The 72,089-nt window shown below is 33.6% G+C and overlaps 2 protein-coding genes and 1 long non-coding RNA gene across 3 annotated transcripts; 2 read left to right on the top strand and 1 right to left on the bottom strand.

The window, feature by feature from the left end:
- The first annotated feature begins 15,895 nt into the window (after window positions 1–15,895).
- On the top strand, window positions 15,896–18,527 carry LOC139904507 (uncharacterized). Its single transcript, XR_011778845.1, has 3 exons — window positions 15,896–15,967; window positions 18,069–18,213; window positions 18,412–18,527. It is a non-coding gene; the product is annotated as an uncharacterized lncRNA (long non-coding RNA).
- Window positions 18,528–22,462: 3,935 nt separating this feature from the next.
- On the top strand, window positions 22,463–24,377 carry LOC139844929 (uncharacterized). The gene is made up of 4 exons (XM_071835147.1): window positions 22,463–22,901; window positions 23,492–23,674; window positions 23,764–23,823; window positions 23,937–24,377. Exons 1-4 carry the CDS (start codon window positions 22,641–22,643, stop codon window positions 24,219–24,221), a joined length of 789 nt encoding a protein of 262 aa, XP_071691248.1. The 5' UTR covers window positions 22,463–22,640; the 3' UTR covers window positions 24,222–24,377.
- A 151-nt stretch (window positions 24,378–24,528) lies between these two features.
- On the bottom strand, window positions 24,529–26,936 carry LOC139842533 (beta-1,2-xylosyltransferase XYXT1-like). Its single transcript, XM_071832664.1, has 2 exons — window positions 26,645–26,936; window positions 24,529–25,661 (listed from the first exon to the last, which is right to left on the bottom strand). The coding sequence occupies exons 1-2, from the start codon at window positions 26,934–26,936 to the stop codon at window positions 24,529–24,531; spliced, it is 1,425 nt and encodes a 474-aa protein (XP_071688765.1).
- Window positions 26,937–72,089: the final 45,153 nt, after the last annotated feature.

Genomic DNA, 72,089 nt, shown 5'->3' with positions numbered 1-72,089 from the left:
AACGTTTATCAAAATATTCTACAAGATTGAGCACCCTGGTAACTAAGCTTTAACGTTATAATAAGTACCCCTGTTTTAACATACATGCAACCAACATGTACTAAACTCAAATAGCATACGTCTGTTTTATAGTTCAGGCTAGGGTTTCTATACCTGGAACAGACGGGGATGTCAAGCCCTATGGATCCATATACTACTACTCGCGCCCACCAGTTCTTATAACCGGCAGTTACTAGTTACCAAAGCTAAGGGATTTTCGGTTCAAACTCGGTGTAGAATTTAGTATGTACTTGTATCCATTGTGTTTAAAATAAAGTGCATGTATTCTCAGCCCAAAAATATAGATTGCATAAGCAATTAAAAAGGGAGCAAATGAAACTCACCTTAGCAGTACATAAAGTTGTTCACCGAAATGTGACCGAAACTTGAAATACCAAATAACCGTAGATCTCAACCTAGAGAACATATGTTGGTCATTAATTGTCTATCAAACTAGGTCAGGTCATAATGTATCACAATCCTAATGCTCGAGATCGACATACAAAAGTTATCCAAAGTCGTTTCAAAAAGTCAATTTTGACAATAGTTCAACAAAACGAGACGTGCGTTATATAAGGATCCATTTACTCGGCTGGTAGTATTCAAAAATCCAATTTATCAATCTTACAAACAAGTTGTTTAAATATTAATTGCAGACTCAAAAGCAATTCCAAATAACGTCAATCATAATTCAATTGACCATATCTTTTAATTCGTTCATCGAAATTACGCGATTTCTAAATGAAAAGTTATTGATTTTTCGCAAGCTTTCCAAAAACATGCATATCATGTACCTTTTATCAGTAAAATATGTATTTAATTCGTGATTCATCATAAACTGTTTAACGACGAAATTTAGCATAAAAGCATGCATAAACATATATGTTCGAGCACTAGACATGGATACACTATTAATATATATAAAAGATAAGATATGAATGCTCACGTATCATAATTGTGATTCAATATTGTAGGAAAGTATGTAGACGCAACAGAGATGATAAACACTAGTTTGACTCACGAGCAAAACCCTCTAACCATACCCATAACCTCCATAGCTATAACCCATAATTTTCTTAGCTCTATCCCGCTCGAAAAACCCATTTTGAAAGTGACACGCTCATAACCTCGTCGTAATATTTTATGTAATAATATTACTAATAATAATAATAATAATAATAATAATAATAATAATAATAATAATAATAATAATAATAAGATTAATATTAATAATCTTAATATTAATAATAATAATAATAATAATAATAATAATAATAATAATAATAATATAAATATAAATTATAATAATAATACAGAGATAAATGGATAGATATGTGTGTTTGTGAACCAGAAAATGATCGATTTATATAGATGTGGCCTGTCCTCAGACCCCATGCGATCGCATGGTTTATGTGAGGGGATGCCATGCGATCGCATGGCTCCCATTTCCAGCTCACACATGTTTTTAACTCTTCCTCGTCGACATATTTATTTATTAATATATAATATATATAATTTAAATTAATTAATTATATATTATATTAAATTCACGTGCATAGTTGACTTGTAATTTTCATTCCGATAAGTCGTACGTCGTCACTCGACTTAAGTCCCGGTTTCGGTTTTCCGAACGTCCTTTCGTATACTGAGAAAACTTGTACTTTACGTTTCGTGAATCGTACCTTTGTCAAAATATAGTCTTAAATTATCCATAAACTATACCACTCTAGATATAACTTTTACATTTGAGTGTTTTGGTCATTTACTTCTATAAATCACCGTCTCGCTATTTGTTAATATATACATAATATATATTTTCATTTTGAAATAGTGTTTTACTGTAGCAAATAGTGATTTTCGAAAACACTGTAGCTTTTCGGGTAATGTAGCAATTCGAAAATACTGTAGCAAATAGTGTTTTATTGGTTCATCTTAAACATTTTAGTTAACTTATCTAAATATCAATCGAATCAATAATCGAATGTTACTATCGTTTACTAAATAACTTGAAATTATATATATATGCACATTAAGTTATATATATATTGTTCGTGAATCTTCGAGAACAGTCAAAGAATAATTGATTACATGAATATAGTTTCAAAACTTTGAGACTCAACATTACAGACTTTGCTTATCGTGTCGGAAACATTAAATCATTTAAAGATAAAGTTTAAATTTGGTCAGAAATTTCCGGGTCATCACAGTGCCTACCCGTTAGAGAAATTTCGTCCCGAAATTTGAGTGAGGTCGTCATGGCTAACAATAAAAATGTTTTCATGACGAATATGAGTTGATAAATAGAATTTTATCACCGTTGAATAATATGGATAAAACAATCCGATTTTTCAAAGCGTATGAGAGAAGTTATCTTAAAAGAGTGAAATGAAAGAATAGAGATTCGTCTTAACTTTTGACGTAGTTACGATTGATTTCCGGAATTTAAGGAATAGAAAATCTTCATAATCTAAATAAGATTTGATTCTTCGAAATTTAAGGAAATTAAGATTTCCTTTAAATGCGTAATCTGCCTCGATTGTTATGTCTGATATTTTGCTATAAATTAACCACTTTCGTTTCATTATTTTCACCACTCCTACATCTTCTGCCTTATTTCATACTTCCAAAAGATTGTGAAATGCTTAATCCAGTTCTGATTCTTGATATTTTCTTGGCTATCGTATCCTTCATTCTTCTTTTTCATCTGCCACCAGAGGAAGTTATTTTCTTCAACTATTACCTTGGGGTTATAGTATTTTTCATTCTCCCGTGTCTTTATATTGCTATACGCATTGATATACACGGTTTGTAATATATGTGTTGTTGTTAGGCTTTATATTTTCCCTTATATTTAGGAGCTCCATGCTTTCGTTTTTCCTTCCCGACTTCAAGTCAAGCGAATAATGGTCCAGAATTCGTAGCTATATATTTCGGAATGAACATAGTTAATGTTCTAAGAAAGAAATTGTAATGGCACGATCTTAATTTTTCAAATTACCAGAATATCTGGAAAAGACCGAATCATCAAGAAAAGTATTTTCTTGATATATTTAGAGATTAAATAGAATGAAAGAGTTATGTAACATGGTTCATGATGAGGGTGTGATCTGTGAACCTTTATCACGTTCCATTAGAAACTCAGCATGACTTACTGTAATATAATCACGTTGATCAAGTGTCATTATATTATACTAACTCATGCTTCAATTCCCAACATTACTTCAAAACATCTATTTTTCAATTTTTTTAAGATTTTAGAAACTAAAATAGTTTCTTTTATGATGTAACACAGATAGCGCGAAGAGATGAATGATTTCAGATAAGAATGGTTATAAAAAATATCTTCAGAAATATGGAGGATATTTATAATGGAAGATAAGATGATATCTTAAAATATTTAAGATAAGATGATGATGAAGAATATTGTCCGCAAAGGTTTTAGAGTAAGAAGCAAGGTATTTGCTAAGGATTTCAGCAGACACTGAATCATTTTTATTCTTTGAAGGTAGATTTCATTTTTGTGATTTGTCCACAGCCTCCTTCATGGTCTGCTCAATCCGTTTTCCAGTTCCAAACCTTCTCTTTTTCTCAGCTTTACCACCATACTATTCTTTATCATCAAACTTTTGACTGTTAAGGTCGTTTACAGTTTTTGCTGCTTCATCAGCATTTTTCCAAAATTCGGAGAACTAGTTTCGTAGTTTGGGGTGTTTTTCAGAAACTTCACATTCGAAGTATGTAAGTCTAGAAGATAGATGTTATCTATATATAACTGTTGTCGTAGAAAATGCTGCGAGATTCAAAATACTGATTGCTAATACCCGGTGGTTGGTATGGCAATTATTGTTACAAGATGTGGATGAGTACATGATAGGGTTTCAATGAGTATAAGGATTTTTCGAAAGGTCAAGGATTAATAAAGTTGTTGGTAAATTTACTGCTAATGTGGTGGAACATGAAAGGTTCCTCGGCAACAAGAACGTATATGTCAAAGTTACAATAAGGCTAATCTGAAAAGTCGAAGTTGACTGGTTGGAAGTGTGATAAAACTGGATACTTTGAAAAGGATTGCAAGATTATTTTCGGTAATAACAATGCTAAAGGATCTTTCGCAGTTTTGAAGTCAAAGTATAGCTTTGAAAGATGTAGAGATCTAAGAATGATGTCACTTGTTAAAGCTTGACTTGGATTCCGTTCTGTCAGAATATATAATTGAATTTGTATGAAAACGATTGTATATCGCTGTGAGTATACTTAATAATTTTTGAATCAAAGTTGAAGAATGTACAGTGTAACATATTAATTGTGAACTTATATACTTCCCGAGTATTACCTACCCGTTAAAGATTTCACAAGTAATATTTTGTACAAAAGAATTTTCATTACAATCTTTATGAAAATATATGTATGTATACTTTCTTCAGATGTAATACAGATTTAATGAGTTAATATCATATTAAGCTCATTTGATTTTTGGCTTGAATTAGAAATGAAAAATCTCTAAAGCATTAGAGATCATATAATCTTCGCGGAATATTTCACTAATGAAATCAATTTATTCTTATTGATATTCCTTGGTGAAGGATGTTGTTGCTCGTGATTTTTTTTTTTTTGTACCTTACAAGGCACAGATGATGTTTTCTGGAAAGTTTCAAGTACATCGAAAATGAAAGTGTAAAATCAATCATGTATTTGAATAATACACTTGATTTATTATGAAATGGAATTTATTAAGTCGAAGCAGAGATTATAGTTAACGATTTGTTAAGTCATTAATGAAGGATGTATAGCATATTAGTAACATGAACTAACCGAGTAGTACCTACCAGTTATGATTCACATGTAATAGCTTAGTACGAAAAGATTTATTTTGATTTCAAATATCACATATATATATATATAAAATATACATATAATTTCTTTAGGGAAAATGAGTTAATACTTCATAACTCGTTGATACAATATATACGTTGTTGATTTGTGATGATGTTGGTGATTATGGAACTGGTGGAAATCGTTATGTTATAGGTGCTGCTAGTGCTGACGATGCTGATAGTACTAACGTGCTGGTGATGCTGACGGTACTGTTGATGCTGCTTGTATAACAAGTCTAGCTTGTAAATCGCGCACTATTCCTGTCAGGGTTTCTCTTTATTATTTCTATCCGCCCACTACTAATTTACAATATCTAATCTCTAAAACTTTTAGAAACTACATATTCTCTGCAGAATATTTCTTCGATGAAGTTATGAATCAATACCTCACCGTTTGTTGTTGTTGATATTCCTTGGTATCTATAGGGCGTATGACGTTGATGCTCGTGGGACAGATTGTGAAGTTGAGGTTTGCGGTGCGGTTGTTGTTGGTGGTGGTAATGGTACTATTGGTGTTGTTGTCGGTGGTACTGTTTATGCCGGTGATGTTGTTGGTGCTTGTAACCTTTGCACCATATTCTCCAAAGCCACTACCCGAGCGCGAAGCTCGTTGACTTCTTCTACTACACCGGGATGATTGGCGGTTCGGACGAACGGATGAATAAGATCCAGAATTTGAGAGAGTATATGATCATGACGAGATATTCTGGAGATGAGAGAGAAAATGGTATTACGAACAGGTTTGCCGGTAAGTGCTTCAGGTTCTTCGCCAAGAGGGAAATGTGGTGGATGGAAGGGATCACCTTCTTCTTGTCTCCAATGATTAAGTAGGCTACGAACCCATCCCCAATTCATCCAGAATATGTGATGGCTGATTGGTTGATCCATTCCGGTTACACTATCTTCGGAATTCAGGTGAATATCCATATCGGAATAGCTATCAGAGTTTAAGGAATTTGAACTAGATACGGGATCCATCTTGTATAATTAGGGAGATGATTTTTGATATGAATTAGATTATAGAATTTAGTTTGGTATTCTTCAATACATAATTTATATATGTATATATAATACCAAATTCCATAAATTACGGAGAAATTTTCGGAAGATGTCAGGAAAAGTTTACAGTAACAGATACGCTAAGATATGATTTTTTGTCTATACACTATTTATGCAATAAATGCAGGAAAACGTGTCTAGACTTAAGAATGATAAGCATGTAATTTCCGACAAGAAATGATAAGCAAAACTTTTAACATGCAGACACGGTCGAAGTCCAGACTTACTAATGCATCTTAACAACTATCAGTTAGACACACTCATGCATGACCTAGTTCGCTAGGACCAACGCTCTGATACCAACTGTGACGATCGCTCCAAATCCATATGGACGAACACGTCATTCATCGATTTCATTGCGAGGTATTTGACCTCTATATGATACGTTTTGTAAACATTGCATTCTTTTGAAAAGGCACACCATAAATGAATATTTAAATCAAAGGTTTTCGACATCTGATGATTTCTACATATAGACAATCACCGTAAATAATAGTTTACAATAGTACTTCCGTTGACAATGCAGTCAAAATAAGATACATGGTGATGATTTGGTGAATGCAACGTTTCCTTGAAAAATATGCCATGTAAGACTCCATGCACATAGCTTGTCTAACATATAAGCAAACAGCGGAAGACTTCTAGGGAACCTAAGAATAAACATGCTAACAAGTGTCAACACAAAGGTTGGTGAGTTCATAGTTTTAATGTTTTGCATAATCTGTACATAAAGGTGGATCACAAGATTTCAGTTGTTTCATCCAGAAACGTTTATCAAAATATTCTACAAGATTGAGCACCCTGGTAACTAAGCTTTAACGTTATAATAAGTACCCCTGTTTTAACATACATGCAACCAACATGTACTAAACTCAAATAGCATACGTCTGTTTTATAGTTCAGGCTAGGGTTTCTATACCTGGAATAGACGGGGATGTCAAGCCCTATGGATCCATATACTACTACTCGCGCCCACCAGTTCTTATAACTGGCAGTTACTAGTTACCAAAGCTAAGGGATTTTCGGTTCAAACTCGGTGTAGAATTTAGTATGTACTTGTATCCATTGTGTTTAAAATAAAGTGCATGTATTCTCAGCCCAAAAATATAGATTGCATAAGCAATTAAAAAGGGAGCAAATGAAACTCACCTTAGCAGTACATAAAGTTGTTCACCGAAATGTGACCGAAACTTGGAATACCAAATAACCGTAGATCTCAACTAGAGAACATATGTTGGTCATTAATTATCTATAAAACTAGGTCAAGTCATAGTGTATCACAATCCTAATGCTCGAGATCGACATACAAAAGTTATTCAAAGTCGTTTCAAAAAGTCAATTTTGACAATAGTTCAACAAAACGAGACATGCCTTATATAAGGATCCATTTACTCGGCTGGTAATATTCAAAAATCCAATTTATCAATCTTACAAACAAGTTGTTTAAATATTAATTGCAGACTCAAAAGCAATTCCAAATAACGTCAATCATAATTCAATTGACCATATCTTTTAATTCGTTCATCGAAATTACGCGATTTCTAAATGAAAAGTTATTGATTTTTCGCCAGCTTTCCAAAAACATGCATATCATATACCTTTTATCAGTAAAATATGTATTTAATTTGTGATTCATCATAAACTGTTTAACGACAAAATTTAGCATAAAAGCATGCATAAACATATATGTTCGAGCACTAGACATGGATACACTATTAATATATATAAAAGATAAGATATGAATGCTCACGTATCATAATTGTGATTCAATATTGTAGGAAAGTATGTAGACGCAACAGAGATGATAAACACTAGTTTGACTCATGAGCAAAACCCTCGAACCATACCCATAACCTCCATAGCTATAACCCATAATTTTCTTAGCTCTATCCCGCTCGAAAAACCCATTTTGAAAGTGACACGCTCATAACCTCGTCGTAATATTTTATGTAATAATATTACTAATAATAATAATAATAATAATAATAATAATAATAATAATAAGAATAATAATAATAATAATAATAATAATAATAATAATAATAATAATAATAATAATAAGATTAATATTAATAATCTTAATATTAATAATAATAATAATAATAATAATAATAATAATAATAATAATAATAATAATAATAATAATAATAATAATTTAAATATAAATTATAATAATAATACAGAGATAAATGGATAGATATGTGTGTTTGTGAACCAGAAAATGATCGATTTATATAGATGTGGCCTGTCCTCAGACCCCATGCGATCACATGGTTTATGTGAGGGGATGCCATGCGATCGCATGGCTCCCATTTCCAGCTCACACATGTTTTTAACTCTTCCTCGTCGACATATTTATTTATTAATATATAATATATATAATTTAAATTAATTAATTATATATTATATTAAATTCACGTGCATAGTTGACTTGTAATTTTCATTCCGATAAGTCGTACGTCGTCACTCGACTTAAGTCCCGGTTCCGGTTTTTCGAACGTCCTTTCGTATACTGAGAAAACTTGTACTTTACGTTTCGTGAATCGTACCTTTGTCAAAATATAGTCTTAAATTATCCATAAACTATATCACTCTAGATATAACTTATACATTTGAGTGTTTTGGTCATTTACTTCTATAAATCATCGTCTCGCTATTTGTTAATATATATAATATATATTTTCATTTTGAAATAGTGTTTTACTGTAGCAAATAGTGATTTTCGAAAACACTGTAGCTTTTCGGGTACTGTAGCAATTCGAAAATACTGTAACAAATAGTATTTTACTGGTTCATCTTAAACATTTTAGTTAACTTATCTAAATATCAATCGAATCAATAATCGAATGTTACTATCGTTTACTAAATAACTTGAAATCATATATATATATATGCACATTAAGTTATATATATATTGTTCGTGAATCTTCGAGAACAGTCAAAGAATAATTGATTACATGAATATAGTTCCAAAACTTTGAGACTCAACATTACAGACTTTGCTTATCGTGTCGGAAACATTAAATCATTTAAAGATAAAGTTTAAATTTGGTCAGAAATTTCCTGGTCATCACACCAACATGCACCGTGCGTGGTGCGTGTGCGAGTTGCGAGGATGTATGAAACTATCCGGTAAAACGAATCCACGGTCAAAGCACCACACACCATGCATGGGCCAAAACACATCGTGCGTGGTGCATGGTCAGAAGCCATTTGGGTAATTACTAAAATTCAGAAACATATCATTAAACACTTCAGAATTTAAGGGTCTTTTAACTAATTTCCCAATTCTAAGCTTATCGTTATGATATCCAATTAGATAATCACATTAGCTATTTCGAATTTATAAGGCTGGGGACCTAAATCGCTATCTATATTATTCCCAAGGTTAATAATAGAATTATAACATATGGTCGTTATTCAAAAGGCGATGGATTTGAGGTTAGGTAATAAAGAAATCTTTGATTATTTAGATAAGAGTAAGAAGGTTTTGGGTTTTTGAATACTAAACTAAAGTGCATAAAGGTAAATAAGGCGAAGGTTTCTCTATGTATACTTTAGTCGGGCTCATGGTTTCTATGACGGTGGTCTATTCTAGGGCTAAGTATTTAAGTTGCTTAAGGCTTAAGAGATGATAAGGTTATCCCAAAGGATGAGTCCATCTAACAAACCTACCTGATTCTGGTATGAAGTTGTCCAAAACTAGGGTAAAACGTGTCACTAGGTTGAATAATTGTAATGTTGTACTCATCAGAAGTTCTTTTAGACTCACAACTCTGATAGTTTAACACTTATGCTCTAGTCTTACTCTCATATCGTCAACTAAGATCATTCACATCCAAGCATGAGTTGTTGAATAAACAACGCCATGAAATGACATTGGAAGCCACCATATTAAGTTGGCATAACCTAAATGCTAATATACTTTTACATCATACAATGGGGCTAACTATCATGTTTGTTATATTTCATTAGGTTAGCAGACAATATGTATGAAAATAAGGAACTTCCTTGGTCATGACATACTAGCATACTGAAGATGCATACTTTCCTAAGGCAACAATCAAAAAAAAAAAAATGCAATAGGTCTAGTCATTTAGACGTTCCGACATTATGCAGTTGGGATGGTTAACTGAGCAGTAATTATCCCGAGAGTTCTCTCAAAGATAACTATTGCACAACTACAGATTGGACCTAACTTTAATCCTAGGGGAATAACAGCCATGTCGAGTTCAAGGAATCTATCGGGCTTAGAATAACTAATGGGCCAAGTCTGATGAATTAGCTACGTTTATTTGAGTAGACTGGGTTTAAGTCACATCAAAAGTTGGTTAGATAAACGATACTAAACCCACAATTGTACATTCCAAATTTTTACCTAAAGGATGGTTGACATAACATTACTGAAAATTATAATTTTACTCCAGTATATACACTAATCATAACAACTACTCAGATATTTATGCTAGCATGACAAATTTATAACAAACATAAAAAACTGACACATAATAAAAGAAAAACATCTTGAAAAATAATAAATAAAACAAATGCCTGAATAATAACCTAAGATAATGTGATACTACAAATATCTGACCGCAGTCGTAGTTCCTAAATTAACTTCGTAGTTACTAATTACTAATCAAAATGATTAGTAATGAAAAATGAAATGTATTGAATAATTATTGTTGTCGAATGTGAAGTGTGTAAAAATGAGGAATAAAATTTTCAATTTATAGAGTTCATCTTTGAAGAGTCATATAATTCCTAACTTTTTTTATTTTTTTTTATAATAAAAAATAATTCCTAAATTACTACTTCGTTTGTACGGGTTTTAATGATGGCTTGAACTCCTGACAATGACACTTTTTTTTCTTTCAAATCGACACATTGCCACATTATCATCACATCATTATTCACTTATCATTTTTTTCTTATCACTAACCATCACACATTTCCTCAACCTCCATAAATTAATTAATTAAACCATTGTCGAAACTTTAAAGCCAAGCGTACAATTAGTTAAACAATAAAGTCCGTGATGATTTATAATGTATATTCACGAAATCTTTGGTGACAAAGGATTGGCAGCACATTGACTAGACGCCGTCAAAGACGTCAGTTTTAATTGTTAACTTTAGGGGTTCTGTTCAACAAGTAAAGTTAAGTTTTTTGTATATCAGATTTGTACATATAGTAAAAGAATTTTCAATAATGTATATTGAAAAAAAAAATATGTTTATAACATTATAAATAAATGGACCATATAATATATTCACTGACTGTATTAAAGAAGGATGATTTAAATTAGAAGTTCTCTAAAAGCCAACTAAAAGGCTTGGAGAGAAAGAATAGGCTTAATATGTTTTAGATATACTTTCTATATACTATGCTATGAGGGTTGTACCTAAGAATTTAAGGACGTAGAACGAGGTGAAAAAAAGCCCTTAAGTAACTTAACGAATAATATAAATTAATTAAAAAAAACCATTTTGACATTTCTAGAATGCTAGTGGACTTTGATTTTTTCCCGAGCCTTTGATTGTTGTTTTTGAACCTATTATGCTTTGACTTCGCTATTTCAGTTGTGTTTCCTTAGTTCCCCTATTCTCAATCTCCGATTGTGTCTATATATATATATATATATATATATATATATATATATATATATATATATATATATATATATATATATATATATAAAATTGGCCCCTGAAAATTATGGACCAGCTGTCGATTTTGTTGCCCCTGGGCTCCCCTGTGTGCTATTTTATGTATATATCTCTAATTCGCGATCATACTATAAATACGGGAGGTGATTCTCACACACTACTTTTCGATCGATGTACACTTTTATCTCATAAAATCACAGTTATGGCCCTAGAAAGCTGAACTTATATTATTATTATAAGTATAATTAAGAGTAAAATAGGTAATTATGTGTACATGGATAAAAAGTGGTGCGTGCGGATCATGTCTATATATATTGATACGCACCGCACCGCACCGCACCGTACACTTTGTTTTTCAATAGAGTAAACACAAATTCGGTACGTTTCAGTTGCGCAGACGCAGCGAACTGTTTTCTTTTACTATCTCATTATATATCATATTTTAGGTATGCTATATCGAAATCAGTATATCATTGTAAATTTGTATCTATTTTTGCGTACTTTCAGGTGTATTTGTCACGTCAATTGGTAATCTCGATAACTGTTTGTTTCATCTAATTCGAATGTGTAAGAATCAAACAATATCTTACTATTTAATTCGTTGTATAAATTTACTTTTGTGATTGAATTACGTGATTTAATCAGTTATCGAACTCTGTACTTATTGGTCTAGTTTTTGTTAAATTTCTGGATACCTGTGTGTGTATATATGTATCTGGTAATTGTTCCTTTGTTGAATTTGTATTGTTGATCAATTCAGATAACATTGAGGAGGGCATTCGTGATCCAAACGGGTTCATTCAGGTATCACATTAATATTACTGCAGCTAATCTTTCTAGTGGGCTAATCATTTATCTGGTAGTCTCTATATTGGGCCTAGCGCCTGTGTAAATTACAAATCATACTTCATCAATAATGGCTGTGCATCGACGTTAAATTTATACAACACTTCTACCCCGAGCACACGCAATGGAACCGTAGACGACGGCCGTTGCGCCGTTTTGGTGACTAGCCCGTCTCAACCCCTTCTTAGCGTCCAATATGTCGTTCAACCGTCAAAAGTCGGGTCAAAGGTGGGGAACTGTAGCAGCCCGCGCAACCCGTAGTAGATATTGTCCGCTTTGACCTCCGGCTTCTATCATTTAGCCATCCACAGTCTTACGGTTTTGCTTTCCAAAACGCGTCTACCATGAAAAGTATCCACACCCTCCCTTATAAAGGGTGTTTTGTTCTCCTCTCCCACCGATATGGGACGAGTCTTTTAGGAAGGAACGGCGGTCAAACGTCAAAAATTCGGTTAAAATCGATTAAATCGTCAAAAGTGGGTCAAATTGATCAAAATTGTCTTAGTGTTACTTCTTTTATTATATTAGCGGTAATAACGATTATAGGTATAGCTGGCCAAAAGCTGAAAATTCGATTAAAATCAATCAAAAGTGCAAATCGTTCAATATTGACGTAGTTTAGTGTTACTTTTTTTTATTATATAAACGGTAATAGCGATTATAGGAACAAACTGGTCAATGAAGTACACCAGCCGGGTTCGACTCCTGGCTTACCAAATCGTTTAGAAAGGGAGTGTGACTAGAGGGTACGCATAATGCGCAATTCACCCGGTTCCAAGTCTCGCGCTCGGGGGCTTAATTACCGAGGTTTACGGAGCCAATGTACTCGTTTGGCTCCCCCTAGACGGGTTTCCTCGCTAATCCAAAAAACTAATATTATATATATTTAAAAGTGATTGTCTTGAGGTTTCGACCGCCGTCTCTCGTCTTTTTCAACGTTGATAATGGCTAAATTGAGATGGTTTAAATATTGGCGAAAGTTTATAAATATCTCTTGAATCCTTTTGATTTGTCAAAGTCGGTCATGATTGGAATAATATGATACTTGTAATAATAATATTTGAGTCACTATACGTTTATAGAAAATCTGAAATTCAGCCAGGAAGTGTTTCTTGTGCACCCAACTCGATCCGGCTTATGTTTGATTACTCAGTTAGATGGATACAAATATAATTCAGTCTTGCTTCTAGAATATAATTAAAAACTGCCATTTTTGCTTCCAGAATGCCTATTTTCGACAAATTCAAAGACTTGAGGACTGTCGTTATGGGAATAGTAGAGTCTGGTTGTGAGCGAGAGGGCGATAACTTACTGATTATGCCAAACAAGGTTCTTTTTTTTAATGATATGTTTTTGTTTTTTTGGTTCATCATTTTCTAATTCCTCTTCTTTCTTCTAAACGTCAATGCCTTATAAAAGTTCGTGGAACATTTCTATACACGCAGGTTCGAGTTTAAGTTGTAGCCATATTTATTGATGAAGATAAAGTTAAGAGTGTAGGGCCCGGTGAGAATGTGCGAGTCCGAGTTTCTGGGATTGATGAAGAGGATATACAACCGGGATTTGTTCTTTCTAGTGTTGGTATGTTTTCTCTTTTATCAGGTTCACCCCAAAAGCCACAATGGTAGTTTTTATTTCAATTTTTTTTTTTACCAAACCATAAGGTATATTTTGTTTGATATATAATACTTTTACAGGTATTACTTAATTAATCTACAGTCTAGAATTATACTCTACTGTAAAAATAGGTTTTGTTTATTCGTGTCCATGTACAATACCCGGTTGTAGTATTTTTTAATGGTGTCTATTTTTCGTTGTTTCATGCAGAAGAACCGATAGCTGCAGTTAGTGAGTTTGTTGCTCAGTTGTATATACTTGATTTGCTCGATAACGTATGCAGACTCAACTTTGATAAAATTTTGTTTTGACTTTTTATTCTATGATTTATCGTTATTTATTCTTAAATATGTTATGTTTGGCGCCTATCTTTGCTGCTGGGTACACGGCTGTATTGCACATTCATTCTGTAGTTGATTGTGAGATTCTTGAGGTGATTGATCCGAAAAAAGTGTTTATCGTAAAGAAAGGTGCCGTTGTCATATGCCGTATTCAGGTTGGTTTTGTTACTTTCTAGTGTTTTGACGGCTTTTAATAGTGAACATTGCTTGTATAGTTCTTGCCTGCATTACTTTAAGCAGTATATACTAACATCGTTACTTATATTTGAAAGTACTGGTTTACGATCTTTATGTCATTCTGTCGAGGAAACCATTAGTTATTAATTTATTAAACATTTAAATAGAAAGAGCCCTTTGGCACAATACTACTCCTTCCATCCCATATCAGTTGTCCTCGGATAAAAAACACACAATTTAAGGAAAAGTCATAAAAGTACTGTTACTTTCTGTTTACTACTCCCTCTGTCCCTTATTCCAATATTGTTTTTCCTTCTGATAATGTTATGTCAAATAATTTTTTTTTCTCTTTGATGTTCATGTGAGAAATATGATATGCATAGAGAAGTTTGCTGATTTTCCACAGCTTGGGCGGTTTACACTTCGTAGTGGAGGTTAGCAGTTGTTACAAAAATTATTGACTAATTTATTTTTAGTTATTGTCTTTAAACCCCTTGCCTAACTCCGCGAGTACAAAAATATTAAAGGATTTGCAACCATAAACATTCAATTTTTTGTTTTGGTCCTGCTGCAAGAAAATCGGTTGCAGTTGGAAAAGTAACTGAACTTGCATAAGCAATTTTGTCAGAGAAGGTAAGTTGGTATCATGATAGATTGTTAGATGTTTAAAATTACAATAAAGGTGTTTCTGCATAGATGAACATGATGTTTACTTTGGAGGTAACAAACTAACAATTATAACCTATTTATATGAAAACGGGCCAACTTTTGTTGTACCCAAATGGTAATGGGTCAAACAAGTAATACTAAAAAATTTAATTAGAAAAGAAACAGGTCATACTTGCAATGTCAGCTAAAGAGCATTCTAAAGCGTATTTGTTTAACTCTGTTTTTTTTTTTTTTTTTTAATAAAATGAGATTTTATTAAAACACATAAAGAATACACCGGGGCAGGGTATATCCATCACCCCCAAAACATACGACAAACAAGAAACCTAGGATCCATCGAACCTAAACCACGATCACACCCCACAACACAGAAGCATTCATCCATCTTTGAAGAACAACCGATTCTCCTTAAGAATTAAACCCCAATTCTTCTCAGCAACCCTAATTGCATTCGATCTCTTAACAATTAGAGTGGTTAATTTCAGTTTAATACCATCAATTATCACCATACTCAATTCCATTTCACTTCTTCTTCTATCTCGAAACGTTCTGCAATTTCTTTCATTCCAAATATGGTAAGCAGCAGCTGCTACAGAGAGACGATTTATAATGTCCCAAATTTGATTTCTAAAAGGAAATTCAGCCAATGAGTTAATCACATTCTGTAGCTTGTCAGGTAGTCCCTTAAACAACAAATGCTTTTTCACTTCATTCCAAACCTTTTTAGAATATGAACATTCAAAAAATAGATGATGCATTGAATCTTCACACTCCCCACATAACTCACATTTGAATGATTTATTTGGATACCATTTCACCAGTGTCTCTTGAGTCGTGAGTCTATCCAATTTAGCCAGCCACAGAATAAAGGCATGTTTGGGATTAGCCTGATTAAACCAAATCACATGATGCCAATGAACTCTTGGCTTAATAGGTCTAAGATCTTCCCATACTTGACTAGTCTTGTAAGGTACAACCTTACCAGATTTTGAAATCCATTGGACAGTCCCATCATTAGCATCATAAATGTGATTCTTTATTCTGTCTCTCAATTCTAAAAGCTTCTTCCATCCCCAGCTATCATTAGGTTTATATTCCACTTCCCAGATAGATTTGCTTTTAAGTTTTACCAAGTTCACCCATTTATACCAGAGAGAGTCTTTCTTAGCAATTAGCTTCCATAATTGCTTAATCAATAAAATGTCATTCCAATCTTGCAGAGGTTTTAAGCCTAAACCACCTTGATCCTTAGGAGAACAAACAACCTTCCAGGACACTTTTGCAACACCTTTAGAATCATTGCCCTGTCCCGAAAGAAAAGCCTTCACAATTCTATCAATATCTTTCACCACTGTGTTACTCAACTTGTAAACAGAAGCCCAATATATAAGCATACATGATAGAACAGAAGCAATAAGCTGTAGCTTTCCAGCATATGACAAGTGTTTGTTTCTCCAATTTTCAATTCTTTTTTTAATTCTATCAAGAATTTCTTTACAATCCATAACCCCTAATCTTTTGGCTAATAATGGGACACCAAGGTACTTGACTGGAAGCTTAGCCACATTAAAAGGGAGAATCTGAATAATTTCATTTTGCAGGCCTCTATGAACACTCCCAAAGAAGATAGTACTCTTATTGAAATTTGGAAATAGGGCAGACACTTGACTGAATTCCTCTATAGCTTGTTTAATCACCTTTACAGAGTTGATATCACCATGGCAAAAGACCAAGAGATCATCAGCAAAGCACACATGGGTCAACTTCATACTCTTGCATCCCACATGAAACTTGAATGCCTTACTATCTGCAATTCTTTTTACAAAGATAAGGTTGAGAATCTCCATGACCAGAGTAAATAGGTAAGGAGATATGGGATCTCCTTGCCTCAAGCCTCTACCACCACTAAAAAAGCCCTTGATTTCATTATTAATGCAAATTGAAAACTTAGTAGTGGTTACACACTTCATGATCCATCCTATCATCTTCACATGGAAACCATACCCCACAAGAATTGACCTTAGGAAGCTCCAACTAATAGTATCATAAGCCTTTTGTAGATCAATCTTAATTGCACATCTCTTTGGACCTGCAGCCCTGTTATATCCTTTTAACAATTCCTGAGCCACCAAGATATTATCTTGAATGACCCTTCCAGGAATGAGAGCACTCTGATTCACATTAACCAATCTATCCAGACCCTGCTTCATTCTATTGACCAAAATCTTACTTATAACTTTATAGATCACATTGCAACAAGCAATTGGTCTGAAATCTGAAACTTTATTTGGAGTATCACATTTGGGGATTTAGGATATTAGAGTAGAATTAATTCCACCAATCAACTCTCTAGTATTGAAAAATTCCTTAACAGCCTTGCATACATCATCACCTACAATGTTCCATGCTTTTCTAAAGAATAGAGCAGTGAAACCATCTGGACCAGCAGCTTTATCACCATCAATATCAAATATAGCATCCTTTATCTCTGCATTGGTCACTTCAGAAATCATGTTATTTGCCTCACTGTCAGAAAGTTTCTTATTGAATATGTTACCCAGATCTTCAATAGGAGAGACATGATCAGTTTTGCCCAGGAAGTTAGTAAAATGATCAACAAATTTTTCTGCAACTTCATCACCATAGAATCTCATCCCATTATCATCACAAATACTTTCAATTCTAGATTTCTGTTTTCTACTCTTTAATACCTGATGGAAGTATTTTGTATTTTTATCCCCTTGACATAACCATTTAATCTTCGATTTTTGTTGCAGGATCAAGAATTCTTCATGTTTTGCAACCTCATACTCATTAAAGATTTTAACAGCTTTTGCTTTGATATCTGCATTATGAGGATCACCTTCCATTTGACCTTGAATAACCTTAAGATCCCTTTTTAGGGATTTAACCCTATCAAAGGTATTACCATTAATCCAATTGAGTTTTTTCAAATGTTTCTTTAACCCTTTGAGCTTTTGCAACAAACAATACATGGCACAACCCACCACTTGCAAACCCCATCCCTTTTGTACTATAGGAATAAATTCCTCTTTTTCAACAATATAATTCATAAACCTAAATGATTTAGGCTTACTAATTATGTAATTTGGAATACAGAGTATTGCAGGGCTATGATCAGAAATGACATAAGGCAAAAAGATACCATGAGCTTGAGGAATGGAATTAATCACAACATCATTAACCATAATTCTGCCCAATTTCTTCAATGTGCCACAATTAGGGTTCTTCAAAGATTTAGTCCAGGTGAAGTGAAAACCAGTGCTTCTTATATCCTCAACTTCAATTTGATTGATACACTCATTGAATTCATTCATATCAGTAGTAATTAAAGAACATTCAGAAGAGTGTTCATTCAAGTATCTTGTTACATTGAAGTCCCCCATAATGAACCATGGACAGTTATTTGTAACCCTCTTTTGAATGGTAAGATCATTCCATGCAGCTATTCTATCTTTTCCTTTATTGCAGGCATATACACAACTACAATAAAACTTTTCTTTTGAACTAATAACCTCTACTAAACAAAAAATAATTTGTTTTGAACAGTTAAGAAGCATGACCTTAACTTTATTCTCATCCCATCCCACTATAATCCTACAACTGTTGGGACTATAGTTGATGTTGGATAGCCATTTCCACTTATCAAACACATATGTACAAGCAGTGTTGATATTATTCTTTTTCAAATGAGATTCTAAAACTATACACATATTAAGGTTTTCATCCTTAATTAAATTCTTCACTCCATACTGTTTGTCTAAAGTACTCATACCTCTAATATTCCATGATGCAACCCTAAATTCTTTTTTGCAATTCATCTTGAGATTATGTAAGAATGCTATTATCCATTCCCCTCAATTCATTAGCCAATACATTTTCAATATCATTAGGAACTACATCTTCACATGTAACATCTTCTTTACTTTGCATAAGTTCCCATTGCTTTTTAAAATACAAAAACATCTCATTTGTCCACCCTTTGGATTCCTCAAAAGTAGGTTGTTTCTTGTATTTTATGAAATGATCAACTTTTGAAAATTGATCAATACTCACTCCATCATCCTGAGAGAGTGCCTCATACCTATTTTTTGCTTGAAATATAGGTTTAACTGTGACAGCAGTTGCAGCCTTATTAGCCTTATTGAACTTAGGAAAATATTGCTTCTTCTTTGCCAGTACAAAACCATCTTCAGGTACAATGGTCTTTTCCTTAACTTCTGCTAACTCTTCCTCAGTTCTAGGCCTAATTTTGCACTCCTTAGTACTATGCCCAAATACATGACAGTGATCACAAATACTTGGTTTCCATTCATAATCAACAGATACTTTCTTAATGCCTTTGACTTTTTGTTCTTTGTTCATGTATTTGATTTCAACTTGATCCACAAAGCCTTTGGAAGCATCAGCCTCAACCATAATCCTGGCAAAACCTGCCCTTCCACTCCCCTTATGGCACATATTAGCAGTAATAGTGTCCATAGATAAAGGCTTACCAACCCTGCTAGCTATAGCACTTAAACCCTTTACATTCCATGCTTCTAGAGGTACTTCCTTGAATTTGACCCAAACAGGTACTTTCACAGGGTCAACCTTTTATAGGCACAAATCAGGATCCCACTTTTGAACAAGTAGAGGTTTCCCATTGACCATCCAAAGGCTGCTCTTAATCACCTTATTCATTCCCTGCTCATTGTCAAATTTGAAGTAACAAATATTTTTGCCATCCATGATAATGTCCTTTAAGCCAAACTTACTCCACATTTTCCTTAGATTATAGCTCAATGCATTATATGACATAGTACATCCAATAGTATAACCACAAGCAGTAAGAAGCCATTATTTGCTACTTTCCTCAATAAATGCCTCATCAAATACCACAGATTCACCAGAATTATCACTAATAGTTGGAATAAAATCAAGCTTCTTAGTGACTTCTTCCTTATGAACAACACTAGCATATGATGCAAGTTTAGCATTCTCATTATTACAAATAGAATCACCAGCCATACTTACATCATTTGTTTTGAATACAGATTATACAGGAGTAACTTCACTTATGGATGGCACTTCAATAGCACTATCCATCTGGTTAATTGCAGGTCCAGCACTAGTATCAGCATGATCAATGACATCAGCACCCTGCTTCTCTAGAGCCTCATTCAATTCAGTTGAGTCTCCAGGTTTCTTCATTTTAGACTTCTTATTGTGATCGTACTGTAACCTGCTTAATTATATAATCTGAAATTCTGAATCAACAATCCGTTGTAACATTGCATTTTATAAAAAGCGTGATTGGGAAACTCCCAAAACTATACTCATTCCAAAAATACAACAACAACAAAACCCAATACCACATGAGTGATGTATGGGGGAGATGGGATGTAGACAATCCTTCCCTTATCCGAGAATAAAAACAAGTCATTTCTCCACCCAGAGTGAAACACTCTCAAAAGTAGAGAAAATCATCTCTCTGTCTCTATTCGACGAATAAATAGATTGCTTCCGAGTGGACCTCCGACCAATAAGTAGGAAATTTTTAAAAAAAAAAAAAATAGTAAAATAAAATTGAAACGCCATGAAAATGGTAGAATCGAATTTCTATTGGTTTTAAATCCTGTCTGGAATTCAATTTAGGCTCTAAACGGCAGTCAAGTCGCCAATAAATCGGTGCTTGCTGTTGATTCAAAAATAGAGCCATAAATGTTTGAGCCAAATACAATACAAGGCTTTGACAGAAATCCGGGTTTAGCACTTTGGGGGCTGACAACATATTTTTACGCTCATACTAACTTGTTCTGTTCTCTGTTCATGCAGTTAGTAGGCGACTAGCTACATGAGAGGCTAACTTGAAGCGGAGTTTAGATTCAGACCATCATTGGCTGCATTGTCCTCGAGTTTATATAATTTATATGTAGCAATTCTTAATTCTTGAATTAAACAACTGTAAGATGCTTTACAAATAATATCTAGCAAATTCTAATGTTAAGGTGTTTTGGATGGGCTTAATTTTGAAGCTGTTAGCGTTTTTGCTTATATCTCAACACGATAAGCTTCGCTTTTGGTGTTTGTACAAAAGCTTAAATGTTTGAGTTTATATATTTATTGTGAAATGAGCTTCATAATTTTAACAAGTTTCAATTTTTTTGACTTTGTTTTTTTACCTATTAAGTCCTCTTGTCTGAATAAATATAACACGTATGTGAGGAATAAGTGATATATAAGTAATTATTGTTTATTTTAAATGCTGAATAATCGTCTGAATAATTGAATTTACGAAAACAACCCTTCATTTGAGGTAGTTGAGAAAACAGTTATTAATAAATTTTAAAAAGTAAGGACCTAAATGAAAATTCATATTTATTTGAATTTTTATACATTAAGACATGTCATATATTTTAAGTCACAAACAAACACCTCTAATATATTTTCATATTAAGTTTCATACTATTAAGTCAATTAAGTAAAAAACAAACATGACCTTAATGCTCGTAAAATATGGAAAATAAGTTAAGAAAAACGAAACATCAAGCTTAAAAAATAAACCTAATTTTGAATTTTTTTTTTGTTTTGATTAACGTGTCAGAAATAACAATTATCACTAACAGTGAATTTACCTTACGCTAAGAGTAATAATAATGAGTAAATTATTAAAAAGTGCCACAACACTTGATTCATATAAAAGAATTACAAAAGCTTTCATGAAAAATATATATAAATATACATGTTGACATTTTCTTGAAAAATAGATATCAGTATTAAAATTAAAATTAGCGGATGCTAGAATTTATAATTAGGAGATGCTGACTATTTATCTACCAATACACTATAATACACATATTTGAGGAGTTGATGTGACAAATCATCCACATGCATCCACCGAACTTGATTCATATACCATATCCTTTTGTCATATACCACTAATTTATTTTCTTAGACACTTTTATCCTTAGGTAAAAAAGAGAGTGTTCGAAGGAAATTTTTTGTTTTATTCTTTTAAACAAATGACTCAAGTATTTCATCACTGTGAAATTAAAATCCACAAACATACATACACACTTCAAGAGAAAAAAGAAGTCATAGTTCCAAACATGGACAAAAATTTGTAAAATTTTAACTAAAAAAGCTTTTATAGTTTTATTTTTGTTATGTTAAAGAAAAAAAGATGGGGATGAGGATTGGACATGAAAAAAGAAAAATACTCCAAAATGAGTGAAGGATGAGTGAGGGTACCTGGCTAGAAGCATATTAATTCATAAATAAACATGCTAAAATCCTCCACCAAATAATAAAATCATATACAATCCAATTTCCAATTCTTTATAATTATGTTTTCCTTAAATCCATTGGTACATGTAGGTGCAGTGAATTCAAGCTCTCCTCATGAAATCTATCTTAAACCATCAAACAACACCCTCATATGCAACAACAACAAACCAACCAAATTCCCCATTTTCAGATTATCAACAACTACTACAAAGATCAAAGCTACCATTGATAGTGAAAAAGAACCTGTTATTCTTCAAAAACAAGATCAACAAGTAGCGGTATCATCATCAACAACAACAACAACAACAATAGACAATAAGGTATATATATTCTACCTGACTTACTAATAACATATTTTGTTGCTAATTGGTTATGCTATAACTAGGGTTCTTTTAGAAATGTTTCAGTGGCCGTTTCTGAAGGTTGCTTGTTTTGGGTTGTGATACAGTTATTAGTGCTTAATTTAAAATGATAATGTATGTATTGATTGTTTTCTGCATTCATAAAACACCCTACCACATGGGATTTGTCATACTCCCGCCACTTGTTGTACACAAGATTTAGATATATCAAGTATGAGGTCAAAAATTGCCAAAAACTGATATGGATTTTCATATTATGATAGAAATTCAAATAATCACCAAGCCCTTTGTTTGTTTATGTACCAACCTTTTCAATTCATAATTTTAACAGCAGACCATTGAGAATTCATTTATTTAAACAAATGTGTTTTGAACCAGGGCAACTCTATCGAATTGAGTGCTATACATCCTAATTAATTCATTTTATAGTGTGTTTGTGAATCATGAATGTAATGTAAAGGCTTTAGTACAGATTTATTGTTTTCAGTTCATATCAACTGTTCTAAATAACTTATACGTAGTAAGTTATAATGGTACTATTTCTATAGGAAGTTGAAGAGAGCGTACAACTACTGAAAAAAGCTGCAAAGACTAGAAAGGTTGCTTCTGCTGATATTCTGTCTGCCTTCAAAGTGATCGAGAAGGCTAAAATCGACCCTTCACAATTTTGTGAAACTCTCGGTGGGTCAGAGTCCCCTGGAAGAACTTGGATGCTTGTGTTTACGGCCGAGGTTAACTTTGTAGTCCTTATCTCTAGTACATTTCTCTGCTTTATATTCTTGAATTATATACTTACATTTATCGCGTTAATAATTTACAGAAACAGCTGAAATCTGGCAAATACTTTCCGATTACGGCTGTTCAAAGATTTGATGCAACTGTAAGCATCCTCAACTTACTTATTTCATGTTCAATTATCAATATAACTATATAAGTAACTATTGGCAAATTGAATGTTAAATGGATGAATTTTTCGTCAAAATTTTGATTCAGGCAAGGAGGATTGAGAATGGTGTCTATTTGGGACCTCTCGGATGCCTAACATTCGAAGGAAGATTTTCATGGCAAAAGAGAATACTTGCTTTTGTATTTGAGCAAATTAAGATAAAAATTGGACCTTTAAAACCATTTGAGATTAACATAAAAGGTGAAGATGAAAGTGAACCAACTACAAAGAATCCCTTCTTTATATGGTTTTACGTCGATGAAGAAATAGCTGTAGCTCGTGGCAGAAGCGGTGGGACCGCCTTTTGGTGTCGCTGCAAGCGTGTCACCTGATTTCGATGGTTGTGCAGTGGCTTCCAAATATATATGTAAAGTTCCATCTGACCTTATACAATAGTACTATCTTATACAATAGTACTATCTTATATAATATTAACCGGTGCGATACATGTACTACAAAATTATTTAAATTTTCTTAAATTTTGAGTACCTAATAGTGTGCCAAATTACAGAAATTGTTTTGAGTTCTCATATGTGGAAAGTGGAAAAAATAGATGGGTAAACAAAAGTCAACGAAGTCAACAACTTTGACCAAGAATTTTATTTAATTCATAATGTACAAAACAATTACCACCATAAATTAGTGGTGTAGAAGCTTTAAAGCTTTCAACAAAGTTGATCTAAATTTTCTAACATCAAGCTTTACATTCTGTTCAGTCAAGTAAATTTTCTTAAGTGCATTCCACCCTTGTTTATGTATCACAATTGGATCTCTTAAAACGACATCGTCTGCTGCATATTGTGTTGACAATGAGCTTTCTTTAACACTTATACTATACTTCAAGTACCTCAAGTTCATCTCTTTTGATGGTTCACCAAAGTCCATTTTCGCGATCCCCTCGAGCCCACCAAGTGGGACCACTTGCACCACTACCGCATGGTCCGGTAAGAACACCATGTTGGTTAGCCCGGCTCCATGTACTCCCATTAAAACATCACAAGAATTCACTATTTTAGCAAAACTCGAAAGGCGACTAGTAGTAAGTGTTTCGTTCGCTATAATTACTTCATACCCAATCTTTTTAGCCATCTTTACAACACTCGCTTCGTTTGTTATCCTTCGTGTACTTTTTCTTGATATTATCATTAAACGAGGTCTTCGGTTATCGATAGATTTAACCTGTAGTACTTCTCGTCTTTCTAAAGAGTACGTTGACCTCAAAAAGTCACGAAAGTCTTTCATCAAGTAACCGTTGACCGGATTTAATGAGTCCATGGTTAGCTCTTTGTAAAATTTATGACCAATGATCGCGTTTTCGTAGCAATGTATCTGCTTCTGGCTATCAATATCAACAACTTGATGATCCGAAAGACTGTTTAGTAATCTTTGAAACTTTGAAATCCACCAACTTTTGTAATTTGTTACTAAAAGATGCACTTTACCATTAAAAATTCGCGAATTCGCAAACAATGGAATTATGATATCGGAGAAATCGTGAAAATGGTTTCCTGAAAAACCACCAGTCGAAAAAATGAGGGCTGGTTCGGTGTGAGTTGTGTTGCAGTTTGGCATATCTTGATCGTAAACTGGTTTTATCGTCCATTGTCGAACTGAGTCCATAGCTCCGGTTCCTTTTCTTGGGTAGGGTTTTATGGTCAATGATTCGTTGTTTCGAGCGAAAATGGTAGTAAATATGGTGGAAGTATGCCCATCAATTCTTACCATCCCTTCGATCTTGCAGTAATCTGATGATGGTTCAGAGAAGGTGCAATCTGCAAATTACAGTACTATGTTTATTTCAACCAACTTAGTTAACTAAGAAAAGTTGATTCAGTTATATTAAAACAATATGAATGCAGCCAACTTACTGCACAATGTTATTTATATATTTTGTTTTACGATTTTTTACCAAAAGGTTGTCGTTAACAAAAACAATGACTAATTAATGAAGGACTCGAACATGCAACATATGCTTCATTAACTAGTAGTACTAATCACCTGAGAGCTAATAACAACATAGTAATTTTTCTTACACATTTATTAACTATATATACCTCTACTCATAAAATAATAATTATAAAAAATTAAGAGGAGAAAAGCGAGGGGGGGGGGGGGGGGGGGGTGGCGTACAAGGCTCGAACGTAGCCCATAAAAAATGTTAGCAGAGTTAAGAAACCAACTGATCTAGATTAACTTTGTTATATTTTTCTTACATTTATTTTATAACACATAACCTCAGTTTCTTTTTTATTGAAAATTAAATAAAAAAATTGCAAATAATTTTCGATCGTCCGGGGCGGATGACCCCGGTTGCCCCTTTCAATAATAATCCTGGATTATAATGTTTCAACGTCATGATTATTTTTCTGTATAATTATAAGTTAATTACTAATCTAGAATGTATTTCTCACTTATGTAGTATGTGATCATGTGAACGTCTCATATAATGTATAATTTAATTTAATATGTGTTTTGATTTTTTTATTACTATTTTTATTGTAATATAAAAAATTAAATATATAACATTTATATGTAATTTACTATACATATACATTTAAACGTATAAAATCATATAATTAAAAAAAAAAAAAAAATTGGATTTTTATTTTTTTTTGTTTAATTTTTTTTTTATTCCTGATTGAACCTAACTCTATTTTAATATAATGAAGTGTATCAACGCAAATACTTCTACAAATCATGGTTCAGGTATTTTTCCAGTAGTGAAATATTTTTGTTACCGTTTGAAAACACATACCTATTGAGTTGAGCAGTTCATGAGGATCGTTAAAGCTATCATTTCTACTTTCAGAGGCTGGAATATGTGTCGGTTTACTCGAAGGCTCCAAGCTTCGACTTCTATTCTCGTTGTGGTTGACTAATATTGGAGGAATACTCGACGTCGGTTCATGATCCAATGGAGCCTTTGCAGATATTTTACTATTTGTGTAGTTCACATTATGGGACGAATCATTTAACGGTACTATATTCATTTTCCCTTCTTGTCCCCCTATTTGTTGATCGACTTGGGACGCGCTTAGCATAACCATGTCTAGACTGCTACTTGTGGACACCTCCAAGTTCACTACATAACAAGGGTTTAAAGTTCGCCTATAAGAGAATTGTCATTGCTAGATGAAATGTGTACCGTCATACATTACACTGTTCACGTTTCATGCAAAATTGGACATATAAATGTGCACGGTCTAATGTGTAACGGTACACATGCATAGCAATACAGATGAAATAAGGCAAAGGAATGAGTAGAGAAAACATGACTTACAAATTGATAGGTGGAAGATAGGCCTAAATATAGTACAAAGGAAAAGGGCAACAAAGATGCATATAACAAATGCACAATTTCCAAATCTTTTCTGCTCATTCTTGCTAAAGCTTCTAGCTAATATATGATCATACATATTAAATTACACCCTTGTAAATATATAAATTACGAATGTGCTTCTATACAAGGATGACTTGCATTTATGAAGAACACTACTGTGAAGGAGCACATGATAATTGTTAATTTGTAGACAGGGAAGGTGAGCTTTGTGTTAGTTAAGGAGAAAGTGATAGGAATTGACTTCATCAATTAAATATTAAAATAGTAGTATAGTACTGTATAGTTTATATGAGAGGATCATTTCAATTAAAAGGTGTTCGTTAAGCATTCATATTATGTAACTTTTATACGTGCGAAGTACCCAGGTCATGAACATTTATTTATAAATGTATGAAAATTCATGTAGAGTATGTGAGTTTGTCTTATAAAAATAAAACCGTCCAAATTATATATGCTATTAGTGTAAAATGAAGTAAAATGGTTTGAAATAGTCATCGTAAATAAAATTTGATTTCTCTTTTTTGATAGTCTAAGTAGAAAATCTTATAAAAATTGTAACAAGGACTGATGTTTTACTTTACTAAAAGTTAAGAGACAAAAGTATTAATGAAGGTTTATTATTTAGGGATGTGCATGGTACATGAGCGAATCAAATTAGTTCATTTCAATTCTGTACCAAGTCCCAAATTTCATAAAAAAGTTGGACCGAGGACTGGATTATATATATATATATATATATATATATATATATATATATATATATATATACACACACACACATATATATATATACACACACACACATATATACACATATATATATATATGTATATATATATATATATATATATATATATATATATATATATATATATATATATATATATACACACACACATATATATATATATACACACACACATATATACATATATATATATATATGCGGTTCTGTTCGGTTCGGTACGATACAGTTCGGTTATTTTTGATGTTTTTATAGGGTTTGATTCGGCTCGGTTTGATCCGAAAACTGAAAATCCGTAAAATTGTGGACCAAGGACTGGGACCAAAAAACTCGGTTTACTTTGGGATTGGTTCGGTCCAGTCCGGTCTGAAGACCGAAAATTCGTAAAATAGTGGACCCATGGACCGGACACATTAACTTCGGTTCAGTTTGGGATCAGTTTGGTCCGATACGGTCTTCGATTTTTGCAGTTTTTCCAGTACCATACACATCCCTAATTATTTGTATTCTAGTTTGCGTTAAAGAGTGTCGTGCCCTTGAGAGCGCATATTACTAGAAAAATTTCTTTCGCAATTTCGTAATATAAATTATAAAAATTAACACTTCAATTTGAGACAAAAATAACTAATTATTCAATATTCTATCCGTCCTAATTTAATAGTCATATTTTTACTTTTTAAATCTTTCTTTTATTACAACTTTAATTTAATATATTCTAGTTACTCTTATATATTACTTCGTATTTAATGAAATTTAAATAAATGAAAACACGTTTAGAGCATAATACATTCAAATAAATTTCATCAAATAATACATAAAACAAACAAAGATATTTTCTATCAAAATGGGTAAAAAAAGACTCGAAAAGTCAAATTGGACTATAAAATTGAGACGTAAGGAGTAATATCTAGTACTTCAGAACAAATTAGTTATTTTAGATATCTTTGTTTGTAAGAAAATATGGTATAACCGTCAAATTATAACACAACAAAGAAATGAGTTGATTTTTTTTTACAAGAAACGTGTTATAACATATAACGAATAGGGGTGGATGATGTAGAAGTGGCTACGATGGCAAATAGTGTTGGAGCTCGAGCTGGTACTTTTCCTACTACTTATCTAGGTGTTCCTATTGGTACTAGCATGAAACGAGTTTCAAATTGGGACTCATTAGTGGAGAAATTCAGCTCCAAATTATCGATGTGGAAGGCTAATCTTATTTCCGTGGGCGGTCGCTTAACTTTAGTGAAATCGGTTATGGGTAGTCTCGGCATTTACTTTATGTCGTTATTCAAATGTCCAGAAACGGTGTTAAAGAAACTTGAATCTATTCGTGCTAGATTTTTTTGGGGAGGAAACAAAACAGATAAAAAGATGGCATGGATCAAGTGGCACAAAGTTCTCGCTTCTTTTGAGAAAGGAGGTCTAAACATTGGAAGTCTCAAAGCTTTCAACTTGGCTCTTATTTTTAAATGGAGATGGAGATTTTTAACCAGACCGAACGATATGTGGGTATCCATCATTAAGTCTATTCATGGTAATGTTTTCGAAGTCACCAAATCTTCTACTTCGACTGTGTGGTCTAATATTGTTAATTCATGTTCGAATTGCATTGCTGAGAAGTATGTTCCTACTGATTTTTTTCGATTGTCCATTGGTGATGGTAGAAAAATCCGTTTTTGGTACGATTTATGGGTTGGAAATGCTCCTTTGAAAGATAGATTTAGTCGTTTATTTCATCTAGACTCGTCCCCTTTTGATACCATCGCTGATAAACGCAACAATAATGAGTGGATATTCGAGTGGACGAGGGACCGTTTGAGAGGTAGAACTGCTAGTCTGCTGTCTATGTTACTTGAGGAGATAGGCTGTCCAACGTTGTCTAATAGTTCTGATTCGTGGTTGTGTTCGATCAACAACGAAGGCGAATTCACTGTTAAAGATACGAGAGTTCATATGGATAGTCTTCTAACTCAGTCTTCGATTACTAGCACTTCATGGTTTAAGTTTTTGCCTCGCAAAGTTAACGTTTTTTTGTGGCGCTTTCGGCTCAATTGTCTTCCTGTTCGGTGGAATCTTTCCGCTAAGGGGATAGATATTGATTCGGTCGTTTGTCCAGCATGTGATAACGGGGTAGAGACGTCCAGGCATATTTTCTTCGAGTGTATTTTTGCTACTGAGATTTGGCGTAAGATTCGTATTTGGCTCGATTGTGGTATGGCTCCCTTAGTCTCATGGGATTCTTTTATATCTTGGTTGGAAGGTGTTCGGATACAAGTCTCTTCAAAGAATCGGATTATTGCGGTGGTGGTGACAAGTTTATGGGCGTTGTGGCGTTTTCGTAATGGTCTTGTTTTTCATGATTCGTTTTGTAGTAGAAGTAATCTATTTGATGTAATTAGGCTAGTTGCTTTTCGTTGGTTGAAAAATAGAAGTCAGGGTGTTCCAAATTGGAACACATGGCTCTCTATTCCTTTGTAATCTTCCCTTAGCGTCTAGCTAGGGATCGTTTTTCTAATATATTCATTTTTTGGCCGTAAAAAAAAAAAACATATAACGAATTTAAAAATCACCATATACAACCGATACAATATAAAATTTAAACATAGGCAAACAAGCGATTAAACATTGAAACCTAAATAGACAGTCCTACTAAGAGTGTGGAAACACACTCTGTTAGAAAACAAAACAAGTCTAAACACGCTAAACAAGGGACATGTAACTACCTGCTACATGAAAAAAGAAAGAAAAATAATAACGATGACGATCGGGAAAACGTCGAACGCCACCACAACTAAACAAACAAACAAACCATTTCCAAAGAACCACTGAACCTTCGGGAGAGCGCCAAAGGTCGTTGAAAACTGAAAATAAAAAATAGAAAGAACGGACTGCCACGAGCTGCCACAAACCGCCACAGAGATGAATCCGTCCGCAAAACTCCTGTCCCACCTCCGGTGAAGAAACCGGATCTCCAACAGAGAGATGACCTCAAGGCCCAACCCCGAAGGAGCAACTGAATATGACGAACCCAGCTAGGCAAAGAAACCACGACCACAACTCCTCCACCCGCAACCTAACCTCTTCTTCAGTCGCCGCTCACCAACCTCCATAACCAACGAAAGTCCACACCAATGTGGTATTGGACTTGTCCGCCAAGAAACGAAAAGAGAAACGACCTTAACCTCCACTAATACGGACCTCTACCAACGGGGTGGAGAAGCACCAACGAAGCAGCAACATACAAAGAAATCATCAAGGAAAAGCAACATCCGGTGGTCACCACCAACATGGTGGTGCACCTCCAAACGCCATCAACTCGGACATATCCGAATAGAGCAGTAGAACCCTGAAATGAGCAACATGTAAACAGATCACAAAAACACAACCACCGCTGTTAATGACATTTGTTCAAGTTATTATTATTATTATTATTATTATTATTATTATTATTATTATTAACACTAACACTAACACTAACACTTATATACTAAAAGTGGTGGAGATTTCCGTCGTTTTAGTTATATCGAATTGTCGTTTTGAGTTTGCGTTCACATTATAAACGGTCCCTCAACTTCGGCTATATTTACACAACGGCCCCTTAAGTTTACACTTTTCAGGGGTAAAAAGTGTAAATATATAATTTTATTAAAATAAAAGAAACTAATCCCACCCGGATTTATAACGGGCCCTACTTCTCGCTCGGTGCGAGTTAAATTTTTCCGAGACGACCGTTCAACTCGAAAAAATCTTACGAAGCCAACGCGACTAATTATACGCGAAACGGACACTTTTTAAAAACGCTAAACACAACGACAGCCCGTATCTTTCTGTTCTCTGCGAGTTAAATTTTCCAGACAACACCGTTACACTCGAAAAAATTTATTGAACAAAACAAAACAAACTATGTTCGAAACGGATACTTTTTAAAAAACGCTTAACACAACGTCATCTAAAACGACGCTTAACACATGAGATGTGTTCCCCTCTGTAAATACACAACGCTACGTTAAATATGAATACGCAGCCCGAAAGTTCTCGCCGCAACGCGCAGACCGGTCCGGACTAGATATTATTATATTATGTTGATTAAAAAGTCAAATATACGTTGAATTGTATGAGTTGTTTAGGTAACTTGTTAAGTCTAGTTAATATGTGTTTAAATTAATATAATGATCAATTGAATTGAATTCTTAATAAAAGTTGCAGGAAAGGTACGACCTAACAAATAGTTGTTCTCGAACGCAATGATACGAAAATTTAGTCTTTGCTCGTTATTAATCATTATAAGTTGAGAAATGTAACTTCAAGAGATGTTCATATAATTATATTTCTTCTTAGTTAACATTAATCAATCTATCTATAGTTTCTAATAAAATTCTATAATGATGATATCATAATAAAGAAAGCTAAAAAAATTAAAAAAAAAATAGAAAAATTCTAAGTCTGCATGATGATGTTATTAAAATAATTAATTATATTTAATAAAAATATTATTTTGTTAATTGTATAATATACGAAGCAATATGTACAACCTTATGATAAACTCATAATCATATGTACAATATTTGAAGCATTATGTACAACTTTATGATAATATACCCTCATGACCATATATGTACAAACTTTAAACCATATTGTACAATCTTTTACAAAACCCCTCATGTATACATATACAAACTTTGGAGCATATTGTACAACCTTCATATAATAATTATATTATAATTTTTTTAAAAAATCAAAAGTCATTTGTTATTACTAATAATTATTATTAAAAATATAAATACTCAATTTTTAAGCAAATTTTATTATTATTATTATTATTATTATTTATTATTATAATTACAATTACAATTACAATTATAATTATTATTATATTATTATTATTCAAATATGATTTCTCTTTACGAGATTAATTATGTTATATATGTATGCGAAATACATGTCTCAATAAAAATTTGTAATGTAGGTTTTTATAACAAGAAAAATAGTGATTGTGATGAAAATTGGAAGAGGATGGTGGGAGAATTAATATAGTTCATTTATTCTGACCAAACTAAGTACATCAATATGTTTGTAAAAAAACGAAAGTTTCTTAGTCGAAATTCGTGGTTCCACGGGTCACTAAACTAAATGACTTTAGCATTTACATTCACTTAATAGTTAAAATATATCATTAAACTGTTTCGTTTAAACAAACCCGTGATTCCACGGATCATTTCATTAGTATCATATTATATTACTATCTCCGTTCAAATTTTTTGTCTTGTTTTAGCTTTAGTTATTTTTTATATGTTACGTATTACTTGATAAACGTTATATCATTAAAATATATTTTTAAGTCAATTCATTAATATAAATTTCATCGAATAATATATTATATAAATAAAAATATTTAAAGCAAAGTTGTAAGAAAAAGACCTTCAAAGTCAAAAGAAGACAATAGATTTGGGACAAATGGACTATAAAACATACTAAAATGGATGAGATTGTCATTATTCATAGTGACAGCCCCGTAATTATCCTCTACTTCAGGGGTAAATTTGTAAATTGGTTTTTTTTGTCTTTTCGAATTTTTTTTTTTCGTTATTTTATGTACAAATTTTCCCTTATTTTTTCATTCATTATTATATTTTACGCTCAATTAACCGATCGTTAACCGATCAAAATCACCCCAACCAATAAACCGATCAAAACCATCCGGCAGCGAAACGCGACTTTTTTCACTGTTATTACATGACTTAATTAGAGTACATTGGACTTCAAATTACTAAGTCAATCTTATTATCCATACGTACACAAGAAAACTGGTATTGGCAAATCGAGTTATTTAATTTAATTGTTATTTAATCAAGAAAATTAGTTAAATAACTCTGTTAATAGAGTGTTCAACACATGCTTGTGGGAAAAAAATTGAAGTACAAAATGGCACATAATTAAAAACACACAAATACGCATATTCATAGACTAAATAAGTACAAGAACCCAAACGAGGAGAAAAAAAAAGAATTTAGAAAGTAAACAAACAAAACTTTGATTATTAAAAGATACTAGTTGTCAAGAAAATCTTCGTTACAATTTACTATACAGCGGGTTGTTGCATGTGACAGTGACACGCATTATTGAAAAGCTTTCTTTAAATTCAAAATACTAACAAATCGGTAGGATTTGAGGGCAACAACAAGCGTCGATATAGTGGCGTCTTGACTGCCACTTTGAGCCTAAATTGATTTTCCAGGCAGCCTTTAAAATCCATGGAAATTTGATGAAACCATTTTCATGGAGTCTTTTTTTTTTTTTTGGCCGGAGGTCCCCACGGAAGCAATCTCTCTGCCCCGGAGTAGAGAGGGGGATGACTTTCTCTTCCTATGGGCCTCGACTCATGGTTAAAGAAACGACTTCTCTCTTACTCTACGGTAGAGGAATGATCGTCTACATCTCACCTCCCCCATACCTCGCATGTGCGGGATTGAGTATTGTTATTGTTTATTGTTGTTGAACAAATCGGTAGGAAACGTTATGGTGACAATTTAAATACAAATGCATATTTGTCCTGTTCACGATAGCGGTTTATATATGTCGATCTTAGCCCGTGCAACTAGGGATGGCAACGGACATCCGATCCAATGGACATCCACCCGCCCCGATCCATTATAATGGATATGGATGGACTAAATGGATGAATATTGGATATGTATATGGATATGGATGTTTAGTGGATCGGATATGGATGACAATTTGTAATCCATGGATATACCCGTTTCACCCGATATATATAATAAATTATACATATACTATAGATGTATCATAACACACGTAACTTAAGTTACTTTCGTAGCCTTCATTCTTCGTTCTAACTTTTAGTTTTGATTGAAAGTTCACTTTTGTTGATAAACGTTTTTAGCTTATTAAGTTTAATCAACACTTTTAAGCTTTGATAGTCTGTTACATGTCAAATAGAACCATGTCAAATGAAAGTAATTACTGATTCACACCATTCTGATATATGTTTCCATTCATCATGTACAAATCTAGTCTGTTACATGTTAAAATCTCTTTAGATGTTGAGTTTGATGCCCAAATCCTTATATTTAACAACTTCAATAATGTAACGATGACACATTTAGAAGTTAATATGTAGTATATATTTATGAATATGGATAATATCCATTAACCCGGTTCATCTACGGATATGGATATGGATGGATGAAAATGAAATTAAATGGATACGGATATGGATATGGATGTAAAAAAATAAATGGATATGGATGTGGATATAGCATCACCCGATCCATATCCGATCCATTGCCATCCCTACGTGCAACTCGGCTAGCGAGAGGCTATTTTTCTTTCGAGGAGACAAAATAGTTTCTTGTAGTGAGTCAACCCTCAGATCGGAAGTCTTCTGTCAACATGTTACGAAACTGTTTAGTTATTGTGATATTAATAAAATTATATTTGTTAAATGTGTTGGTCGTGTCAAATCGAAATTGTAAGCTAAAAATAATACTGGTATTGGATACTGGATATATGTACAAGTAAAGAGCTAATGTAAGCTTAAAAATTTGATAGGTTAAAGTGTAAAATTACTAAACAAAAATATAAAGAATTAGCGATTTATATGTGCCACTGATTTGCATAATTATAATGTTTTTGTAAACCTAATTCATCATTCATCCACTTGCTCTCATAGAAAAAAGAGATTGTTTGGTGGAACGGAATGGGACGTCCAAACAATATTATATCCTTTCTTTCTCTTTATTATTATTATTATTATTATTATTATTATTATTATTATTATTATAAACTTAAAAGTATTAAAACTTACAAAAAATTAGTGGGAAGCCTAGAGACAATCTGGGCCCCCACACCTCTAGCAATAGCAAAACCTATCATAGTAAAAATATGAGCAGCAGCACCGACACCAATATCTTGCGCCATCGAACTCTTCTGAACCCGCTTTAGCAAAGAAACAACATCCTTTTCTAATTCCCCAAGGGAAGAAAATGAGAAAGGAATGAAACCATAACCAATCGCCTGACAGCTAGATTCGTACTTGACCCGCTTCCGACGAGCCGCATCAACCACAGCACGTCCAGGGACAAAGTCAGAAAGCCCAGACTGTGTCAAAGGAGAAGACCCTGTCAAGTCAACACAAACATCGCGACCACAATCCCAGGAATAAAGTAACACATCTGCAGGTCTGAGGGCCCTGTCGTTCCCTCCAGACAACCCAATGTCAACCTCCTTTCTCGCTGAAATCCCAGATCGATAACAAACATCAACAAGGGAATCCCGAACAACATTATGTCGATGCTTAATACCCACCATACCAGCACAAGACACCGCGTGATCCCCAAAAATATCCCCAGTAAAAACCCTTGAACAGGCAGAGCATGCCGTCGAGATAGAGAACAATGGAACACCCAACCGGTAGCACAACACACATCAGTAAGCCTTTGCGTTCATCGTTTGACCCAACCCCAAAATAAGGACTGCCCTTAGCCAAGCAGAGGTGTGATCACCCTGCTGCGATTTCCATAAGGCCATTGTCGGGAAGATAATGAAAAAGTGGATTCTGCAGAAGCGGTAACCTTTGTGAAATAAACATCTGCCAATTTTTTCATGAGTATGGGGGCAGCGACCTCACTCTGATTACCTAAAATATCAAACCCAACCGTTTTATTAAACAGACCCAATGCATCTTCAAAAGCACGACCAAGACCAACAATACCCGCATGACGTAGGAGCTTGGTCTGCAACCCAGCAGACTGTAATCGAGAAGCCAGAAAAGCATAATGACGAACATCTCCCGCAGAATAAACAACAAGCCCTCCAAATGCAAATGGCAAGGTGGCAAGCCGCCACTGCCAATCACCAAATTCAGGCCCTGAAGCAGTAACAATACGCTCCAAGGAAGATCGAAGGGCTCCATCGAAAGCGCGTTGAGCCACCTCAAATATACTAGGAGGACAAGTACGCAAGGTAAAGTAGAGTTTAGAAACTCCCGTACATGCCCTAAGCAACAACAACTCACACTGAGGATCATCAAGCTTAGCAACCTTATCCATAAGCGCAATGGACTTGGTCACCCTTTGCATCACCAGTTCACTACTAAAACCAAGATCGGAACTTGCGGGGGCTCCAAGCAACTTAACACCATTTAAAGGCCGAGCAATATTAGGAGGAAAAACACCTACTTGCCTGCTGCGAGGGTCCTCCGTAGGCCAGAAAATTTCTGTTTTTTCAACATTGAAATGTAGCCCAAAACGAGGCCCATCCCCCATAATCAAATGCAAAACCTTCCCCACCACCAAAGTGTCCCCAATAATAGTGCCATCATCCAAATACCACGCCTGAAGACAAACCTCAAAATTATCTCTGATTTTAGAAACCAATGGTTGTAAGACCAAAGCAAAAAGCAGCGGACCAAGGGGATCACCCTGTTGCACCCCCTGAGAAGACCATAAGGTGTGGTTCCCATAATACAATCTTGCTGGATTAGAGTAGCAAAATTCAACCCACTGAGAAATGCTCGGACAAAGGCGGCGAACTTCACGTAACATGAACGTACGATCAACAAGATTGAATGCATTTTGAAAATCAACTAATAACATAGAGAGGCCAACATCAGAGCCACGATCCTCAATCAACCGATTCACAGCATGAAGAATAGCCTCACCACCTGAAGAAACACCAACACCAAATTGAAGACCATCGAAGTAACTTCCCAAAGACTGGCCAACCATAGCAGCACCAACCTTCGAAACAAGACGTCGCCAAACAGTACCCACAGCTATAGGACGAATACCACCGCCGGGCTTGACAAGCGGTGTGAGGGGAGCACTAGCTATATACTCTCCTAATTCCATAGGGCACCTTCCAGCAAGAAAGAGATTAACGACCCCGGTAATAGAGCCAACCAACTCATCCGAGACTGCCACAGCAGCACCACTCAAGCAATCCATAAGGTGTTGTGCACGTAAACCATCCCTACCACATGATGTGCCCCGAGGAAAACTTTTAATCTGGCCCAAAACAACAGCAGAAGTCGTAATGAGGTGTAGGTGATCAACCGGCATATCAGGCAAGGATGGAGCTATAGAAGAAGGATGCTTAGACAGCAAGTCCGCCAGCGTGACGTCATTATAAGGAGCAACGCCTGATGAAGAAAGAACACGAGCTGCAGCGGTGTAATGGCCATCACAAATCTTCCTACGACACTGCTTAATATTACGCTCTTCCAAATCAAGGACCTCATCATCAACCACTGACAACATAGGAGAATCCTCTGCCAAATACTCCCTCACAAGCTGTAAACTTCCACCCGTTGTCCCCCAAGAGCAAATAGCACGGGAAATATTCTCTTCCTGATGCCGACGCTTTATCGAAGACCTAGACTCACGACAACTCCGTGGCCGAAAGGTTTTAAGGGTACAAAGGGGTAACACCAACAAAGAGACCCAACTAGAAATGTCATCAGGCTTAGAGACCACCTTATCAAGAGCACCTTTCAAAACCCGAGAAAATCCCAAACGACACTTGGGAGGGATAGACTTAACCGTGCGAAACCCTTTAGAGAACAAACGATCAAGGAGAGCCACATCAAAACCATCGTTATGATCACGCACCGAACCATCCTCAATACAAAGTCGAGCAGGAGAAGAGGGGGCTAGTGGCTTGGTAAAATTATGAAGTACAAAACGAACTACACCATTTCCCTCATCGGGGGGAGGCACATCTGGGCCCCTACCATGACGGCACTTAGCACGTACCGTGTGTGTTTTGTAGCAAACACCACATAACCAAATCCCCATACGCCTAAAGGTAACATCAGCCTCAGTATAAACACCCAAATTAGAAGTAAGAGAATGTCGAGTGATATCCCGCGCATCGATACCACAATGACGATCACTAAGATGCTTGATAAGAGAACTTCTAACAAGCCCATTTCCACTCCCATTTTGACAGCCACTAAGACCCACAAAGGGACAATGAAACTTCACAGCGGCATGTGACATAGCTACACACAAACTTTAGTTGTAGTGCATAGCTAAAAAGACAGATGCAAAAACCTCATACACCGTAATATAATTAAAACCATGAAGCCAAGATAAAACTCATTGAGGACTTTTAACAAACACCTTGTGGGCATCCCAAAAATATTATTATTATCTCTACTATCACTTCAGATACTGACCACATCGTGTAAGCAGAACAAACCAACAATCATGTTGAGACAGTGGATGTTGAGACAGTAAGAATAGTATCGGTTGACTTTGAATTTTTTATGCTTTACTAGAATTCACACCTACGCTTCTATAAATTCAACTGAATGTCAAAAGACAATTCATTCAATCCAGTAACCATTCAATTATTATTATTATTATTATTATTATTATTATTATTATTATTATTATTATTATTATTATTAAATGTGAAAACAGACTAATATAGTACCATCCTCAAACTTCCATGTGGAAAAGAAATTTTGACTTGGTTCTTACTTTAAATCTGTTAATTAAAACTAAAGTAAAAATATTATGAAATTTGAAACAAAAAAGACGAATATTATTATTATTATTATTATTATTATTATTATTATTATTATTATTATTATTATTATTATTATTATTATTATTATTATTATTATTATTTATTATTTTTTCTTTTATTTTTTTTTCTCGTCAGGTCTTCACGGAACTCTACTCTTGATTAGGGAGCGGGATGACTTTCTTTTCCGGTGGGTGAAAAATTTTTCTCAACTCGTGGTTAGAGAGACGACTTCTCTTCTAGTTTAGGGTAAATGAAAGATTGTCTACATCTCACCTCCCACATACCTCGCATGTGCCGGATTGAGTTTTGTTGTTGTTGTTGTATTATTATTATTATTATTATTATTATTATTATTATTATTATTATTATTGGTTTATTACTATAGTTTTATATATAAACTAGCTTAAGACCCGCGAATTCGCGGGACTTTTTTAAAGGTCAAGTCAAATTTTTATTTGTTTCATCAATAAAATTTATATAGTATTTGTTAAGTTGATTAGTAAGCAAAACAATATTAGAAATAATGATCAATAATATTGCAAAACCAAATAACACAAAGTTGTAAACCATAATATCATAAAAAAGCAAGACTTTGTAGTTAATTTTTAGGTCGAGTTTTCCACAACCTACTCATGATTCTAATATCTTAACGTGTTGTTGAATTGTATAGAGAGCGAAAGCCGTTTGCTTTATTATAAGTATAATTTGGTTCTGTTTTAAGGTAACAACGCGTAATCTATCTGCCTGCAACAAATAAAAACCAATAACTTTATACAAAATTTCATGAAATAAGTAGTTCACATGTGTAAGTTAATACGATGTTATATAGTATTTGTTAGGTGGAATAGAAACAAAAACAATATCAAAGGTATCGTTGAATTAATGATAACCTAAAAAACGAAATAACCTGAAGTTGAATGCCATAATATTGATAACCAACCAGACTTTACAGTTGATTTTTTGGTCGAGTTTCCCACATATTACTCATGATTCTAATCTCTTAACGTGTTGATGAACAGTAGAGAGCAAAAGTTGTTTGCTTTATTTTTAGTATACTTTGGATCTCATTTTAGGTAAGAGCGAGCAAATTATCTGCCAACAACAAATCGATATTTTCTTTCTGGTGTTTGATCTTTCCTTCTGGTGTTTGATCTTTCCTTCCAAGTCCATTACACATGCCTAAGGCAAATACAAAAATGTTATATATATATATATATATATATATATATATATATATATATATATATATATATATATATATATATATATATGTGTGTGTGTGTGTGTGGTAGGATCAATAGGGAAGTAACCAATCGGAGTGAAGCGGGGGGAAGCAAAAACTTTTTTTTTTCGTTTTTTGAAAAAACTTTGTTCACGAACATTATAGATGAGATGAAAATATGAACATTTAATAAAGACACTTTGGGATAACTGTTTTTATTTTGGCGGAAAAACACTCGAAGAAGTAATATATAACAATTATCGTATTTTTCGAGCGTATGTTGAGGCTTTAGCTATTAGGGTTTAGATATTAGGGTTTATAGGGTTTAGATATTAGGATTTAGAAATTTAGGGTTTAGGGTTTAGATTTAGGATTTAGACCCAAAACACCAAACCCTAAACCCTAAACCCTAAACTCTAAATCGGGCTAAATTTTACTTCACAAAACATGAAAAAAAAAACGTTTATATTCTTCACGAACAATATTATCTTGAATGTTATTTTTGTCGATCGTTTTCTCGCCTAAATAATAACATTCATCACGAAGTGTCTTTTCTAAATGTTCATATTTTCGTGTGATCTTGATGCCGGAAAAAAAAATTCCAAATAAAACGGAAAAAAAAAATTCGCTTCCCCCCGATTGATTACTTCCCCATTGATCCTGCCCCTATATATATATATATATATATATATATATATATATATATATATATATATATATATATATATATATATATATATATATATATATATATATATATATATGGATCTGTCAATGACCAAGATGTTGCCACCCACAAGCCGATCTTCCAACTAAGTATTCAAATGGAGCAACAAACTGATATACTAATCATTGCATATAAATTCAGTTAATGACCGATTTAAACATGGTTATAAGTATGTATTGCTACACAAAGTTTAGCATTGTAAATTATTAAAACACTAGCTGAATACCCTCGAATTCGCGGGCTTTGTGAGAGTTTATTCACGAGTAATGTTTATAATCAATGTATTAAATTAAAGTAGTAGTGTTGTCTTATATTCAATCTATATATTCAATCGAGCAAGCTAAAATAAAAAAATAAAAAAACCATTTTATTCCATATATATACACACACATCACATAGATACACATTTGATCTGTATGAGACCTGACTCCAAGTCTAACCCTCCCAAACTCGTCCATTTTGCAACCTCTGATCAACATCAAGTTTTGTAGGTGATAATGGTGAAGCCTGTTTATCAATAGGTATCTCTTTAAGCTGAAAATTCACCACTGTCATCCCATTAAATGATTTCAACGAACAAAAAAACCAATATGTACCTACAAACAAACCAACATTATGTTTTTTCATTAGATTAATCAGAGGGCAGAGATTGTCAAATACTTAAGCATCTGATCTAATTAGTATACTTCCAAACAAAAAAAGCTCACAAAAAATGCACTTCTACAACCCATTTTCACATAATCATCATTGTAAGAATATTAACTCCTATGTATGCGAGTACAACCTATTTTTAGTTAATTTTCTACCTCATGTTCTCCAAATTGCTATACTAAAACAGCTGACCAATACACCAAAAACACAAATTTAGACACTTTTTCTAAAGTACGTTTAGTTATTCCCATAATATCCGTTTGTGATTGGTCAATGTCATATAATAATTTTCACAACACAACACAAGACTAAACAATATAATGGATTTAGCACAGTCTAATGAGCCGTGACACCTACAAAATGCATCAGGTAATTAAAGGAGTTCAATGTAATGTAAGATTTGTTGTTACAATTGATGAAGTAGTGGTAACGAATTTAAACACATGAAACTCAATATATCAATACCAAATCTAAAAACATTATTAGAACAACCTAGTCATAACTCAAAATAATTAATGAGTAGTGGAAACGAATTTACTGTGTACCATTCTGAGGTTGACTTTGCTCACATTTGTCAGCTCGAAGTAGGCCTCAAGGCCCCTTCCGTGGCTTTCTGCATAAAGACGATTCGTTCAGGAATCTCTCCACCAAGTAGACGAAAAATCGCAGCCCACTTACTACATTGAACCCGAAAGCCAAGAGCAGCAACGAGGGCTTTTCGAGTAGTTTGGAGAAGGGGATCCTTTGCATTGGTATATTCTAGGTGCATCGTCCTAATTTATAAGGTATTAAAGGTAGCGACAAAACTGAAATTAAAAGACATAAAATGTAAGCATAAGTTAAACCACCTAGCACTCAAGCTGAATATTATGTTTATGTCGATAATAATAATAATCACAAGTTCAAGAAGAGCATATTGACTACTTTACAAACATATATTGAAGCTAATAGAGAAAAAGAACCTTAATTGTGATTAGAGAACCATTGTACGCATCGAAAGAAGTCGGTTGTTTGATGGCTAGGAAAGGGGCATTGGGCGTATCCAAAGATCCTCGTACTAAGACCTGATCTTCTGCTGCCAACCTAATACGAAGAAAATTCAGAATAAAAAGCAATATAATCAAGAGTAATAAGGTTGACACATACTACAGACGCATTGTTTCCATAAAATATAAGAAAAGAGAACATTAGTATGAAAATGATTATTACCTCATTATCTCGAGAGCAACTTTATGATCAACATTTTCTTTCAACATACATAAATATTTGTTGGGTAGGTCGTAGATTTGCCATTTAAAAAAAAATTTAATAAAAGAGATTGATGTTATGCGAGGGGTATATGAAATAGTATTAATTTTTACAACGAAATACTATTAAATACGATACAATTTTACACAAGATATTTATTTATTTATAGAATGGATATACCTAAACCTTGCTACAACACTTATAGGCAGTGTACCTAATCGTACAGTAGTGTAGTTTTTAGTAAGTCCGGTTCGTTCCACAGGGATCTTTTAAACAAGCTTAACGCTATATTTTTAACTTATAATTGTAAAAATACAAAAATATATATAAGTAGTATTATTATTATAAAAGGGGGTTTTTACCGTTTAATGATCGGTTTGTCGATTTTTTAAAACTTTAGTCGCAGTTAAAACCTAATGTAAAATATTAAAAATAAATATAACTTAATTTAAAGCGTAAAGTAAATAACGATAATGAAATTGCGATAAATAAAAGTGCGATAAAATAAAATTTCGATAATTAAAGAGTACGATAATTAAAAATGCAATTAAATATAATGACAATAAATAAAAGTGCGATAATTAAAAGTGCAATTAAATATGAAATATATAAATTATGCTTATTTAAACTTCCGTAATCATGATGTTTGACTTGTTGATTTTAGTTTATTCCCATGGGTTAATTGTCCTTTGTCCTGGATTATTCGATATGTCCATACGGATTTGTCCATAATAGTCCATCAGTCATAATCATAAAGTGCGAAAGTCTTCGTCAAATTATTCTTATTCCCGAAGTCAAATATTCCAACTAATTGGGGATTCGAATTGTAACAAAGTCTTAATACTTTGTTTAATGAATACACCAGGTTATCGACTGCGTGTAGACCAAGGTTTTACTACTTTGTTAACAATTACACCAATTACCCTTGAATGTAATCCACCCCTGTTTCAACAAGTCTATTAACTATTAATCCAGTTCCGTGTCCAGTAAAATGAACAATTATTGGTATTTATAGATATCCCGCCCACCGTACCCAGTCAAGCGTATGTGGTTATATATAAATACGTCAAATTATAAGTCTATATATTAAATCAACGAGGTATCATTTAGTTAATATAAAACCCATTAATAGCCCATAGTCTAATTTCTACAAGTGTCGTTCTTTTGTCCAAACCCCAATTATGGTACAAAGCCCAATTACCTAATTTTAATATTTAGCCCAACATCATGATTACTTCGGCATTAAATAAGCATAATAATAACTTAGCTACGAGACATTAAATTAAAAATAACATTAACCATAACTTACAGTGATTAAAAATAGCGTAGCGTTACACGGACAGAATTTCGACTTACACCCTTACAACATTCGCTAACATACCCTTATTATTAGAATTAAAATTAAAATTATAATATATATATATATATATATATATATATATATATATATATATATATATATATATATATATATATATATATATATATATATACGAGTGATAGAGAGATGGATTGATATATTAAACTGAGCCAAAACCGCGAATTTATAGGGGTGTGGCCTGCCACCTACTGCCATGCGATCGCATGGAAAATGGTCATGCTGGCCATGCGATCGCATGGCCCTGGAATTCAGCTCACATGTCTTTGTTTGCATTCTGCCGACGGTTTTTATTATAATATATAATATATAAATAATTTATATAATTATTTAAATATTATATTTTATTCTTGTGCATAGTTGACTCATAATTTTTAGTCCGTTGCGTCGAACGTTGAGAGTTGACTTTGGTCCCAGTTTCAGATTTTCGAACGTCCTTGCGTACAATTTAATATCTTGTATTTTGTGTTTCGCGTCTTGCACTCTTGTAATTTTGAGACGTTTCTCATCAATAATTGGAACCACTTTGATTGTACTTTGTACTTTTGGGTTTTTTGGTCGTTTGCGTCTTCAATTCATCGAATCTGTCTTTTGTCTTCACCTTTTATTATTTAAATGAATATCACTTGTATATAGAACAGTTGCAACTAAAAGCTTATCTTTCTTGAGGGATAATGCTATTAAATATATGTTCGTTTTTGGCATTATCAAATATTCCCACACTTGAGCGTTGCTTGTCCTCAAGCAATATAGTCTTGAAATAAAAATACTAGAATCACTTCTTTATTCTTCACACTTTGTACATCAGTGATTTCTATACGGCGGTATAAACAATGATAGTAACGATGTGGTTTACAGTCCCACATGACTATAAAAATTTAGATCCTTAAGGAAATTGGATCTTTATGAAAACATTTGATCTTTTGAATATACAATCTAGCTTTTACCCTAGATAAGTTTTTCGGAATAACCCTTCACCGGTGTTGCAAAATGTTTTTGTGGGTTTGGTGGGTTTCAGATTTGAAAATTTTAGCTCAAAACTTGCGGTTTTGTGTCACCCACTTGCTAACCTTGTATTAGGAAAGCAACACGTCCAGTATACTTGCTCCGTATATTACCTTTCGGTAAACTACCGTCGGGTTATAAAGGAAAGCGTTGAACAAGCAACTGTTAAGGCAATGTTCCCTAACATGCTTTTAATTATGGTCTATAACGTGTCGGATGCAATTACTATCCTTTGTAGGAGCAATAGTAAAGCTCACCCTATAGTTTTTCGGTCTGGCACAAGGTCCTGTCTTTGACCATGCTATGCAACCACCGTTCTTACGGTTGACACCCGATTTGGTTCAGGTGACCTAATGAATTCTAGGTGAATTCCTAGGATTTTACGTTCAATGGTAATGAACGCATTGAAAATAGGTTTTCAGAAAACAAATCGGTTTTAATTTGATCAAAATATTTTCTCGTTCAAGCTCGAGTTTAGATATCATCGAATTCCATGAGTTTGTAATTCTCAATCTTTAAGGTCAATCTCTAGGATTGAGTAATATCAGGCTTAAAAGCTGATTTTTAATCTTTAAGGAGATTATCCTTTCTGGGGGTCTGATTCATTAGTCTTATCAAGCTAATTTGCACGACGTCCTCCCCATTTTACGAGACAGATCCTCTCATGGTTAAGATAAGTCTGACCACTTGGCGACCCTGTTTGATGTTGAGGTCCGTGAATTTCCAGCTGATTTTCGAGAAAATTTTTCAAGGTTTTTCGTAGACTCTACAACTGGTCTGGACGACAACTTCCTGACCTAAATCAAGAAGCGCGTTTCTTTTTCGGAAGACTTTACTTCCTTTTAATGATGGAATTGATTCATCTTGTAGATCCATCGTTCTTTCAAATATATTATAAGAAATTGGGTAAAACTGATAAAATTGTCCAAAACAAAAGTATCTTCAATTATTTGCACAAAAATATGTGATATATGTTTTTAAATAACTTGGTAAATTTTTCCCACACTTGGCTTTTATTTTTCTTTTTATTGCCTTTTTATTGTCCTCTATTTCATTTTAAATGAATTCTAACATTTTGGGTTGTTTCTCAATTTATGTCCTTTCTGAGGTAACAATAATTTCGGTATTAACACCTAGTTTTATCGTTCATAAATATGTATAAACATGATTTTGAATTCATTTAATTGAAAATTTTAAAAATTTTACTAGAATTTGGTAGTCAGTATATAAGACTAGGGCTGTTCTTTATTATCAGAGAGCACTAGATTCTAATACAACTACTGCTTTACTAGCATTTTTAATGGTAACCAAGTGTATAAGTTAAAATTTTAAAAATCCGAAAGAATTTAACCCCTTCCCACACTTAAGATCTTGCAATGCCCTCATTTGCAAGAAATTAGTAACAATTTAAATTATTGAGGGTGATTAGCGTAGAAAAATGATTAAATTTTACCAAAGTTTCCAAACATATTGGCGTTTGTTTGTTGAATGATAAATGGTGCACATCATTTGTTCATTCCGTCTTGTTGTTACATCACATTTGTTTTTCGTTTTGTCGTCAAAATCAGTAGCTTTTGCTGAACTTAATGCCAGTCTTTGAAAATGCGCTGTTTTACCCTGTTGTGTACAATTGACAATATACATACATACAAATATAAACATGCATGGTAATTTGAAATGGGACTTAAAATCCCATTTTCAAATCAAATATGAAATATTAGCACCAAATAATAAAAATATTAAACAATACATTAATGTATCACAATATCATATGTTTAAACATAAATAAATAAAAATAATAAAAAGATAAAAATCATAGAAATCACCAACAGGAACTATATCTATCTGGATAGGGGTTCCAGTTCATGTCGTCGTCCGGGTTCCATGCTTGGTGATAGGTGTACTGGTAGGCCTGGTTAGGGTCGTAGAGAGTATATGGTGGTCTCATCTCGGGTTGGTGTGGAGGATAGTAAGCGGGTCGGGTCGGAACGTAGTGATCCTGAGGTGACAGCCGGCTCATAATCTGACGCTGATGATAGTTCCATCTATCATGCTGTCATTGCCTGGAATGCTCGTAATCATTCCGGGCTTGCCACTGCTCCATCCGACGAAATCTCTCCGCGTTTGTCATATCTACCTCATCTATATACTGGTAGACGTCAGTCATAGCCTCCCGAATGACATCCCTAATGTCATCCGCTTCCTCCATTTCCTCGTCTGAACCTCTCTTTACCTGAGGATGATTACCTTCATAGGGTACTGGCTGATTGCGTCTACTCTTTAATACCTTAGCACCGGCATAAACCTTCAATCCTAAAGGCTCGACCTGTTCCCTACATTCCAAAAGTGGACCCCCTTGGTTCTTATCTACACCTAAGTACTCTCCAATGAGAGTAACAAAAATACCTCCTCCTATAATCCCCCCTTCCTGTATTCCTTCCACCATTTTTGACAAATAAAAACCAACACAGTAGGGGATATTAACAAAGCTTCTTGGGTCTCGAATACACTTTAGGTAAAATAAATCATGTAAGGTCATTTTCTCCTTGTTGTGACCTCTCTGTGTAATCGAGTTAGCCAAAAATCTATGAATTATACGAAGCTCGGCTTTGTTAATATGTAAGTAGGAGTGTTTTCCTCCTAGCGTAAAAACATTATAGTTTGACATACGCCTCCAGACGGCGTTCGCGTCAAAATTCCTATCTACCCTTTCACCACAATAAATCAAGTTCATACAATCGGGTAGTAGTAATTCACTAGGAGTGTAAATCTGTAATGCCCTGGCCATGTCCAGCATGGACATCCTGTACATCCTACGGCCAAGTATAAACCTAAGAAAACTTCTATCATCTAACCTATCTACATCTACATTTAACGCTATAGTACTCATCAACTCAACACACCATTTCTTATATACAGGTCTACGAATGGTGAATAGACGTTCCCAATCGGGAAAAGAAGAACTGCCATACCTTTGGATCAGATGGAGTCTAACTCGGTTAGCTAGTTGGACCCTTTCCAAAGGATCCCAATCGATTACTCTTGGCACCTCTACATTTTTTGGTAGCAGTTTGAATTTGTTACTTTGATATGATGGGTAATCTCTCCAGCTTCTATCGAATCTCAGATTAGGATGCAATGTGTGTTCAGGAATTGTTGGGTATTCTACTGGTGGATGCATTGGAAATACTGTGAAGGCATCAACAAATTGTAGCGGATCATAATAAGGTACGTGTTGATCAGGCTGTTATTGTGGTTCCTGTTGTGGTTCTTGTTCAGGTTCATATTGCATTTCAGGTTCAGGTTCTGGTTGTGGTTGTCTAGATGATGATGTTGCACCATCGGTATCTGTAAATCTCTGTAAAACACATTAAACACAAAATTTGTGCATCCAAATATGCATTAGTGTTAGCAAAATAATAAATTGAAACTATTACAATAACATGTTAAATCAAAATTAAACTTATACACATTTTCACAATTTTTACAATTCTACACTTTTTCAAATAAGCCTTTATGAAAATGTATACAAAGTTCATAAGCATTTAACTCAAATAACATGTTAAAACATCCATTACTAACAATTAAACAAGTCTCAAATGGCAATTATATCAAATTAATCAAGTTCATGAATTTTGGACTTAAAAAGTCCACTTTAATCTCCAAAAATCATGTTTAGGATCAATGTTTGGATCATTTAGCTACCTAAACATGTTACACTACTTAATTTAGCAATAATTCATAACAAAAATCGGCCATAACCTGTTTATATCAAAAAGCCCCAAATTGCTCAAGAACACAAACCCTATATTTCTAAAAATTTTAAAGTTTTTGGCTTCAAATCATGTTAAATAGCATCAATCAAGGTTATACATGCATAAAATACTAACAATTTAACTCTAATTACACTAGAAACTAACAAAATCAAATTAGGAAAAATATAGCTCAAGAACACTAAAAATCAAATTTAAAGAGGTTTAGGGATGTAATTGTTACCTTTCTTGATAAACTTCTGAAGAATTTCATGTTTAGAGCGGATTGTAGCAAGAAATTTGGTTGAATTTGGTGAAAATTTGATGAAAATTGAGAGGTTTTGGGAGTGTGGTTCGTATATGTGTGTGTGTTGTGGTGAAGAGAGCAGAACAGACTGCCTTTTGTTTCTGGCCAAAATTCCAGCTCCATGCGATCGCATGGATTGGAAGGCCAAATCCCATGCGATCGCATGGGGTTCGGGCACAGTAACTTTTAGTTTTTTTTTTTGTTTTTTTTATAAAAACCTTATACTAATAAAATATATAATTAATTAAAAATTAAAATTTTGTTTCTTTTTAGGATGAGGGCGTTTCGGAACGATGTCCTAGTCCGTCCCTCGACAAAATTTTAAAATTTGTCAATTCAAAGCGTTGTTTTAAAAGCAAAGATTTTTGGGGTTTTTTTTAATGTTTTTGGCATACTTCAATTCGATAAGATTAAAAATAATGATAATAAAAGTTCTCGTCCCTCCCTTGGGTAGAGCAATTTCGGTTCAACGACCTAGTCTTCAACTCACGACGAATTTTTAGAACTCAATTTTTAACTTAACGAAATAAAGTAATTTTTTATTTTTAAATTCACACCAAACTTAAATTTAAAATGCATAAAATTAATAATTCATATTATGAAAATTATAAATTCACACGAAACTTATATTATAATTTTGTTTTTATACATACAAACTTATATTAAAAATATAATTTTTTTCAAATATTTACAAACTTAAATCTATTGATTTTAAAAGTTTTACAATATTAATTTAATATTAATTTTAAAAACAAAGTAAAAATAAAAATTAAAAATCTTTTTTGTCTTTTATCCCACTTTAATCAATCAAATATTATCAAAAATATACGCCCCTCTTTTCGATAAAGTAATTTCGGTTCCATAACCTAGTTTAACTCATGACGAATTTTTGAAATATTTTGGGTTGAATGATTAAAGATATTTATACCTTAAGAATAAAAGGTAAATTTTGCAGTGATGTAATAAATTTTTGTATGATATCAATAATTTCGGTCGCAAAACCTAATTTTATTGAGTATCAATTTAATACTTTATAGCGAACAATTTAGCGTTTATTATCAAAAGGTTAAAAGCAATAAAAATAAACATAAAAACTGTACATACTTACCTGCGAAAAAGAATTCTCAGTGACCTGCTTTAGCCCACTCATAAGATAGTCGGACTAATTGGTTTTCCATAGCTACATAGGCGTGACCTCGAGCATTCAACGTTTTTTCTTCGAAACATATGAACGGTCCATCTCTGCATAAAGTAACGAATTCGGTATTGGAATATGTCTGATTCGTCGAGCATTTTTCTTCGTGTGACCATTTTCCGCATTTGTGACATCTTTCAAGGTGTCGTGCTCTTCTTTTCGCTGCGGATTTTGATTTTCCTTTACCAAAATGTAACTTATTATTTTCGTTTCTGGATTCTTTTCTTACTCCGTCTAATTTGCCTCTGATTAATGATACCAATTCACTTGGAAGGGTGTCATTATTCTGTTTAGTGATTAAAGCGTGTAGCATTAGACCATGGTTTAATTCACAGGAAGGCTTCATCTCGTAAAACTTAAAAAAAATAAAAATTCAGAATGGGGGAAGAAGACTAGTTCTTTAGGGTCTGCTAGGGAAAGACCATTCGGGTTCCATTTTAGAGAGCTACATGAAAATAGAAAATCTAACTCTAACAGAAATACATATTATCCTTTAAAGACTTGATTCTCCCCATACTTAGTTAGGTGTGGTGTTGAAATTGTGATTAACTTCGTTGTCAACTTCCATCGGATCATGTATGTAATGTTTAACTCTGTAACCATTAACTTTAAATTCAATCCCATTTGAATTTATTAACTCTACTGTTCCGTATGGAAAAACTCTTTTGACTATGAATGGTCCAGACCATCTTGATTTCAATTTTCCAGGAAATAGCTTGAATCGTGAATTAAAAAGAAGAACTCTATCTCCTTCTTTAAATTCTTTTGAACTTCTGATTCTTTTATCATGCCATTTCTTCGTTCTTTCTTTATAGATTAACGAATTTTCTTATGCTTCATGTCTTAATTCTTCTAATTCGTTTAGTTGACTTAATCGTAGACGTCCGGCTTCATGTAAATCAAGATTACATGTCTTCAAAGCCCAAAATGCTTTGTGTTCAATTTCTACTGGAAGATGACATGCTTTTTCGTAAACGAGTTTAAAAGGTGTGGTTCCAATTGGAGTTTTGTAGGCTGTTCTAAAAGCCCATAGTGCATCCTCCAATTTCATGGACCATTCCTTCGGATTTGATCCTACGGTTTTCTCTAGAGTACGTTTTAAAGCTCGGTTGGTATTTTCAACTTGTCTACTTGTTTGTGGATGATAAGCGGTTGAGATTTTATGAGTTACTCCATATCTTTTGAGAACTTTCTCAAGTTGATTGTTACAAAAATGAGTACCCCGATCACTTATTAAAGCTTTCGGTGTTCCGAACCTAGCAAAAAGACGTTTTAAAAAGTTGACTACAACTCGTGCATCATTAGTCGGGAGAGCTTGTGCTTCCGCCCATTTAGACACATAATCAATGGCAACGAGAATGTAGAGATTATTATGAGATTTTGGAAATGGACCCATAAAGTCAATACCCCAAATGTCAAATACTTCACATACTTGAATGACATTTTGTGGCATTTCATCACGTTGACTTATTTTTTCGGCCCTTTGACAAGCATCACAGGATTTGCAAAGAAGGTGTGCGTCTTTGAAAATTGTAGGCCAATAGAATCCAGCATCGTAAACTTTTCTTGCTGTGAGTTGAGGCCCATAATGCCCTCCTGTTGGTCCTGTGTGACATTGGTTTAAGATTTGACTAGCTTCATCTCCGAATACACATCGGCGTATTATTCCATCAGGACAACTTTTAAACAAATGTGGATCTTCCCAGAAATAGTGTTTTATATCACTAAAGAATTTCTTTCGTTTTTGGTATGATAATCCTTTTTTAAGGAATCCACATACTAAGTAGTTTGCATAGTCTGCAAACCATGGAATTTCATTATAATCTATCTTCAATAGATATTCATCAGGAAAGTTGTCTTGTATGGCCGATTCATTTAGAACTTCTAATTCGGGATTTTCAAGACGAGAAAGATGATCAGCGGCGAGATTTTCTGCTCCCTTTTTATCTTGGATTTCAATATCGAACTTTTGTAAGAGTAAGATCCAACGGATTAATCTTGGTTTAGCATCTTGTTTCGAAAATAGGTATCTAAGAGCAGAATGGTCGGTATAGACCACCGTTTTAGCTAGAACGAGATATGAACGAAATTTGTCAAAAGCAAAAACAATAGCAAGGAGTTCTTTTTCAGTAGTTGTATAGTTCTTTTGTGCTCCTTGTAACGTCGTACTAGCATAATATATAGGTTGAAATCGTTTTTCAATCCTTTGTCCTAAAACAGCTCCCATTGCAAAATCACTTGCATCGCACATTAGTTCAAACGGTAGATTCCAATTTGGAGTTATCATGATCGGCGCATTAGTGAGTTTTTCTTTAAGAATATTAAAAGATTTGATGCATTCATCTGAAAAGATGAATGGAGCATCCTTTTCTAGGAGTTTATTCATAGGAGTGGCAATTTTAGAAAAATCTTTTATGAAACGTCGGTAAAAACCGGCATGCCCTAGAAAACTCCTAACTCCTCTAACATTGGTGGGATGTGAAAGTTTAGCAATTACATCTACTTTAGCTCTATCCACTTCAATTCCTTCCTTTGAAATTTTATGACCAAGAACGATGCCTTCTTTAACCATGAAATGGCATTTCTCCCAATTAAGTACTAGATTTGATTGTTCGCATCTAATAAGCATTCGTTCAAGATTAACTAGACATGATTCAAAAGTATCACCGAAGACTGAAAAGTCATCCATGAAAACTTTCATGCATTCTTTTATCATGTCGTGAAAAATCGCCATCATGCACCTTTGAAAGGTTGCAGGGGCGTTGCAAAGTCCAAATGGCATGCATTTGTAGGCAAAAGTACCATAAGGGCACGTGAATGTGGTTTTTTCTTGGTCCTCGAGTGCTATTGGAATTTGAAAATATCCGGAAAAACCATCAAGAAAACAATAGTAACTATTTCCGGCTAATCTTTTCAACATTTGATCAATGAAAGGTAAAGGAAAGTGATCATTTCTGGTGGCGTCATTTAATTTTCTATAATCAATACACACACGTCATCCTGTTACAGTCCTAGTAGGAATAAGCTCATTTTTCTCATTTGTAATGACAGTCATGCCACCCTTCTTAGGCACGCATTGAACTGGGCTTACCCATGGACTATCAGAAATTGGATAAATTAAACCTGCATCTAGCAGTTTAATAATCTCTTTCTTAACTACATCTTGCATATTAGGATTTAGTCTTCGTTGGCGTTGCACATACGTTTTATGACCTTCTTCCATAAGGATTTTATGTGTGCAATACGAAGGACTTATTCCTTTAAAATCATGAATTTTCCATGCAATAGCTGGTTTATGAGCTTTTAGCACAGAAATAAGTTGTGATTTTTCATTTTCAGTAAGAGAAGACGATATTATTACAGGTAATTCAGATTCACCATGTAAATAAGCATATTCCAAATGGTTTGGAAGTGGCTTTAACTCTAATGTCGGTGGTTCTTCTATCGATGATTTATATCGATATCTGTCTTCTTCTTTTAGCATTTGAATTTCTTCTGTTGTTGGTTCATATCCATTAGCCATAAGTGTAGCTAACATTTCAGTTTCATCAATTGGTTCAGTTCCTTCTCCTAAAGAACATTCTCCTGTTCCTTGTAATTCTGGAAATTCTTTTAACAATTCTGCATGTGAATCTATAGTTTGAATATAATAACATGTATCATCTGCAGATTTGTGTTGTTGCATGGCTCTATCCACTGAAAAGGTAACACTCTCGTCCTCTATACTTAGGGTCAGTTTCTTACCAAACACGTCTATTATTGCTTTAGCCGTGTTTAAGAATGGTCTTCCTAATATGAGAGGTACTCGAGAATCTTCTTCCATGTCCAAAATAACAAAATCTACTGGAAATACTAAAGTACCAACTTTAACTAGCATGTTCTCCATTATCCCTCTAGGATATTTTACTGATCGATCGGCTAGTTGTATGCTTATTCGTGCTGGTTTCAATTCTCCAAGGTCTAGTTTAGCATATAGTGAATACAGCATTAGATTTATACTAGCACCTAAGTCTGCCAATGCTTCTATTGAACTAAGTCTACCCAGAAAATATGGAATTGTGAAACTTTCTGGATCAGAGAGTTTTTCTGGTATCTTATTCAACAGCACTGCTGAACAATTAGCATTCATAGTAATAGCCGAGAGTTCTTCCATTTTCTTTCTATTTGTGATTAGATCTTTCAGAAATTTAGCATAACTAGGCATTCCTGAAATCACATCAATGAAAGGAAGATTAACATTTATATGTTTAAACATATTCAAGAATTTGGATTGCTCGGCTTCAAGTCTCTCTTTTCTCATTTTACTCAGGTAAGGAAGTGGTGGTTGGTATGGTTTAACATAAGGTTTAGCCTTAATTGTGTTATCTTCATTAGCCTTTTCAACTACCGTTCTTTTTCCTTATCTTGATCAGATTGTGGTTCTTGTAGAGTAGGAATAGCTTCATCAGAGATTACAGGCATTTCAGGTGGTTTAAGTGTAATACCACTTCTTGTGGTAATGGCTTTAGCTATTTCATTCAGGGGGTTAGCATTTGTATCACTAGGTAAACTTCCCGGTTTTCTTTCACCTATCAACCTTGCTAGGTTGCTCACTTCTTGTTCCAGATTTTGAATAGAAGCTTGTTGATTTCTAAATGCTTGAGCATTTTGTTCATTGGTTTGTTTCTGAGATGTGAAAAACTGTGTTTGAGATTCAACCAGCTTTGACATCATATCTTCTAAATTTGGCTTTTTATCATCGGTTTGTGGTGGTTTGTTTTGAAAAATAGGTCTTTGCTGATTGTAAGTATTATTGGATACTTGTTGATTGCTTGGACCTTGTTGGTTGTTGTATGGAACATTTCGGTTATAATTCTGGTTTTGATTGTAGATTGGTCTTGGCGGTTGATAATTATTCTGATAATTATTTCTAGGCCTTTGGTTTATGTATGAAACATTCTCTCTTTGTTCCATTGTTAGTTCAATACTGAGACAATCTTTTGTTAAATGTGGTCCTCCACACTGCTCACAACTTATTCTTATTGAGTGGATATCTTTAGTCATCTTTTTCATTCGTCTCTCGACAGCATCTATCTTTGCGGAAATGGAATCTAAGTCATGGCTAGAATCGGCTCTAGCCGCTTTAGATGATCTAACGATATCTTTTTCTTAGTGCCACTCATGTGAGTGGGAAGCAGTGTTATCAATAATTTTGTAAGCGTCAGTTGTTGTTTTCTTCATAATGGAACCACCAGCTGCTATATTGATGTCTTTTCGTGTAGTGATGTCGCATCCTTGGTAGAATATTTGTACTATTTGACAAGTGTCTAAACCATGTTGCGGACATCCACTTAATAACTTTTCAAATCTTGTCCACGCCTCATATAGAGTTTCATTTGGCTTCTGCGTGAACGTAACAATTTCCCCTTGAAGTCTCACGGCTTTAGATGCCGGAAAGAATTGTTTAAGAAATTTTTCAACTAAAACGTCCCATGTATCAATCGCTCCTTCAGGTAATGATTCTAACCAATCTTTGGCTTCTCCCTTTAAAGTCCAGGGAAATAACATGAGATATATCTGTTCATCCTCCACTTCTCGGATTTTAAATAGAGTGCAGATCCTATTAAATGTACGAAGATGTTCATTTGGATCTTCCTTCGGCGCACCACTAAATTGGCATTGATTAGTTACCATGTGTAGGATTTGTCCTTTGATTTCATAATCTGGCTCATTAATGTCTGGTTGAGTAATTGTGTGACCTTGGCCAGTGCGTTTAGCTCTCATTCGGTCTTCCATACTTAGAGGTTCCAGATTCTCCATGATTGAATTTGTTGAATCTGAATCACTAGAGGATTCTGATTTGATGGTTGGTTCCTCGACAATCTCCGTTTGAATGATTGGTGGTTCCGGAGAAAAGATTAATGGTTCAGGATCTCTGAATTGTCCCTGAATATCTTCCGGATTCTCAATTGTGAGGTCGGGTTCAAAAAATGGATTATCGAAAATTTGAATTGAAGTACTTGGTTGACTGGATGACGATTCTAAAGAAAAATCAACGGCGACAATATTTGCTAGATGTCTTGATCGAGTTACCGGTGGTGAACGTACAAAAGGTGGTGAACGTTTTGCTCGGTGCATTCACTGAATATCCTATTAGTTATAAAAATAAGAAAAATTATATAAGTTATCAAATTAATAGACTTTTCTGATTTTGCCCACGTTTCGAATAGCTAATCGATGCAGCAGGGAGCCAGAACCCTTTAAATCGGAAGCTCACAACTCAGCCTCTAACAAATCCAACTATTACTACGAAACAGAAAATTTGGATGTCTATCAATTTAACCACTTAAAATAACTTTTCGTTGAAATTTAAAGAAATTTTAGAGAAGAAATAGAAAAAAATCTAAGCCCTAAAAACTAGAGCGGCGAAAAAGAAAAAAGAAAAAGAGCGCGTCGGAAAACGTCGAAAATAAAAGGCGTCGAAAAAATAAAAATAAGAAAGTAGCGCGTCGAAACTTAAAAAGGAACTAAAAACTAAGAATTAAAAGTTGCGTCTAAAAATATTAAAGCTTAAAAAAAACTATATCCCAAATGGCAATAACTTAAAAAGGTACTAAAATATATAAAACGGCGTCGCAAATTTCTAAAGCACCTAAATCTTAGTATAAAGAAAAAGCACTTAAGGGATTTTACGGCAAAGCCTAAAAATCTAGAAATAAAAATAACTATGGCAAATACTATGTTTTAAAACTAAATACGAGCGAAAAAATACAAAAATTACGCTAAAATAAATTAAAAGTTACAAAATATAAAAATAATTTTAAAGTTGCAAAAAGTACAATTTTTATAAAAATATTATTTATATATTATTTATTTTATAAAACTATTAATTTTATAATTTATTAAAACTAATTAAACTAATAAAAAAAATTAATTAAAACTAATACTAAATAATTAAATAACCTAAACCTTATTAGGGTTATAATAATAATAATTAAAATATACTCCGTAATTAATGCTGAATTAGGTCAACTGTGGCGTGTCAGGTACCCTCATGCGATCGCATGAATTTTTTACTTCGGGCTCATGCGATCGCATGAGCTAGGGTTTCGGGCCAGGCTTTGGGCTGCTACAGTACTGGGCCGAGTGTTTTTATATTTTTTTTTTCTGTTTTCTGTTTTAATAAATAATTATATAAATAAATAAGAACTTGTATTTTAAAAACTAAAATAAAAATAAAGAAACTTTATAATTTTATAAATATATAACAAACTATTAAAAATATATAAATATTTTGTTTTTGTTTTTATATTTTTGTATTTTTAAAACGTATTTTTACAAAAACGTATTCTTATAAAAGTAAACTAAAAATTAATAAAAATATTTTTTTTATATAGCGTTGCGCTTCTGGCGTTTAAGTGTAACAACCCAAACCAAACCGCAATCGAACCCGCTTAAAATCTCAAATAAAAAAAAAATTGTCAGATCAGCATATGGCGCGGCGCGCCAGGTGGTTGCGCGGCGCGCCAAACCACCTGGACAGACTGCTGTCCCCGGAAGTTAAATACGCGAAAATGTTTGGCCACTTCCCAATTAAATTAAACAAAACGCTTTTAACCACATGTTCAAATATGTAAAACTAACACGTTCCATTAATAAAAAGGGTTTTACGACACCGGGCCCACATATGCCCAAATTACCCCTTAAAGTACCAAATACAAGTTTCAACCACACGACTCTTAATACAAAATAAAGCCGAGCATGGCGATTGGGGATATACTACCCAATCCTAATCAATCCAAAAGCAAGCCTTCTAAAGCAACTACGCGAGTCAACTAGTCCCACGCTTACCCGAGCCACCGCATCCATGCAATCTATAAAAAAAGTCAACAACGAGAGGGTAAGCTAACGCTTAGTGAGTGAAAATATACTACATACATATATATGTATAAAATGGACACGCCACACAAATATCAAATACCGCATACCGAAGCATCCATGTATAAGGCAAGCTAGTCTAAGCATACCATACGATCACTAGGCAACGAGCTAAAGATACATCAACAAAATATAAGTTCACTTACGACGATGTGAACAACGCCAAGAAGCTACACCCGGAGGGTTAGCTACATCACGACAATACAACAGTGTATATATAACAATATATAAACGAATAAGGTTAACCCATTACCGAAATACCAAACACCACAATGAAGATTGGCCGAACTACACGAGCGTTAGTAATCCGAAACCACACGAGATTACTATCATTAACAAGACAACATCGAGGTTGGCCGAACTACACGAGCCTTAGTAATCCGAAACCACACGAGATTACTACCTCAATAAGATGACCGAACTACACGAGTCATCGTGAATCCGAACTACACACGATTCACTTCTTCAATAACAAAACCCACGGTCACGGGATTATAAATTCCACCACATCGGGGTTATCCAAAACCACATCACAATACATGTGATAACGTACACACAAGTGTATGCCTCGCCATAAGGAGGTCAACCAAAATGCACAGCCGTGCCAATTGGACCTATACACAAATCCGTCAAAACCACCTATATGTGAAGTGAGCTCTATAACCGAGAACCACTTCACCCGACCCGCACCCATCCTACACATACATATGCACATAGGATATTAACACTCACCTTGTCGCCTTGATGGAACGCTTCCAAATAATCCGCAACTCGTCAATGGAAAGCACCTATTCCATAATCATAAATACCACAACACAATTAGGATGGATTTACAAACCAACCCAATTCGACACTTAGTGCAATTTCGACCCAATTGCACTTCCAAGCATAAACCATGCCCAAGCTAACCAATAATCACTAACACAAGTGATAATGGTCCTAATATGCCAATTAAACCCGAACACAAGTGTTAAACACCTATCTTTCTCAAAATTGCCCATAAACCCTAATTTTGACCCATTAAGTCAAAATCTCACCAATTACAAGTTTTGACACCAAAACATATTTAACTCGGTTTTATACTTCAACTTAATCCATTTTAAGTTTATAAACCTCATCGAATCGACATTCGGGTCATAATCATCAACAAACCTTAACTTTGACTCTAGTCAAAATTAGTCAACCATAAGAACCCTAAAGGTCTCCAATACTTCAATAATCACTAATACTAGTGATTATACACCATTCTCAAGTCTTAAACATGGTTAAATCATTAACCTACCCAAAACCCGCCTCTTAACACTTATAAATCCGAATCTTGGTGTTAATCTTCAATTAACAACTAAATGGGTTACATCTATGAATCATATAATCAAAAGCCCCAAAATTGAATGATGAACACGAAAATGAAATTCGGAGTTAGAGCTTACCACTAGTATCACCGTGTAGCTAAGAACGAGGAGAACAAACTTGTCTACTATGCCAAAGATCAAAACCCGCTTCTTCCTTTCCAAAAATCCCATTGAATCAAATGGGTGTTTGAGTTTGTTGACAGAAAATGAAAGAAAAGGAAAAAGAAATAGGGAAATGAAATGGGTGGATGAGGTTAAGTCCTCAAATCTGGCTCAAATGTGAAAAGACCGAAATGCGCTTTTAAAACTCTTAAAATAACCAAAGGAGTCTGCCAGCGACCATTGGTGCGGCGCGCGACAAGGTGGCGCGGCGCGACACCAGCCAGAATCAGAATCCAGGTCTTACATTAAGCAAGAATTATCCCCGGCAGCGGCGCCAAAAATACTTGATGTTATGCGAGGGGTATATGAAATAGTATTAATTTTTACAACGAAATACTATTAAATACGATACAATTTTACACAAGATATTTATTTATTTATAGAATGGATATACCTAAACCTTGCTACAACACTTATAGGCAGTGTACCTAATCGTACAGTAGTATAGTTTTTAGTAAGTCCGGTTCGTTCCACAGGGATCTTTTAAACAAGCTTAACGCTATATTTTTAACTTATAATTGTAAAAATACAAAAATATATATAAGTAGTATTATTATTATAAAAGGGGGTTTTTACCGTTTAATGACCGGTTTGTCAATTTTTAAAACTTTAGTCGCAGTTAAAACCTAATGTAAAATATTAAAAATAAATATAACTTAATTTAAAGCGTAAAGTAAATAACGATAATGAAATTGCGATAAATAAAAGTGCGATAAAATAAAATTTCGATAATTAAAGAGTACGATAATTAAAAATGCAATTAAATATAATGACAATAAATAAAAGTGCGATAATTAAAAGTGCAATTAAATATGAAATATATAAATTATGCTTATTTAAACTTCCGTAATCATGATGTTTGACGTGTTGATTTTAGTTTATTCCCATGGGTTAATTGTCCTTTGTCCTGGATTATTCAATATGTCCATATGGATTTGTCCATAATAGTCCATCAGTCATAATCATAAAGTGCGAAAGTCTTCGTCAAATTATTCTTATTCCCGAAGTCAAATATTCCAACTAATTGGGGATTCGAATTGTAACAAGGTCTTAATACTTTGTTTAATGAATACACCAGGTTATCGACTGCGTGTAGACCAAGGTTTTACTACTTTGTTAATAATTACACCAATTACCCTTGAATGTAATCCACCCCTGTTTCAACAAGTCTATTAACTATTAATCCAGTTCCGTGTCCGGTAAAATGAACAATTATTGGTATTTATAGATATCCCGCCCACCGTACCCAGTCAAGCGTATGTGGTTATATATAAATACGTCAAATTATAAGTCTATATATTAAATCAACGAGGTATCATTTAGTTAATATAAAATTCATTAATAGCCCATAGTCTAATTTCTACAAGTGACGTTCTTTTGTCCAAATCCCTATTATGGTACAAAGCCCAATTACCCAATTTTAATATTTAGCCCAACATCATGATTACTTCGGCATTAAATAAGCATAATAACAACTTAGCTACGAGACATTAAATTAAAAATAACATTAACCATAACTTACAGTGATTAAAAATAGCGTAGCGTTACACGGACAGAATTTCGACTTACACCCTTACAACATTCGCTAACATACCCTTATTATTAGAATTAAAATTAAAATTAAAATTATAATATATATATATATATATATATATATATATATACGAGTGATAGATAGAGAGATGGATTGATATATTAAACTGAGCCAAAACTGCGAATTTATAGGGGTGTGGCCTGCCACCTACTGCCATGCGATCGCATGGAAAATGGTCATGCTGGCCATGCGATCGCATGGCCCTAGAATTCAGCTCACATGTCTTTGTTTGCATTATGCCGACGGTTTTTATTATAATATATAATATATAAATAATCTATATAATTATTTAAATATTATATTTTATTCTTGTGCATAGTTGACTCATAATTTTTAGTCCGTTGCGTCGAAAGTTGAGAGTTGACTTTGGTCCCGGTTCCGGATTTTCGAACGTCCTTGCGTACAATTTAATATCTTGTATTTTGCGTTTCGCGTCTTGTACTCTTGTAATTTTGAGACGTTTCTCATCAATAATTGGAACCACTTTGATTGTACTTTGTACTTTTGGGCTTTTTGGTCGTTTACTTCTTCAATTCGTCGAATCTGTCTTTTATCTTCACCTTTTATTATTTAAACGAATATCACTTGTATATAGAACAGTTGCAACTAAAAGCTTATCTTTCTTGAGGGATAATGCTATTAAATATATGTTCGTTTTTAGCATTATCAGAGATACAAAGATTTTCCTCTTAAAAACGAAAACAAAAAATATAAAGGAGGTAAAATAAGACAACTTGATTCAACATAAATATATCTCTACATGTACGTGTCACATTTATTTCCAAAGTAGACATTATACCAGCACCACATTTAATTTCTCCTCGTCCAAACCTACCAATTGGACCAGCATACATTTGTGTTCGTCTCATGCATTTCTGAAAATCTAAAGTTTCATTATCATTATCAGATACAAAAGAGAATCATAATTTGTGTAGCTTAATAAATTAAACGTTCAAAGAACTCAGACAAAAAACTTTATTTGTATGTGATTAAAAACATATTGAATCAAAACACATATGGATCTTAGAACATAAATACCCTAACTAAAACCTATTTGATTTCATGAATCAATATCAGTATAATGATCGATTAAATCGGAAGTTGAAAAAAGATTTGATTACCTGAGTTGGTATTCTACATCTGATTATTCTATCTCATTCCGAGTAATCTTGGGGACGAAATCATTCCAATTGAATTTGATTTTAGATTTGTGTTTTGGGAGAAATTTTCGGGTTTTTTGATGTCTGCACAATCGTGAATGAAACTGAGTTGGTACATGACCTTACGATTGACATAGATTCGATCGTATAGATGTATCGGAGATTTTGATGATGATAAAGACCCAAGTGATACGTGATATTGCTTGAACCCCTAATTTCCCTAATTTGTTCCATGTTGATTTCGATGGACAGGGGTATAGAGGAGAATTTAGGTCACTAAGCAACACATATCACGTGATTAATGAGATTAGGGGTGATGGATGGATGAGATTAAATGATCAAGAAGTGATGGATGGCTAGAATGTGATTTTTAGGTCACTAAGCAACCAACTCATTTTTAATATTATTATGAGTGTATAGAGATTACAAAGGCAACTTTGCCTGGATGGTTGGCGACTGTGATTGTGTTCCACGGAACCCACCCATATTCTTTTTCATCTAATCTATTAGTTTTACGAGTAGTTATGTAAACTAACAAATGTTCAAGTAATGAATAATATAACTGTGAAGATGACTAATTAATCAAGGGGCAATCGATGGTCATTTTTGAATTCAATGGCTTTGAATGATGTATTTTAAATGTTTATTACTCAAAAAAAAATTTCTTTAAGTATATATAGGGGATAATCCATGAGACCTAAAGCATTTGTTAGCTCATTACACACATTATTCTTATGAACTGGTTGTTCCCTTTCTAGGTCCTATATTGCTGGTTGTTCCCTTCAAGGTCTTTGCACACATTATTCTTATGAACTGGTTGTTCCCTTTCTAGGTCCTATATTGCTGGAAATCGGCCACTAAAGTGTGTAAAAGATTAACTAACTAACCAGCTGAATCGTGACCCTCTTTAATGAAAAAAATAAAAACAATATCAATATAAGAAACAGAACAACAACAAAAACAACATGTCATATAGCGGGAGCAATATGAACTCGATTTTTTACTGATCATGGGTAAATCTTGGTTATACAGTATTTGCTAAATCATAAAATCGAATAAGCAATATAATAACAGTTTTTGTCATATAATATAATAATTTAACTATTATATATAACAATGAAAAAAAAAAGATACAGAGAAGGTGTGGGAGGATCAACCCATTCTAGCCTATTTTGACCCGTCTAGAAATCTTGCCCTTTTTGACCAATCATCAGGCCTACATTGTTACTTCCTATATTGATCTATTAAGAAACATGGTGGACAAATTGATCAAAAAAAAGATAATTAAAGTTTATCTTCTTATTAAATTTATTATTTATTATACATGAAAATTTTGTATAAGGATGTAAATTTCAACTTACAGTACATGTCATATTCAATAGTATCATTCCCCTCCATGAAAGTGATATAACTTGTTGATTTCGATTAAAGGGAATATGGAAACCTATAAAACCAAGACAAAATTAATGATTAATTCATTTCAGTCACAATATTATTGGAAATATGTACCAACTTGCGAAGACGAACATATGATGTTTAAAAAAAATACATACATAAACACAAATCGATAAACCTACATCGGAATGACAAACATGAATTTGATATGTATAAATTGAGAAATTAACAATAAAAGATATATACTCGTTTGATATAAATAAATCAAAATCAGTGAAAAACAAAATGAAAATCAAACCTGATGAACAAAGTTAGGGTTACACAGATCGACAGATACAATCGACCTACACAAGAATTGACGGATTGATGGATCAGAGATTTTGATAATGATTAAGAAGGCAGCAATACGCATCGATGACTCGAAGATTTTTGATGATGATGATGATGAAGATGAAGGGAGCTAGGAATTGAGAATGGATTGATATGTATTGAACCCTAATTTTTCTTATTTCTTTCGTGTTTTTTTCTTCAAGAAATTTATTATGAGGGTATTTGGGTAAATAAACAATGATGGTAGGTGTTTATGAGGTCATAATCTTTAGATGTTTAATCTAATGGTCAAGATTTGAAGGATTTATTTTAATGAAAGGTTATGATTAGAAGTTGGCAATATATATGATCTATTTTTGTGTTTGTTATTATAATATAAAGAGATTTTATATATAAATTGAGTTGTTACAATAAAGTTTGCATATCAGGGTTAAAAATATTTACATTCTAATATTTTAGGAAACGATTTTTGCTCTGTTGATAATTTCTTTCAAGTAGTAATATAATATGAATATGAATGTTCTTTTTCATCAATTTAATTCTGAACATTGATCTTGTGTTATATGTATATTAGTTCGTTTATGTTCATGAACGCATATTTTCTTAAAGGCAAACACTAAGAGCACAGGGAGTCGTTCGGTGTTAAATCTCAGTGTTAAATTTAACACTGGATTTAACACTGAGGCCAAAACAGGAAAAATGGTTCAGTGTTAAATCATTATTTAATTATTAAATTTTAATTGTAATTATTTATTTTAATGAGTATATATTTTATTTAATATATAATAAATATTATAAAACCATAAAATAAAAACTAAAATCCATTACATTAATTTAAAAACAATACAATAAAAAACTAAATTGAACTTATTGAAATAAAAAAACAAACAACTCGATTATCCATCGTCTACTCCGATTCGTTGCCTTCGTCGTCATTCGCACCCGATCTCGATTGTAAATACCTATGAGCATCGCGTCGAATTTACTGCTTAAGGTCATAAATTAGTTCCATGTTGGCTTCGGTGGGAGCAATGTTTAAAATCCTTAAACGCATTTCAAGTTGCTTATCTTGATAATAATTCTTTTTAAGGTCGGCCGTTTTTTCAAAATTTTCCTTAACCGATACACATAGAGACTCACGAGAAGAATGGGATGAAGGGTTGGAATCGGACGACATTTTCCTCGATTTTCTTGGCTTTCCTTTTGGACGTTTCAATTGATCGGGACCATACATCCCCGCATTCGGATTTTCTTCAACACTTGCACTTGCAACTTCTTCGTTCAAATTAATTACGGGCTCACTGATGTGGTAGCGGGGTGGTATAAAATACTATTAAATTTTTGCAGGAAATACTATTAAATACGATACAATTTTACACAAGATATTTATTTATTTATAGAATGGATATACTTAAACCTTGCTACAACACTTATAGGCAGTGTACCTAATCGTACAGTAGTGTAGTTTTTAGTAAGTCCGGTTCGTTCCACAGGGAATCTTTTTTAAACAAAGCTCAACGCTATATTAGTTTACTTTTATAAAAATACAAACATATATATAAGTAATATTATTATTATAAAGGGGGGTTTTTACCGTTTAATGACCGGTTTGTCGATTTTAAAACTTTAGTCGCAGTTAAAACCAAATAAATACAAGACTTTTAAATTAAAGCATAAAGTAAATAACGATAATGAAATTGCGAATAATAAAAGTGCGATAAAATAAACTTGCGATAATTAAAAAGTACGATAATTAAAAGTGCAATTAAATACAATAACAATAAAAATGCGATAATTAGAAGTGCAATTAAATATAAAATAAAGGAAATTAAATATGAAATAAAAGAATTATGCTTATTTAAACTTCCGTAATCATGATGTTTGACGTGTTGATTTTAGTTTTATGCCCATGGGTTAATTGTCCTTTGTCCTGGATTATTTAATATGTCCGTCTGGTTTTTGTCCATAACAGTCCATCAGTCATAAATATAAAGTGCGAGTGTCCTCGTCAAATTATTCTTATACCCGAAGTTAAATATTCCAACTAATTGGGGACTTAAACTGTAACAAGATTTTAATACTTTGTTTAATAATTACACCAGGATGTCGACTGAGTGTAACCCAAGGTTTTAATATTTTGTTATCAATTATACCAAGTGTCCTTGTACATAATTTCACCCCTATTTTAATTATTCTAGTGGCTATTAATCCATTCCCGTGTCCGGTTAAATGAACGATTATTCGTACATATAAATACCCCGCCCATCGTGTCCGATTGAGTGTATATGGTAATTTATAGGGACGCCCAATTGTAAATCTTTATATTAACATTAACAAACTATCATTTAGTTAAACAAATATAAAGCCCATTAATAGCTCATAGTCTAATTTCCACAAGTGTCGTTCTTTTGTCCAAACCCCAATTATGGTACAAAGCCCAATTACCCAATTTTAGTAATTAGCCCAACATCATGATTACTTCGTTTTAAATAAGCATAATAATAACTTAGCTACGAGACATTAATATAAAAAGGTTGAACATAACTTACAATGATTAAAAATAGCGTAGCGTTACACGGATAGAATTTCGACTTACACCCTTACAACATTCGCTAACATACCCTTATTATTAGAATTATAATTAAAATTAAAATATAAATTATAAATATATATATATATATATATTTTTACGTATGAGGAGAAGAAGAAAAAAGATGATGATTTGCGATCAGAATTCGGTTTCTTTTATAGGGATTTTCGAGTTTTGGGGCTCCGCGACTCGCGGCATTTTTGCCTTCAAACTCCGCGAGTCGCGGAGTTTGAAATTACAGCTCATATCAGTTTGGAGTCTTTCTTGCCGACGGTTTTTATTATTTATTATAATATATAAATAATTATAAGAATTATTTAAATATTATATTATATTTATGTGCATAGTTGACTTGTAATTTTAGTCCGTCGCGTCGAGCGTTGAGAGTTGACTCTGGTCCCGGTTCCGGATTTTCGAACGTCCTTGCGTACAATTTTATATTTTGTACTTTGCGATTTGAATCTTGTACTCTTGTAATTTCGAGACGTTTCTTATCAATAATTGGAACCTCTTTGATTGTCTTTTGTACTTTTGAGCTTTTTGGTCGTTTGCGTCTTCAATTCGTCGAGTCTGTCTTTTGTCTTCACCTTTTATTATTTAAACGAATATCACTTGTAAATAGAACAATTACAACTAAAAGCTTGTCTTTCTTGAGGAATAATGCTATGAAATATATGTTCGTTTTTAGCATTATCAAATATTCCCACACTTGAGCGTTGCTTATCCTCAAGCAATATCATCTTGAAATACTAGAATCACTTCTTTATTCTTCACACTTTGTACATCAGTGATTTCTATACGGTGATATAAACAATGGTAGTAACGATATGGTTTACAGTCCCACATGACTATAAAAATTTAGATCCATTAAGGAAATTGGATCTTTATGAAAACATTTGATCTTTTGAAAATTAAATCTAGTTTTTACCCTAGATAAGTTTTCCAGAATAACCCTTTACCGGTGTTTGCAAAATATTTTTGTGGGTTTGGTGGGTTTCAGATTTGAAAATTTTAGCTCAAAACTTGCGGTTTTGTGTCACCCACTTGCTAACCTTGTATTTGGAAAGCAACACGTCCAGTTTACTTGTCCCGTATATTACCTTTCGGTAAACTACCGTCCGGTTGTAAAGGAAAGCGTTGAACAAGCAACTGTTAAGGCAATGTCCCCTGATATGCTTTTAATTATGGTCTATAACGTGTCGGACGCAATTACTATCCTTGGTAGGAGCAATAGTAAAGCTCACCCTTATGATTTTTTGGTATGGCACAAGGTCCTGTCTTTGACCACTATGCAACCACCGTTCTTATGGTTGACACCCGTTTTAGTTCAGGTGACCTAATGAATTCCAGGTGAATTCCTAGGATTTTACGTTCAATGGTAATGAACGCATTGAAAATAGGGTTTTCAGAAAATAAATCGGTTTGTAATTTTGATCAAAATATTTTCTCGTTCAAGCTCGAGTTTAGATATCATTGAATTCCATGAGTTTGTAATTCTCAATCTTTAAGGTCAATCTCTAGAATTGAGTAATATCAGTCTTAAAAGCTGATTTTTAATCTTTAAGGAGATTATCCTTTCTGGGGATCTGATTCATTAGTCTTATCCAGCTAATTTGCATGGTGCCCTCCCATTGTACGAGATAAATCCTTCTCATGGTTAGGATAAATCTGACCACTTGGCGACCCTGTTTAATGCTAAGGTCCGTGGATTTTCCTGCTGATTTTAGTGATGACTTTTCTAGATTTTTCGTCAACCTACAGCTGGTCTGGACGACAACTTCATGACCTAAATTAAGAAGCGCGTGTCTTTTTTCGGAAGACTTTACTTCCTTTTAATGATGGAATTGATTCATCGTGTAGATCCATCTTTTCTTTTATTTCATCGGGTAAAACAGTTTAGTTTAGTCCAAAGCAAAAGTATTTTCAGTTATTTGTTACAGATATATGTGACATATATTTAAGATAACTTGGTAAATTTTCCCACACTTGGCTTTTATTTTCCTTTTTATCGTCCTCTATTCCATTTTAAATGAATTTTAACATTTTGGTTTGTTTCTCAATTTATGTCCTTTCCGTGGTAACAATAATTTCGGTGTTAAAACCTAGTTTTATCGTTCATAAATATGTATAAACATGATTTTGAGTTCATTTAATTGAAAATTTTTCAAAATTTTACTAGAATTGGGTAGTCAGTATATAAGACCAGGGCTGTTCTTTATTATCAAAGAGCACTAGATTCTAATACAACTACTGCTTTACTAGTATTTTTAATGGTAACCAAGTGTATAAAGTAAAAATTTTGAAATCCGAAAGAATTTAATCCCTTCTCACACTTAAGATCTTGCAATGCCCTCATTTGCAAGAAATCAGTAACAATTTAAATTATTGAGGGTGATTAGTGTGAAAATGATTAAATTTTTACCAAAGTTTCCAAATATATTGTCGTTTGTTTGCTGAATGATAAATGGTGCACATCATTTGTTCATTCCGTCTTGTTGTTATTTCACATATATTTTGCATCTTGTCGTCAAAATTAGTTGCTTTTGCTGAACTTAATGCCAGTCTTTGAAAATGCGTTGTTTTACCCTGTTGTGTACATAAGATAAACTGCAAACATATATACATATTTTTGATGTTTGGTATATTACCCCACATTCAAAAATTATTAAAATCTAAGAATAAAAGTTAGACAATTATAAAAACTATTACAATATTAACAAAAGTATTAAACATATCAATCATTACAAATTACAAAATAATAAAAAAAAACTAAGTATACTAGGGATGATACTGGTACCAATAGGGGTTCCAGGCATAACCATAGGTGCTATAGAATGCTTCGGTAGGGTTATACGTAGGATATGGTGGCTGCATCTCTATAGACCAGGGAGGGAAGATGGGTTTCGGTGTAGGAATATAGTTTCTACCTATATGTTGGCAATGGGCTATGATTTGGTTCTGATGAACTTGCCAATCTTCAAATGCTCTCTGTCTAGCATTTTCGTATTCCTGAGAAGCTATAAACCTTTGCATTTCTTGCATCTCATTCCCCCCTCCTACATTACCTTGCTGTTGGTTTCTCTCAACCTGTGGATGTCTACCATGGTATGGTACTGCGGCGTTATTTCGCCTCTTCAAAACTTTCGCACCATGGTATACATTTAAACCTATAGTATCGCGGGGTTCTGGTTCTTCCACTAATAATCCCCCCCCCCGACTTATATCCACACCGAGATATTCACCAATCAAAGTAATAAAAATACCACCTCCTATTATGCTATGCGGTCGCATCCCCCGAACCATAGCTGATAAATAATAACCCACACAATATGGTATACTTACAGCGCTTTGTGGGTCTCGAATACACATATGGTAAAACAAATCCTGTTCATTTACCTTTTCCTTGTTTTTACCCCTTTGTGTAATCGAATTAGCTAAAAACCTATGAATCACTCTTAATTCGGCTCTATCTATATCCAAATAAGAGTAATTTCCCCCTTTGAAACGGTGATGGCTTGTCATTTCACTCCACACACCGTGTGTATCAAAATTTTCATCTATCTTTCTACCGTTTAGTATCAACCCTCTACAATCGGCAGATGCTAACTCCTCAGGCGTATATATACGTAAAGCCTGAGCCATGTCCAGTAAAGACATGTGGCGCATCGAACCGCCTAACAAAAATCTAATAAAAGAACGATCGGTTAAACTAGCTACCCGATCATTCAACTCTATACTACATAATAATTCTTTACACCATACTTTATATACAGGTCTACGCATGGTGAATAAACGTACCCAGTCATTAAAAGTAGAATTACCATACCTCTGTACAAGTAATTCCCTAATTGGCCCGGCCAATTCTACAGCTTCTAAGGGTCCCCATTCTATGACCCTTGGTACCTCAACAACCTTAGAATGAAGAGTATGCAAACCCCTTTGATATTTTGGATAATCTATCCAAAGTTTGTCAAATCTCAGGTTCGGGTGCAACTTTTCCAAGTGCATATCAGAAAAGGTCATGACTGGATGAGGTATATCCTGCTTGTAGTAGTTATCCACCTCCTGTTGTTCCGCATTCTCAGCAGGAGCATTGCGGGCTTGGGATGAAGATTCACCCCTTTCAGTCTGCAAAACACATCAAACACAATTTTTGTGCATCCAAATATGCATTAGTGTCAGCAAAATCATCAATCAAAATAATTACAATGGCATTATCAACTTATATTAAACTTAAGCTTATTTTCACATTTTTATCAAATCTACACTTTTTCAAATAAGCATATATGAAAATGTTCGCCAAGTTCATAAGCATTCAATTCAAATAACATGTCAAAATAATCATTACTAGCAATTAAACAAGTCTCAAATGGCATTATCTCTCAAAAATCAAGTTCATGAATTTTAGACTTGAAAAAGTCCACTTTAATTCTTAAAATCATATTTAGGCTCAAAGTTTGAATCATTTAACTACCTAGACATGTTACACTACTTAATTTAGCAACAATTCATGACAAAAATCGGCCATAACCTGTTTATATCAAAAAGCCCCAAATTTGCTCAAGAACACAAAC

Source organism: Rutidosis leptorrhynchoides, chromosome 4, assembly GCF_046630445.1.
Source record: "Rutidosis leptorrhynchoides isolate AG116_Rl617_1_P2 chromosome 4, CSIRO_AGI_Rlap_v1, whole genome shotgun sequence".
NCBI lineage: Eukaryota > Viridiplantae > Streptophyta > Magnoliopsida > Asterales > Asteraceae > Rutidosis > Rutidosis leptorrhynchoides.
This window is presented reverse-complemented; position numbering and strand designations above follow the sequence as displayed.

Bases quoted from the DNA above. Each gene is read 5' to 3' on its own strand.
- LOC139844929 (XM_071835147.1), top strand. From the start codon at position 22,641: ATGTTTTCCTTAAATCCATTGGTACATGTAGGTGCAGTGAATTCAAGC. The intron at 23,675-23,763 runs GTTAACTTTGTA...AATAATTTACAG, and splicing joins TGCTTGTGTTTACGGCCGAG to AAACAGCTGAAATCTGGCAA. The intron at 23,824-23,936 runs GTAAGCATCCTC...ATTTTGATTCAG, and splicing joins TTCAAAGATTTGATGCAACT to GCAAGGAGGATTGAGAATGG.
- LOC139842533 (XM_071832664.1), bottom strand. From the start codon at position 26,936: ATGGTTATGCTAAGCGCGTCCCAAGTCGATCAACAAATAGGGGGACAA. The intron at 25,662-26,644 runs GTATGTGTTTTC...TGTAATTTGCAG, and splicing joins TGAACTGCTCAACTCAATAG to ATTGCACCTTCTCTGAACCA.